Consider the following 69,314-nt stretch of genomic DNA (forward strand, 5'->3'; position numbering starts at 1 on the left):
TTAAATGATGAAACAAGAACATTTGAAGACAAAAACAAACCAGAGAAGGGGGATGGGCTGGAACAGATGTTTCTAGAATCATCTTTTAATGATCAAAGAAACACAGTGTATCTCAATGCCAATGCTAATTTATAACATGATCCACAAAAAGGCAGTTGTAGAGCCCCTAGTAATAGTCCCTAAAAGGGCCTGTGTGTGCGAGTGTGTGTGTGTGTGTGTGGGGGAGGGGCTTGCACTGAGAATAAACATCACAGCTGCAGCAGCTGATACAGATAAAGCACAGACAGGAAGGAGGGATGTGGCTGGGGAAAAAATGATTGCGAGAGAAAGTGGCTAAGATATGGACGCTGCATGATAAACTTTACATCCCACAACACAAGTATTAGTAGTCTTTACATTACGAAACAGCCAGTGAATAACCATAGCCATTTACTATGAGACCAACCTGACCAAACAGTGCCAATGTATGAAATGCACTGGAGTGTTTTTGCATGGTAAACAATGGGCCAGAGGACCCAGTATCAAAGTTTTTTCTGCAGCCTGAGGCCTGGCTGATGTCATGCGCACTGACATCACAATCCTGCAGGAGGCCCAGTGTTTGTCCTTATGGACTGTGTCTTCCACTCAGAGATGCACTGTCATCATACCAACTCAAAGTGTGGGAACTTATGAGTCACTCTGACTGTATTCACAAGGGCGGCTCATAAATGTGTGAAACTGGTGCCTCAATTAATATTTTCTTAGCCTAATATAAATTGGACGTAATATAACATTATCATCAACTATTGTTTTATTAGGTTCAAAGGTTCTGGTTTGTCCATCTGACTTTTATTGTCATTTTACTGATGTCTCAAAGCTTTAAAAAAGGTATCTCTCTAACATGTCTTGTCTTGTCTTATCTATGGATTTCTTCTGATTACAGGCCACTGCAAGGTGTCCCTGACATTTCCTTTTAAATGTCTTTATCTCTAAGCCAAGCTAATGAACACCAGAAATGACTATGTTCTTTAAAAACTTAACAACTCCTATTGTGTTAAGTAAAAAAAGAGAGCGAGAATAGTTTTACTAGCCCCAGAAGTCCTCTACCATCTACTCTCCAAAACCCCATTCCTTAACCTGGGTCTTTTTATAGTCCCACGCTGCATTGCTTAGGGGCCAGGTAGGCCTACAGTATTTCAGACACTGTGGAGCTGGGCACAGCCAGAGGAACATTATATTCCAATTCCATGTGTGTAGGGGAAATGTGTATGGGTGTCCATGTTTCTGTGACGGACCTGAAACCAGATCTGGATGTCTCCTCAAGTGACTTGTGAATGACTTCACTGGTGATCTGACCCATTTATTTTTGATCTCTCTGTGGAACTCCATCTAATCCTGAAACCGAAGGAGTCTTAAAAGCCAGACACGGCACTGAAAGACCTCTGGCTACTCGTCCTAGTCACAGGCCCTCAGCCTGGATGCTACTATGGCTGTGGTGAAATCTCTTCAACACGAGACTGCCCACAAGTCAAATTATACATATTGCAGTGTGTTGTGTACGCCATGTTCTTTGAGCCCTTGCATCAATCCACAACCACACTTTAGGCTACCCAAAGCAAAAATAACAGCCTTAATTACGATCTGAACACAAGTTATTTTTTGGTGCAATGTAATAAAGGCAGCAACTAGTGCAGTGTTATATAGCCTACTGCACAATGTTAGCACAAAAATAAGGAAAAAGACAGAAAGGGTTGAAACTAGGTTGTGCCAATAGGCTACAACATCACACACAGCTTGACACTTAAAACGGATTTGGGATGGCGGTCTTACCTTTATACTGAGGGGTGAACTTCCTCATCTCTGGAGGGAGGCTCTCGTAGAACTGGTGCTCCCGGGGGATGAGGGGTTTGCATATTGTTTGTTCCCCAAATCGTAGCACACAAGAGTGGCCTCCCACCTGGTGCACGAATGGCTCAAGCATCACCCCTTTTCCGGGATATGGAGTCCCGTCGGCCTGCATGAGGGCTTCCAGAGCGGGACTCATCCTCACTCCGAATCGAACAAATGAGCTGGGGGGCCCCACGTCGCTCGGGAGGCAAGCGGCTCGGCCGCTCGTTTGACTCCCTATCCTCGAGCTCTTTTCTGTTCGCTCGCGCGGGGGCGCTGCTGGTCGTCTGCTCAAGCACAGCAGTGAAAAACAAAGGGTTGAACAGGAAGGACAGAGGACACAACAAAACCCCCGTATTCCCTTTCTTTTCCTTTACGAAGGACAAATGATAAAACTCCTCCGCTGGGTTGGACAATCTCCGTGTATGTACGTGTAATAAAATGCTACTTATGCAGCTTTAAAGCTGTTTAAAACGTTTTCAAGCGACGTGCGTTTCTGTCGTCTTCACCGCCTGGCTGTTAACCGAAACTGACGGTCACGGCAGAGCTGATCCTTAAACCAGGAAAACAGCAGAAACAGCCAGCAAGTCCCGCCTCTCATCACAACCAGCCAATCACAGAGCCGCAGCTGTCGCTGGGAGGAGACAAGGCACCAAGGAGAGGATCAAGCAGATCGAGCAAACAAAGAGGAAGGAGAGAAAATAGGGGGGAGGGGAGAACAGGAAAATTACTAGACACAAAAATGTAACACTGTGCCCATTTGTATCAATATACTTGCGAATTTCATTGTTCTTGTTACTTTGAAGACAGGCAGCAGGTTGCATTTAAGTATCGTATTATTGCAAATATCCGTGGAAGCAAGCTACGACAAGTGACTAAAAATGGCACACACAATTTCGACTTGCGTTTTCATGGCTTAACAATAAAAGAGGTGCAAAATGAAAGGGTGTGTTTGGGTGGCATGTACTTGTAGTGGATGTCAAATAATGTAAGTCAATTTAAATGTGTTAACCTGTGTAAATTTTTAACATAAATATAAGTGATACATATATTGTATAATTATGACATGACAGAAATTAGCATTTGTTTCACACCAGTGGCACAAAAACTCAGGAACTAACTCAGGCCAATGCCACGTTCACATCATATGGGATGGGATGGGATGGGAAGATTCCCATGTTTACGACTTGAAGTGTCATCAGACAACTCGGGCGAAGTTGGACCTTTGAGGGTTGAAACCAAAACGACCCATTATTATTATTATTATCAACTAAATGCAATGGTTTAATTATATTGACAATGAAATGAAAAAAACTCCTAATAGGTTTTTCAACCCACTGTTTCTTTCCCTCACCCCACCCATGACAGACTGTTCATTTGAGATAGCATAACACACATTAAAAAAGCTTATAGGCTCTGCGAAAGTGTACACATATTACATTTTCATGGATTGACAATTCATAAAGTAACTGCCTTTGTTTACTGTTTAAGGTGTTGTGTTAACAGTTTTCAAGACGCTTCTTTTACAACATTGGTTTGTGGGGACAATGCGTTTTGGCCCACAGTACTGCAGTTGGCTACTTGTAAAAATTGATCACATGGCTGACTCTCCATGCTGCATCCAGCTCTCTATATATCCATGGTTTGAAGACTTATCAGATGCCAAGAGACACAACAGTTGATTCTGCTATGAGGCAGGAATTTACATCTCTTTTTTTTTTTACTGCTTTTACCCCCTTGAAGACATTCTGTTAGTGTGCAGCACAAATGTTTAATCAATTTTCCTACCTTGGCAGTGCATCATCTATATATCAGAGAACAACATCATTTTGTAACATAACTTACATTCCAGTGACATATAACTAAATTCCTAGCTGCTGCTATAAATAGACCCCTGATGGCAATATTTGTATATTTTATTTAAGTTTAGTTAAATGTTATCTTGCAGAGACACTGCAAGATAACATACAAGCTAACTACAATACTGGAACTTGTAGTGGTGTAAAGCCCTAAACCTAGTTTTGTATTATTATTATTTTTCCACCATAATAGAATGTCAGGAGACCAACAACCATGGGCCATATTCTGGTGTGTGGTGACCTTCACTAGCTTTACTTTGGGTCAGTGTAAAGTAAAGCTTCAGATGTACAGACCAAACTGGAAATGTCTTTGTTTAGTATCAGTTGACACAATGAGTCTCACTGGTGTGCCAGGCCAGACAAAGCTGAAGTTTCTGTCTAATAAAAGGGAGTTTTTCCTCGCCACTGTTGCACTACATGCTTGCTCTTGTGGGAATTACTGGAATTGTTGGGTCTTTGTAAATTATAGTGTGGTCTAGACCTACTCTATCTGTAAAGTGTCTCGAGATAACTCTTGTAATGATATGATATAAAATTGAATTGCATTGAAAGTAGGCTACTGTAGGCAGGCTCATGTCACTGGACAGTTATAGCCTAATCACGCACTAATCTCTGATGTTCCAGTTCTGCACTGGGATTACAAATGGAAAGAAAGGATTCCAGACCCAGGCAGGGAGGGGATTAAATGATCAGCACTTGAACAGGGCACCCAATCTTCTCTTTCCACTGGTCTCAAAGGTAGGGACTCCCTGGTGGTCTGATGTGAAATGTGGATAAGAAAAAAAGAGAAGAGAGAGTGTGTGTGTATAACAATGTGTGTGTGTGTGTGTGTGTGTGTGTGTGTGTGTGTGTGTGTGTGTGTGTGTGTGTGTGTGTGTGTCTGTGTGTGCATGTGTGTGTGTGTGTGTGTGTGTGTGTGTTAGAAGGTACACTCAGGGCTTCCCAGGCATTCTGATCCCAGGATCAACTGAACAATACTAACTTAATCATGCCAGTCCATTTTTCGGGAAAGAAAACCGTGTTGTGTTACCGTGTGAAGGATTTACTTGTGTGATTGCAACGGTGGAGAGTGGGCCTTCACACTGGGGTTAGGGATAAACACGTGTTTTTTTTGTGTGTATGATCTAAACTTTGTAACTTCCAGAACCCTCAGTCTTATATAAGAAGTCCAGAGATCTCGTTTTAAAATATAATTTTTCTAAGATATGTTCACCAGAATTTTTTTTACACTGTCTATCATAGTGCTGCTAATCTCGAAACTGTTACAAAACATTAAACTCTTTAACATTGTTTCTTAGGACAAACCGTAAATCCACAAATCTAAAATTATATATACAGTATGAAGGATACCACAATGTGTGTGTTCATGTGTATGAGTTGCTGACTTTCTAGCTAATCACCGTGGATTTACTGATGTGTGAGTGTTATGTCAGTTTAGCATGGCTTCCACTATCATGTCATGGGTCCATGCCCCGGGACAAAAGATCCAGGCTGTGCCACAGGGCCCTCGATCCAGCTATGAAACAGAGCAGTGATGCAACATCCAACAACCTCCTCCTTGCACATTGTATGATGCGTGGCCTTCTACAAACACAGGACACATTGTAAACTCCACCCACGAGAAAATATATAGAACAGTATATAGGCCTACAAGTACAGCTGAAACGATTATCCGACTAAACACATACTGTAGTTGACTGATAGAACTGTTTTGATCGTTTCCAGTTTTTTAAATGTGAGGATTTTTCTGCATTGAGTACTTTTACTTTTAATACTATAAGTACATTTTCCTGATGATACTTACATACTTTTACTTAAAGGTCCCATGGCATGAACATTTTTTAACATTAATATGTGTTCCCCTAGCCTGCCTATGGTCCCCCATTGGCTAGAAATGGCGATAGGTGTAAACTGAGCCCTGGGTATCCTGCTCTGCGTTTGAGAAATTGAAAGCTCAGATGGGCCGATCTGGAATCTTCTCCTTATGATGTCATAAGGGGAAATGTTACCTCCCCTTTCTCTGCTTTGCCTGCCCAGAGAATTTGGCTCGCCCATGAGAAAGAGAGAGAGACATCATGGCTTGCAAACGAGCAAAGCATGGCAGTTGGTCAAGGCCACACCCCCACCCTCCACCTTGCCCCCCTCTCTCCTCCTCAATAGTATTTAAAGCTACAGACACAGAAATGGCACATCCTAAGGAAAGCTCATTGTGGGACTGGCTCTAGTGGCTGTAATTCTGCACCAAGGCTGAATTTCGGGGAAAGAGACTTCAGATACAGTATTAGGGGACCACTAAGGCCTATATAAAAGCATCCAAAAAGCAGCATGTCATAGGAACTTTATGTAACATTTTCAATGCGTGACTTTTACTTGTAACAGAGTATTTTTTACAGTTTTTGACAATGTTGTTGTGCAATTCAATGTTCCTGATTACTCCGACTCAGTCTCTAGTGCCCCCCGCAATCTCTGGCCACAAAAATGAGTTCTACGCAGTGTAGTATCATCATTAGTGCGTTGGTATGGGATTGGTACTCTGTATCAGATGATTGAATGATGAATTGGTATTGTGAAAGGAAAAGTTGGATGGTCCCATTCCTAGTTCTTTTTTCTTTCTGTGGCTAGCTCTGCTTCCATTAATTGATCCTCCCTTAGATATCAAATACTGCTGACACAACTATTGATACACCTTTATGATCAGGCTCATACAATATTTGAGAGATGAGGTGTAAACATCACAGAGAGGAATCCATAAATAGCTGACCAAATCAAGCCCTTATTAAGAGAAAAAAACGATACTGTTCTAGGTGTGACCTATCTTGCTCTGCCTTTTTACAGTACCCTCATGAGCTTTGTGATCACTCTAGTCTATCACTCATCTGTCAGCAGTTTGGCCCAGTTTGCCTAATGGATTATTCTAAATATTGTATGGTCTCACAAATGGATGACCAGCCATTTACCTAGACCCATAGGGAAGCAGCTGTACTCTGCACTTTAATTGAGGTGGGAAGTTAACCAGACATATATTTGCTAAGCCAACCAGTTAGTCTTCATTCTTGATGTCTGATGTCTAGAAAGTCCTGTCTTTATGCACACCATCCTCCCCCAACCACCGACCCCACGCACATACTTAAGCACATACATACATTCTCACACATGCATGCATGTGCAAGTGAAGTATATATGTATGCACAAGTGAAGTATATATGTATGCACAAGTGAAGTATAAATGTATGTGCAAATGAAGTATCCATGTATGTGCAAGTGAAGTATATATGTATGTGCAAGTGATTAGTACCAGTATGTATGTATGTGCAAGTGAAGTATTCAATTTTGGCGGCTTTTCATGCACCTCAGGAGGACACAGTAACTTAACATAGAAAATAACAACAGTGTTTTTCTACCAACTTGACATCCCTATCCATAAGCCCTCCCCCTCACTCCCAGACACGTGAGGAAGTGAAACATGTGTGAGTCTGAGAGCTTGCATCAGAGAGGGGATGGGCCTATATGCTCCCTCAATTAGGCTACAGACAGCTTTAGTAATAATGTGTGTTGATAGTGATGAGTGTCGCTGGCACGCTGACACTCAATGCCAAGTCAAGGACAGCATTGTTTACTTGCATTCCAAGCCACCACCCACAGTCCTCATCGTCATCATTGCTCCCACCTTTACATTTGTCAATGGATAACACAAGACATTCAGTGGGTTTACATGCAGTTTAAAAAAAACAAAAACGTTAATTTTAATTCCATCCAAAGTGTCTGGTTATCAGGGGTGGGCCTAAAAGGGGGGGCACGGGGTGGCACCCGCCCCTGAAATATGATTGCCCCCCCCCTGGTGCCCCCCACCAATCCACTGGGCTAGAGTGCTGTCAATCTGACAATTGTGATTTCCATTGGATCAGAAAACTGTCTGTTCTGCCAATTTCCCAGCCCTTGTCACATGAGTCATGACCAATTAATGTCTCCATGATGACTATCCAAAATTTTGATACCATGGAACCAGCACTGAATTTTTATTTATTTTAAAAGACAGACTGAGCCAATAGAAAATGTAAATTGTATTCAGATATACAATTAAAACATTTTTTTTATGTTTTATTTATCAGAATTACATTGTGTTGTTCTATCCTATCCAATATTTCCTATATTTCTAAGCACATTTTTAATGCTGTATTCTGATAAAATGACCCCCCACTCCCAAGCCCCCCCTGACTGATTATTGGTCCCCCCTGTGCCACCCCACTTAAAAAAATCCTGGAATTGCTGGTTAACGTTAACGTTACAGATAATGACACAAACAAGTTCATCTGGTGAGAGCAGATGTGCTTTCCTATGACTAGAGTTTGTGGATGAAACATTAGCTAAGTTGTTAAATTTTACTAACTTTGTGGCTGGCCGGTCGATTGGTAAGTTATAATGTTAGCTTACTTGCTCGCTAGAGGGCTGGCGGCCCACCAGGCCTGTACAGTTATAAGGAAAACACTGAATATGAGAAGTAAGTAACGAAATGTATAGCGCTGAAAAGTCGTCCATGTTTTCTCCGCTTTCCAAGCATGGATGTATTTTAAGACCAATTGGTCCAAGTTGTTGTAATTTTACAAAGGTCAGCTTGAAGAAAAAGCCTTATTCTGACCAGTAGTACGTTGGCAGAGCGCCACCTACTGTACCGGAGGTAGACTTACGACTTACTCCCTTCATTATTATTATTATTCACTTAAATTCTGTGACAGCTTGATAAAACAAATGAAATCAAAGCGCCAGTTTCTCATCTGGTGTATATCTGACAGCAATCATACCCTGAAAAAACAAAACATTTGTTTTAACAAAAGTTTTACAAGTGCAATTTCACTTGTTTTTCTTCTAAACAAAAAACAGAAAAAGGTGCTTGACAAATGACACTCAATTCTACAAATAATTGGTCATAAAACATGAGTCAGGGCAATATACAGTAAATTAATCATCCATTGCGGGGAAAAGAGTTGGAATTTGCACTGAATCAAAATGCTAGTTAAGCTAAAACTGCCCAACTACTGCATGTCTAGCATCTAGATTTCCTTTAGTTTCTCAAACCATAAGCAACCTTACGACTTCTGATTCTTCAAGTCAGGGATCTCAAGTCACACACATGCATTTCAACCAGTTCACACAGTCACATGCCACACGTTGTATTTCTTACGCTGAGAAGGCAACGCCCACCAAGTTGTCCCGCTAACTTTGTACAATTAATGTACATTTAATGTAGGATTGTACAAATCAACAAATCAAATCAAGTACATTGACACATTTCTCAAGTGCATTCCTGAAGCCCAGTTGAATTGTGGCACTGTGCACAAGCATGTGCTGCAATGGCCTATGGCTGGAGTGGAAGAGCTATTGGCCTAGCTGATCCCAATGAACCAACTTGCAGGTTACAGGCAGCGGGAGAATTAGGGATGGATTTATGCAACTTTGGCTAAACTACAAGCAGATCAATATGCCAGTGAAAAGCAAACTCACGTTCACTTGAAATTGGGAATTGGGAGGGCCAACAGCTTTAAAAGGAGGGACTCAAATGCACTCACATGCATGCGCGGCCGGCCTGGCTACCAAAACCGAAAATCTCGGATTACAACAAACAAAGGAGCGTGACTTCATTCTCTGCTCAGGACGTCATTACTCCACTATATCTTTACATAGCAAAATGTTGTTTGCTGCTATATTATTGCCATGTACCTTTAAAAAGCACTGCAAACTCATTTTGCTGTTGGAGATAATCAGCTTGACACTTTCACCCTGTCAGTTAACAACAAGCTAGACCCTGGCCCACTTTAAAGAAAGCAGCTTATTGCTCCTCTTAAGTCTGCAGGGGGTGGGTCCCACAGGATATCTGTTTGTAAACATACGTGTCAAAATGTAATGTGAGAAATGTGTGTGTGAGGGCGAGCAAATTGATATGAGTGTCACAGTTTATGTTTCTGTCTGTGGTGCAGGCCATCACTCACGTTTTGAAAATAATGAAACATGTTTAACTGCCTCAGTGTTATGGCCCCGTTTCTGCACCCAGAGGATCAATGCTAGTTGTGCACTAGCACATCACCATGGGAACAGTCTCGAGAGGACAGAGTGTATGTGAGCAGTGTGGGAAGAGAAGCTCAAGGTTTTATTGGGTTGTGGTAAGTTAGGATATGATGCATACCTGATGAAACCTTTCACACATCTTATCCACTGTTGTCCCTTCGCTATCCTGTAAATCTGCTCAGCAGCTCATTGCAAACAATGTCCATCCTAATAGGTTATATAGCCTTAAAATCTTGTTTAGAAAAGGGTTTCCATTTCCAGTAAAAGGTGTAATGCTATCATACAGTATTAAACAAATGGTGTGATGTGCCACCTACTAATAAGCTTAGCTTCTCTTTATTTCCTTTATTTCATTCTTCATGTACACATTAACAGGACACATCCAGGGGCGTAGAACAAAATTCTGGGCCCTGTAGAAAGGCATTCTGTATTGGCCCCTCCCCGCATCCACAGCTATTCATTCTAGCATCGTTTTGGGCCCTCCTCACATGAGGGCCCTGGGTACTCAGCCCCTCCAGTCCAACACCCCTGCACATATTACACTTCTGCCTCAGTTTATATATAGCCGCTGTGGCTCCTGTCTGGCGGTCTATTTTAACTGTGCTGGCACACTTCACACACATACACTCTGCCAAATTGGCCACCCCTTTCCCAAACCTTACCCTTGACTACTGACCTCCGCCAGTTAACTGCAAGTGGAATGCTTTGCATTAATACTGGCTCCCGAGCTCTGATTTCCCCCAGACCTGGAGGCAATATTGGGTCAGATTTGGGAGCGAGGTGTTTGTCTGCATGTGGCCTTTGGGCACTTTCCAAGCCGGCATACCAAGTCTTATCCACGTGCCGGGCCTCTGACAGACGCCCACAGCTCCGCCCCCTGCTGCACGACATCCTGTCTGGCCAACTGTCACATCTAATTCCTGCCAAAGTCAAAGCATACTAGGTGTCACTCTTGGACAAGTGGACATGAACGAATTAACGCTGGCAATAACTGAGCATATATATATATATATATATATATATATATATATATATATATATATATGCTCAGCAGCTCATTGCAAACAATGTCCATCCTAATAGGTTATGTAGCCTTAAAATCTTCCTGAAATCACGTTTTTAAAATGAAATAGTCTCTTCTTGTTCACTTGTTAACTGCCAATGTTTTGAAACAAGGGGATGATTAAAGAAAGGTTTCTTCATCTGAATGCACAGTCTCCTAATTTGTCTTTTCATATAAATAAGATTAAAACAACCAGTACCAAATAAAATGAAAGTATACAAATCTTTCATAGCAGAAGAAAGAAAGTCTGTTGCTATACACAGATTATTATTACTTTGAACAAAGTTCCCCTGTCGCCACAGTAATCCTTGTTCTGTGACGTCTCACTGTATCCACAGTCCAACAAGCTGTCAACACCTCCACTATTTAGGAGCAGGATGCAGCACTCATATGGTTTCCTGAGAGTAACAGATGCACATGCACACACACACACAGAGATACAGGGATAACTTAAAGCAAGATGTAAACTCAAAAGTCCCATCTTTTGTACAAATGAATATAAAAAAAACAAGGCTAAATTGAAGCACTTCAATCAAAGAGCGTAGGCTACTTTCCTGAAAATCAACATATTTTACCCATATTGATGTATATATCAACTACATGCCAATCAACATTCAGCACCAGCACTGTGGTAACAAGTTTAAAGACGAGGAGCACTGTGCTTCTCAACCCAGTCAACACGGCCAAACTAAACAGGCCTACCACAGAACAAATGGACGAAACACAGTACAAACTAAATTTCACTAAAATACAGTTTTGCGGTGGTTAAATAAACACTCATTCAGCTCATTAACAAAGTAATGGGTATATATTTGTTTTCATCTGATGCAACTTAGTGGTGACAGAGAGCATGCAGCAGAGTCTTGCATGCCTGAAAAGCTTGGTGGGTGGAGACTGTTGAGGAAAACAAAACTGGCCGCTCTGCATTTCTCCCTGCAGCTCACTGTGCATCAATGAGTTCCATATGACCCAAAAGTGTACCAAGTGAGCAAAGAAAGTTTAATTTATATTACATAACAAAACCACTCCTCCTGCACTCCACGTGTTGCGCAGGATGTCACGTGGCGCCCAGGACTGCCAAAATCTAGAACCATAATATTTAGATTTTCACGCACACACATGCACTCGTGCACGCTGGAGATTCAGCCCAAAACAAACAGAGCATGGGGACATTTACCATTCAAGGACTTCCATTAAAATCTGAAGTTCATTGGGTCACATGAAAGTACTCAAGGTTGAATCTTTTAAACCAAGGAGCATGAGCTTTTAAACCACCACTTACAATTTCTATTCCCCTTTCTACAGTGTAGCTAAACGCCTAAATATTAATATTCCTTTAAGGTTGTTGCATATCCTTAAGACACTGTAGTGGAAAGTGGAAGAATAATTAAGTCAGGGGTTCAGTCTCGCATCTCGGACACAGAGTACTGCTTGTCCCTGCAATTCAGACTAATGTGGTGGAGATAAAATGCTGGCTTTGTTTGCTTGTTTTTTGCTCTGACACAAAATTTCCCTGGTGGCTGTTGAAAAGTGTCTCTAAGATCCTTTTTAGGTGCAAGGTCATGACCATGAATGTCCTCACCGCAGTGTGCAGTGGCTTACTGTCAAATTTAAACCCGTTTTCTTTTTCCAGGAAGCGTGGGGGTAAACATCATCTGTTAAAATTCAGAATCAAGACTCCTCCTCCCTTGGCTGGACATTGAGAGCGTGTTTTTGTTTTCAGTCTGCAGATGTAAGGGCTTTTGGAGTTCCCTCACATATCAGTGTGTGTGTGTGTGTGTGTGTGTGTGTGTGTGTGTGTGTGTGTGTGTGTGTGTGTGTGTGTGTGTGTGTGTGTGTGTGAGTGAGTGAGTACGGTATGTGACCTAGACGTGTATGTGCATAGCCTGTGTATGTGCATGTGCAGATGTTCGAAAGAGAGGAAGAAGTGAATATAGGTCCTGTGTGCTCCTGCTGCATTATGTAAGTGTATCCAACCTGACTGTATCTAAACCCCATGACATTATGTTGACCCTGAGTACAGACTGTTCAGAGGGGGTGCACACAAACACACACAACCAATGTCATACTGACCATCAAAATAAGGAGACTCTAGTTTAAGCATGTAGCTCATACTTTACATATTGTTGGAATAATAAAATTGGAACCCAAACCATGTGCAAAAAATAAAAGCTGTGAAAAGTAGAAGTGTGAAAAGTGTGTTTGGTTGCTTCTTGCATTTTTCTGTCAAGTCTCAAATACCAGAGATGAGAAAGACATGCAACAAAGATCCGATGGGGCAATTAATGTATAGTGTCAGTGTCTTATGCCACCTTCACACTGGCACTTGAAATCAGCTCCGTAATACGCAATGCGCCCCCAGTGGACGTCGTACTACACCATTGAAAGCGTCGGAATAGTAGAAAAAAATGGGTCGTCTGAGGGCTATAGAGATATAAACAGAAAGGCTGCTGCGTGGAGAAAAGTATTGCTCTGAATGCTGTCTGAATGAATAACGAGCTAGTGAGCTCAGGCTATCTAACTAGTTAGCGTTAGCTAACGTCAGCTAGCGAGCTCAGGCTAGCTAACTAGTTAGCGTCGATTAGCTAACGCAAGCAATTGTATTGTATCAACATATCATTATGAAATAATTATTTATTATATTAAAAGTTAAGAATTCAGATTTGTTTATCAGTACCATAGCAACGCTAACTTCCGCTCGGATTGTCGGATAGGAACCGTCCGTTGCCTGTCGTACAAGTTAAATTTTTTTAACACATCCGGATGACCAACAGACCCAATTGTTTTCGCACCACACTCGTTCGGACCCATTCGCATGCGGTCTGCGAATCTCCATAGGAAATTAATGACTTCCGGTCCTTTCGTAGTCGTATTGGAGCTGATTGCAAGTGCCAATGTGAAGGTGGCCTTAGACCACTAAGCCACCAAAACACTCCAAAGATAATTTAACTTTGACCTCAATAACTTAGTGCAACGTACAAAAGCTTTTTTGCACACCTCAAAAGTAGCAGATCAGGAGCTTTAGAAAGACCATTACCATTACGCGAGCAATAATTTACTTAGAAAATACAACATTTCGGTCTAAGACCTTCATCAGGTAAAGACCTCAATAACTTAAAAAAACAGAATAAATGAAACGCTAACTGTGATAGACTGACTACAGTGTATCTCATGCAGGTTTCAAGTCTCTTTCAATATTTTTATACCTTTCTGGAATGCAACCAACAGCTTTGGAAATACAAAAAAATTATAAAGGCCATACTTTGATAAATGGTCTGCAGCATACAGTAAACAGAAATGCACTTGATTCATGGTAAATTAACTTCAAACAAACACTTGTTGTCTTGTGACATGCAGCGCTGTCCATGTTTAGGTTTGTACCATGGTAATAAGAATTACAGAGGTTATGAGTCAAGAATGTAAAGTACCTCCACGTAGACAGGCAGCTACGGCCTTGTGCACACTGAGAAGAATTACGGTATACTTTGATTACTAGCATAAAGTTAGTCTAACACAATCAGATTCCCAATGGTAAAAACAGTATTTGTTGTGTTGTAGGTATCTGGTGCACTGTGTATATCTGTCACGACACGGTACACAAAGCTTACATTCTGCTAATTATTGATTAACAACTCAAGGGAGATGAAATGAGGATCTTATTTGTTACCAACATGGGATGAGCACATTAACCTGCCGCACCAGACAAAAATGGTGCTTGAATGTAGCTGTGCTTTACTTTGTCAGACTGCTGCTAAAAAACTAATAAGCAGTTGTGTTTGATGTAAGCAAACAGCTATTGGATGACTATGGTAATGTTACTAAAGTCCTAAAGCATTTCAGTGTTTGTTAGGTGCTTTGTCTGAGCAAATAAAGACAAATGTAAATGAGAGTTTTGAAATACTAACTCAGCCATAAAACCTTGTTGTATTCCAGCATGGGACATTGTGTTAGCCTCCTCGTCTCCACTCCCACACAGATACTTTGGCATTGGTTTATGCAGACAGGCGAGGTCTGGATTATATTCAGCTTTCAGAACAACTCACAAAGCGTTGAACTTTACTCAGGCTGTTTTGCCATGTGGATCATTAATATCCACCACAGCTTTCACTATGGTACCAACTTACTGTAGACAAACCCAAACACCACACCAGTTGCAATTGTTTTTAATCAGCGCCCTGACCAGTCAATACTTCAATACCACTGATTAGTGCTATCATGGTGAGAAACCATCGATATCTCCCACTGTTGGAAGCACTTCAGACTAGGCTGCTATTGACTCTGCTGCGGCACTCTCTGTTCTGAGAAAGTGGATATTCATCAACAGCAGTGAGACAGGTCAGTGTACAAGATCAGGGTGGAGAGCTTTGTTCTAAACTTGCTGTGCATAAACCTGCCGCCCTATGCAGCCACTGTTCCTTAGCTGAAACCTTTTAATGAGTTGCTTAATACACTGCCCAGATGGTTTTGTTGACTCACTGCCAATATCAGTCACATCAGCAATATATTTGAAAATGTCATGCCAGAGTTTTCTGGTGTGAGTTAGGAGGAAGAAAGAGGTCTGGCTTCATGCGTTCCCAGGCCTGCTGACAGGAAAGAGTTATAGGGGGGTTGCTGTGAGAGCTATCATGCATTCCCCAAAATACAATTTCTGGTCCAAAAGCTGACGTCAAGTTCCTAGTAGTGAATTACTTAGAACTGCTATTGAGATACAGTATGTGTATGTGATCCAGAGCTGCATGTTTATCAGTTTCACATCAGGGTAAACGTAAACGAGTTAAAGTATGATTGCCTACAATAGCCTGCATAGCACACTGCTTTGCTTAGACTTCTCTACACTGACAATAGGTGAGAGACCCAAGTGTGGCCCAGTCTAGACTCCAGACATTAATCAGAGGCCATGCAGAAAGACACAATGACATTAATATCTATTAAAACATTTTCCTAACAGACTGAGCATTTCTGAAAAAAGGTAGACAGACTGATACGGACTAAGATTGGTTTGTGGAGGTTAACTGTAACATGAGCTTGGCTGTTTAAGTTTCAGAGAATGACTGAAGTTTGAATAATTCACAGCAGTAAACTAGAGGTCGAGCACCACTTCCATGATGAAAATAAACACACAAATTGCTCCACAATTGGATTCCAACATTTCTTTTTTGGATCTGGTTTCAACTTGCAACATAACATAAGCTCACATTCTAAAGAATGTCTTATAATATTCAGGTAGTCATTTAGATAAATATATTTTTTTTTTATCTGGCACACTTTGATTTTTTGTTGCTTTTGAGTGGTCAGTTCTTAAATATTAAGGATTTGTTTTGTTGCACCTATAAGTGTACCTGAAAATGGTTCACACCCGCACTTCAACAACGATGATTCAAACTGAAAATTAAAATAAACCTGAACATGTAAACCCTTGTAGCTTGACATCATAAACCTGCAGATATTCTTCTTATTACATATTTTCAGTTTGTATCTGAGTCATAGATGCTGCTCTGTTCCTGCAGTAGCATCACAAAAAGTGTATTTATTTCCCTGAACAAAACATGAAAGTGCTGACTTAAAAAGCAGACCTGAACTCCCCTGCAGCACAAGTCACTCCACAAATTAAATGAGACCAAACCCACTGCTAGAAACTGAATTAAACTACACTCAGGACTTAGCCTAAATATAAATAGAAGTGTCCAGAATGTGGACTAAATATAATGAGCGCTAGTAGCAGGGGCAGATTGGCCATCTGGCAATTCTGGCAAATGCCAGAGGGGCCGGACCATTTTTTTAAATGTGGGCCGGTCAGATGTTTTTTTTTTAATATACAAATAAATTGTCTTTACAGGCCGACGGCGCATAGGACGTTTTTTTATTGCTTGCACGATTTATGGTTATAATAATAATAATTATATTAATAATAATACATATTAAGCATTTGGCCAGTTGCTTTTACATAGTACAGGAACCATTCACCGTTCACACACATTCACACACTGTGGCCGAGGCTGCCATACAAGGTGCCACCTGCTCATCAGATAAACACTCACATACATTTACACAACGATGGCGCAGCATCAGGGGCAACATGCAGCTCTGGATCACATACACATACTGTATCTCAATAGCACAGGTTTTTGTAAAGTGCTATATAAATACATTTTGATTGATTGATTGATTGATTGATTGAACTCAGGGTCCAGTGTCTTGCCTAAGGACACTTCAACATAGGACTGCAGGGCCAGGGATTGAACTACCAACCTTCTGATTGGCAGGCGACCGCTCTACATAGGTAGAACGTAGTGTTTAGTTTTACACTATGTAGGTTAAACTCTATAATTAATCTGCGGTTCACATGTATCCCTGAACTGTGGTGGTCCATTACACTGTAGGCTATATTCAACATCACTAATAATTTCTGATCAATAAAATGTAGAAAAACATTTTTTTTGCAATTTTGCAGTAAAAAAAGTAGCCTATGTAAGTCAATCAAACATTTTTCAACTTGGGAGCCCTGTTAAATCCCTGTTCATGCTAGATAAACAACTGGACTTTGGGGTCAAGTGTTGTCGTATCCGACCCATGTCCCAGATGTGAAAGCCCCCTTACTGGACTGTTGAATATAATAATATTCCATTATATTTTGTATTTTGAATTGTTACCTGCCACCAAAATTTACTGGGGACCCCCCCTTGCTTTATGTGTTCCCCCAAAGGCCAATTCTGAGCAAGGAAAAACCCTCACGTATAATCACAGACAGCCATAAAAACATATTTAAATTGCAGAGTTAGAGTTAAAACAGCTGACTGGATGGAGAACCAGACAGACAATATGTACAGTGTCAACAGAGAGAAACACGGACAATCGAACAGACAAACCGTGACAACAAAAAGACAACATACTGTAGAGAATGACAGTAACAGCATACAAACGGCATAAAAACGTGAAAAAACGTGCTCTCTTTTGCCAGTTACGTGCTCTCTTTTGCCAGTTACTTACATTAAATGTTTAAAAATCTGTTACATATAAGGTACTGCTTATATTATTTCACCATCTGTACACAAATGTAATTAGTGAATGCACATGTCGGGGGGGGGGGTGGTTGGGGGTGTTTTTTTTTTTTTTTTTTTTTTTTCTTCCCCCCCTTTTTTTTTTTTTGTTCCCCCCTCCTCTTTATACCCCCCTCTTTTTTTTTTTTTTTTTTTTTCACTTTCCAACCAGTTGTCGTTCCGTGTGCAAATGTTGATCAATAACGCATTAGGCTAACTGTTTTGAATCTATCTATATGGAACAGATCCCTAAGGCAGGTTGATTGATTTGTGACATTGTGACGTCTGTTTTGTGGCACTTGGCCCAGAGTGTGTTTCCAATGTGACATTGCCATATAGTCTGTTTGGGATTGTGATGTTTACTTTGAATACATAATAATTAAGTATAGTTAAAGTGATTACAATCCATATTTTCTATAATAACAATATATGAAATAGCAATGTGAAAACAATGCTTTTACTCAAATCTGTAGCTCCCCTCACTGCACAGAGTTTTATAGTAAGTTTCAACTGATTGTTTAGCTGTCCGGCCCACAACTTTACTGTTTTGGTTCACTCTCATGGCTCTCATAGTGTTGTTTTTGGCCACAGCAGGGGGCTGTCTTCAGTGAAAAAGCTCTAAAAACCCACTGTACACTATGCTCAGCAGACATACAAGTTAGCAACTAACTGGTTAACATAGTGGAGTGTTTAGCTGCTCAGGAGGTAGTGGAAACAAAAAACAGAGCTAAAAGAATAAGTATTGGATGGGAATTCACCAGGTGGCCAGAAACACAATTCCACATAATAATGTAACTACTGGATGTGTAAATATAATAAGTAACTGTTTGCTAACAAGTTCGCTATATTATCTTAACAGGTGATGATATGTCAATGTTGCGTTCACAACTTGTTTCTGCTGACCGATGTGGCCAAACAATAAGTTATTGCATGTTTAAGTTTCTATTTTAACGCATTGAACGATATATTCAGGGCATTAAAACACAACCTGTGCCAGGTAGTTGTAGTTTATACACCAACTTATAATTAGCAATTTTGTGTCTGAATAGACCAAAGAAAGTTAATGGCATACAGTTCCATATATAGTATGTGTGAGTAATTTAAGTCCTGTTAGCATAATTTGTATTTAAAAGCAGTATATGTTTGGCAGTGGGGGTGTGGATTAAAGCTGCTGCTTTGATTTTGTGGGAGCCAGCTTTAAGCAGTAGTATCAGGGCACTGCAGTGCTTTTCTGCTTATTCTCATAGCGTGATGGATGCACGTTTCTGCAGAGGTTGACCAAAAAGATGCATGCTTTCAATCTCTCACTTGTCTCCATCTCTCTGCATAAATATAGTCCTGCCTCCTTCCTATTCAAACATATTTACATAGCTTATATGTAAATAGCACATTTTTATTTGTGTCTCCTCTAAGTTATAACACTGTCCTTTATTTTTATAGTATGCTGTAGAAGTAAAATCTTCCAAAATTGTTTATCATTTAATGCACAGTGCTGTGTAATGTTTTCCCCTCATCGTCTGCATATGCACTTATTTCTAATTGCAGATGCACATCCCACCCTTCCTCTCTCTTATCTTACATATCTTACTTACTGTTTGCAACAATCGAAGTGTAAATGTGTTCCTCCTCCTACAACATATTGAAGACTCACATCATGTTCTCATCCCCTCCCTCCCTCATCCCACCTGCGTCTCTCTCTCTGCTGCCACCCCTCTCTTTGCTGCAGTGTGGAATTTTCCGAGCACAGCGAGCGTTGCAGTGTGTGATGGTGTAAAGGAAGATGAAAAAGAGGGAGGAAGGAGGCAGGATGAAGGGTGAATGCTACTTAACGCAAACCACAAAAAAACTAAAAATATACAACAGAGTAAGTACATTTAGGGGAATAAATCAATAAGTCTACATACATCTATATCTACATTGCGCGCATTTAATCATGGATTTGTCCATTTTACTTGCAGCAATTACAACCAATTGCATGTCTTCTTGCTAAATCCCCACCTCCACCATTTGCAATGGAGTGTGAGCAGTGACATGGAATGAGCTTAAACATTTGCACGTTTATTTTTTTGGTTTATTCACGCTGGAAGTAAACTTGCATGAAACATTGTTTTTATAATGTATTGAAGTTATGATTACTGATACTCTGCTCACTTGGATGTAAACAGACGACTACTGTCATATGGAATTGCATGGTGTATGGTATAGACTTGAATAGGCTGGATAGATGTCATGTGCTCTTCCTACATAATGTACGTATATTTTATATTGAGATGCCCAATGATGTACACATGATCATATTATTTTATAATAATAGAGAATCATGGTCTTGATCTAAGGAAACTATATTTGATGCATTGTCTGTCTCAGAAAAACATTCTTTTCTCTTCCTGACTTCTGGGTTTTGTGACAAGGTTTGTCTCTCTTATGTGTAATAATAATTACTTTAACCCTCAATCCCTCAATGTTGATGTGCATTATTTTATGCTTGTTTGAGTGCTTTCAGATAAATTTGACAACATCCCTTACTCACATCATGGGCCTACATTTTCCCAACATTGATGGAGAAATAATTTCCAGTTCTTATTAGCATTTTCATAAGTAAGGAGTCTCTGATGGCCAGTCTAAAAAAAGACTAGGCTCTCTTGTAAGTACAGTACAGTGAATGTGACCACTTACAGATTACCAATAAAACACAAAATACAGAGTGCAACTGGAGGACGTGTTATAATTCTCAGCAGTAGATAGATTGGTTGTTAAGGACGAATGGTTCCCAGCGGGTTTGACAAACGTCCCTACAAGAAAACAGTCATGCCACAGTCAGACTGAAGCATTTTTGGTGAAAAAGTGGAGGAGGTGATTGTAAATGTGTTAATGACATTTTGTGATTGTGACGACTGCGCGGCAATGGGCCTCTGCGGTACTGTGGTAATGGCTGCAGTTTAAGGTCATTTTGTGGGTAAATGACTAGGGCAGGTTTTTGCTGCAGTGTGTTGGGACAGTATCAGAATGATGACATTGTAAATGGTGGTGAGAGAGAGAGGGAAAGTGAAGAGAAACATAGATCATTGTCCTGTGTCACTAGTGATGTGGAGGACATGACAGCATTTACCCTGCTACTGGGACTGTTCAAGACCTCCCATCTCATTGTATACAGCTGAACTAACTACAAATTACACTTTTCTTTTACTTTTTCACTTTCACTTTTGTAAACAGTGTTGTAAAATGGACTCTTGCTTGAATGGATCACGTACAGGTAATTGGATAACTAATCTACAGAAACTGACAGTTGTTTCTGGAAAGTCAACCAGTGAAACAGTTTCACCCTACTGGCTAATTACTTTTTTATTTTTATTTTAAACAAATAGGGCTCAATGATGAACCCGCATGGATGTTTTTGCAGTGAGTGTACTTTGAGAATTCTGCAACATAAAGTGGAGTAAGAGGTTCAGTGGATATATTATATTCTTGTAATATAAAACTCACTCATAATTGGATTGGAAATGTTAGTGTAATCACTTGGTGCCCAGTCCCAGCCTGTGAATATATCAGGGAATGGAGTTATAGGTGATGGCCAACACATTCATTTAGCCGGTTTGACATATATGAGATACATATATCCTGGGTAACAAACAGCAGCCAGCATGGATGTGTGTGTGAGAAAGCTCAGTCACTCCACCTTGAATACTTCTATCATTTGTTTTTGTCACTTTTTGGTGCCAAAGGAAACTAGACCCAGTGAGCCTTAGTGACAGATGGGGGTTTATGGGAATCCTGACAGGCCTGGGACCTGGGCCAGAGTAGGCCACTGCCATAGGTGCCACTCATCTGTCCTTGTATGCACAAGCCATGGGGCACTGTCAAAACAAACCATACCAAAAGAGAAGAGGAGGAAGGTCTAGAAAGGTTGTAGATAGATAAATAAAGCATCCTAACATGAGACACTCTTTTTAACACAGCCTCAATCTTACAGCTTCTAATATGACGTGTATTCTTTCCTCTAACCAGATCTGTAGGAATGTGTCTGAACCTCTGGCCTATGTACTCTAGTTTCAGCCTGTCTGACTCAATTTGTCCCATGGAATAATCCTAGGGTTACATAACCCTGACTCCGGAGCTCACCACTACCACCACAGTAGTAAATCCCAGAGATCAAGAGAGGGATCAGACAAAAGAAGGGCAGAATGAACAATGAAGAGACAGGATGAAATAGAAGGGGTCGTGGCGAGAAGAAATATGTCAACACAAACTCCCAATGTACAGTGCACCACATCCATTTGCTTTGTGCTGTCATTAATTATGCCAGCAGGAGCTTTACTGGTATAAGATAATGAAGTGAGATAGATGAGAAGTCAGGAGATTTTCTAACACTAATCCGTATTTCCCACCTATTCTTGTCGATAGGGCGCGCAGTCTTCACAAATAAGTTCTGCCAAAACAAGAGCTGGGAACTGGGACAGGCCTCCCTGGGCAAAAGGTTAAGTATCTGAGAAAGTTAGAAAAGGAAAAAAGCAAAAGGAGCCACCCAGAAATCTTTTAAGTTCTTGCAAGATGGAGGGAGGGATGGTGGAAGTAACCTTCAGAGACAATGCTAAAAACAGCCCAGTCATTTAGTAGGAGAGAAAGAGAGGTAAATTATAGCCTGTGCCAGAGGATAAGAGGACACATTTGCTCTTAACGAGAACAGCTTAAATATAGGCCGGAAGGAAGGAGGAGTTGAGACAGAACCCTTAAGAGATTGCAATAATTTCTCTCCATACATCTCCTGCATTTTCCACTCTTGCTCCTGAGTAAGATACCTCATATCCAGTGCCAGTGAACTTACACATATAGCCTACCGTGGTGGAAACACTGTGAACCATACTATGAATGCATGATATGATCTTTGTGGACTAAGATTCACTAGGACAGAGATCTTCAACAGGGGGTCTGTGAACCCTAGACGGTCCTCAGAGTTACTGCAGGGAGCGTGCCAAATTATTTTTTGATATTTATTTAAAGTTTTTTTTTTTCAAAAGTTAAAATATACATAGGACTCACTTTGCCTTCCATGTGTATGTTTAACATTACAACATGCTGTGTAAATAATAAATTAATATTGATCCATCCATTTTCATTTATTTGGCCAAGTTTAATAATGTAACTGAATTTTATACAATACATGTAGTAGGGGTCCCTGCTCTGTCTCTCTTTCAGTTGAGCGGCCCTTGGCCTAAAAAACATTGAAGACCTCTGCACTAGGATATGTTGGATTTGTACAGATATTAACTAGAATTACCACCTTGCAGTTGTATGCCTCCGCCAACCAGGGATGTTGCAGTTTAGATTCATGTCTTTCCAGACTCATATATTCAATATCATTTTCAAGGTAGGCACCCAAGATTAGTGTCACCCATTCAGTATCAAATCAAATGTCTCTTTATGTAGTTTTGGCGTTGAATAAGGGCCAGAACAGCGTTTTTGCAGAACATTATGATGTCACAGTGAAGTTAATCTTTGATCTTTTGGATATAAAATGTCATCACTTCATCACTTTATCCTTTTAGACATTTGTGTGAAATGTCATAATTAGCGTACGAATTAGGGTTATGGCCAAAAAGCATTTTGTGAGGTCAACTTGAGCTTTGACTTCTAAAATCTCACTAATTCATCCTTTGTTTGACGTTTGTGTAGCCTGGTTGACACCAGACCCTTCTCAGGTGTAACTGAGTGTGGGTCTGGGCAAGGTTCATTCGCAGCTCATTTCCAAAGGGGCATCACCATCCCTCTAATGCCTTTGGGCGCATTGGATAGTCCTTCAACCAATCAGACCAACGATCCAGGTGACGTAGCAGCGACAGAGGCATCAACGGGTTGCTGCGCTTCGGTAGCCGTCATGTTGAATGTAAACAAACCTGTGATATACTGGGTTTGAGTTCAGCTTGGGACCCCTGTCATATCTCATCTCCATCCTCATTGTCTTCACTGTGAGCTCTCTAACAAAGGCAGGTAGGTTCAGAGACCTGTTCCATGGGAGTTTTTTTTTCTCCCTATTATGTAAAACTCATTTCTTCTGTGTCATATTCTTCAAGGGACATAACCATTATAATAGTGCTTCTAAGTAAAATATTCTAACCTAAAACGTATAAAATGAAACAATTGTTTTTGTTGCAATGCATTTCCGAGTAGCTCCAAATGTGTTTATATGTTTATATCACAACTGGTCAAATGCACAAAGGCTTTTTAGGCTGGCAGTAGTAGCTGTGGTGCTGCAGGTGTTACATGATAATGTGTGTCTCTGTAACAGGGCTCCTCGGGGCCTGAGTGCTTCACTTATTCAACCTAACCCTTTTCACCTTGTGTTCTGATACGCAGGGACGTGGTAATCTTACACCAGGCAAACTCTGACGTGTGATGGCTCAATGGATCCAGCAGGCCGCTTAACACCACAGAGCACCCTGCACGATCAATATGCCTGTGTACTACTATGTGCGTGTGCGACAGTGAGAGAAAGATGGAATAAGTTCACAGAGGTAATAATATGGGCTCTTTTTGAGGCTCCCGAGAGAAACGGTAAGAATAGATTAAAATGATCTCATCTCACACCGACATGTTCCGACACGTGCGATGGACGAAAAGACCTTGAGGGTCTGACAATTATCCTGATAACTGGGGCATCACTGCTGTCAATTAGTGATCTTAGGAGAGGATACTTATTTCAAAAGAGATGGATCAACATCTAGTCCAGAGTCAAAATGTTAATAGAAGCAAAAAGAGCAGGAATTTCACTGGCTGGAGTTGATATTTTGCCAGTTAAAAATAGAAGCATACAATCTAACAATGTTTGCAGGGGGACTGAGATATTAACAAACTAATATAACAACTTATTAACTAGTGCAGTCTAGTGCCCGTCGCTGTGTTTCATTGCAGACATTGCTACTACTGCAGCAGTGCAGTCAAATGCTTAATGCCAAACATAACTGAGCCAACTCTCTCCTTTCCCTGGCTCAAGAAACTGTCTTATCTGTGTAAACAGCGGGAAGGGCAGATGAATACACAACATTAGGTCTACATAAACACACACAGGGAGGAGGATGATTGGTAGGCTTGCAAAGATCTCCTGGTGTTTATAAAACCTCATATCTGCTGAGCTGACAGTCCTACCACACTTAATGTCACCTGACAAAGGCAATGCCAAACATGACTCCCTGCTGGCCACAGGTGTTTAACAGATGACACCCCTGTGAGTCTCATAGGGCTTTGGCTGGACCAGGTTCCCTATCATCAGAGGACTTAGAGGAATCAACCATGTATCTGTGTGCTGTCAGCTGATGTGCAGTACTGTGAGGGCTTGGAAAATAATTGTCTTTTTGCTGGAGTAAGTGCTGCGTAAGACTCTTTCTGTGACTGTCTCATGAAGATGTGCACATGCACACTGCCAACACCTTGTGCCCTCCTGATCTGAGCAACAGGAAACAAGAGGAACACGTCATTTTACAACTTGGATTTTCATTGTTTTCATTAGTTCTAGCCAGGTTAGCCATTGTTAGCAATGCCAGTTTATAACAACGCATTAACGCTGTGCATACAAACAGCGTAACAAAATTGTCCACAGATAGAATATGGACAGAGCTGCGCGTACGATTGATTTAGAGAGACACAAATAACATAGAAGTGTTTATAACTGTATGTTACTACAGCTTTCACAACTGTTAATGCACGGAGCAGCCATGTTATATTTTGAGATCGGGGTACTTGGTGGTTGGTTGCCTGAGTTCCGAGCTCGGAAATCCGAGGTCAGGGGGCGTGTTTCCGACTTTGAACTCGGAAAATCTGAGTTCCGAGTACAAATGGAACGCGCTATAACCCCCAGACACATTGCAGAAACCCCTCATGCCAGCACTCTTTGAAGATTCATTTCCATGCTATAAATAGAGACTTTCCAATGAGCTGGTCAATGGGAATTCTTACCCTCATATAGAAGGCCTCGTACTGCAATCCCTTCTCAGTGAAGAGTCCACTTCAATTGTGACATGTGTCTCCCTGGATCGCATCACACTGCTGTACATCAACAACTGGAAAGAAAAGAGATGAGATAAGATAAAAAAATAAGACAAGAAACATTATTGCCATTATACTGCTGTGCAAGACAACAATACAACAAAACTGCGATTGCACACCCTGATATTAAAAACAATACATAACATAAAAAAATATATAAAAGACATTTGTTTGTCAAAATAAAGCAGTACTCAATGTACAAGAGAGGAGATGATAGCAGAGACAACCCATTAAATGCTTTCTACCAAAGGACATCTTTATGCACTCGCATTTCCAAGTGTGCGACATCAGCTGACTAGACTTGCTGACGAACATACAAGAGAAGGCTTAGACCAAATGTCCTGGCATCTTCACACGGAAGAATAGGAGCTACTGCAAACAGAACGTGACTATAGCTTTCACTTCATTGTTTTTTGCTGACAGGAAAGAATTTGAGCTAATCTGTAATTGCAATTCTGAATGCAATGAACTTCCTGCTGGTCCACATCCATTACATAGCTTGGACATCTTGGGTATGTTTCCAAATGATACAGGTCAAACACTCAAATAATGGCAAGAACTGCACTGTACTGATAACTAGACTGAAATTAGTTCTTTCAAGGGAAAGCAAAATTGAAAGGGAAATTTATATACCTGATGGGAAACAGAGTTCTGCATACAGACAACTGATTTTTATATTTACTTTTGTGGCTGTCGGGGATGAGTAGAATACAACAGACAATAATGGTTGGAAGAACACCAAGATCTCCAATTCCTTCCCCTGCCTTCTTATCTAACACATATGAGAAAGAAACAATTTTAACAATGGACCAAATGTGCCTAGTGTTAAATTCCACAGACCCGAAGGACCTGATAATATTTTCCTGTGGTTTGTAAAATAAACCAAATTAATTTTTTCGCCATCATGTAAGACAGGATTTGGGTCACAACTACACAGTAAGATATGGCAAACCACATAGATACATGCTTTTCCGAGCTGGAGCGTAGATTAAAATCTGTGAAGAACATCTCCATAGATTTGAACTCTTCAAATATTCTACAAAAAACAATGGGGGACACTTTCTTAAATGAGTCAGTAATAACACGGGAAAATGTAGGGGAGCTGTTGAATGCAGAAAAGCAGGAGCTGATTGTAAGCTGTCTGGGACAGGTGGGACTGGAACAGGTAGAGAGGCCCGATTCCTTTCTGACATCAAGGGATCAAACAGTTTTTTGTGTATTTGGCACCAGGCCTGTAACTAACAAAGAGACCACAGTCTGCACTTGATGACAGCACTTTTGAAAGCAACAATATCTTGTGTGCCTGTCTCTCACTTTTTCCTCACTTCAGGTCATAAGTTCCTCTGGGGCGCCAGTCATCCTGTTTCCTACCCATGTTAAATGGCCAAATGACATCTTTAGGGCAGCACAGTAAAGGCTACAGAAGTGCAATCTGAGGTTTGAAAAGAGGAAGTGCACTTGGGAGGGGGCTGGGTAAATACAGGAAGTGGGCCTCTTTTGAGTATCTGTACAGCGAAACAAAGGCGCTCATCCTGTTCTCTCTCTGCAGTGCTGATGTACAAACTCAACATAACTGCTTAGTCTACAACATTTGATTCTTCTTATCTTCGTATAAATCACATGACTGGACAAACAGGTGTCAAACAGGACTTATCAAGTTAGTCTTGCTCAACCACAGATACATTCCAGGATAGGAGAAAAAAACATTTTGGGTTGTTTGCATTTTTTTTTTTTAAACCAATTGCAATCGTCACCAAAGAAAACACCACATAAAATATTAAATTAATGTGAGCTATTAAAATTAGCTGGATACATGGTTAAACAGGATTTGCTCTTACCAGTGTACCGCCCCTTCGTCCACAGCAATCCCCCCAAAACGTCCCGGATAGATAGTAAATGCCATAAACATATTCTTTGTAAATCTTTACAATGTTTCACCGAAAACACTGAGCAGACCTGCCTTGTTGCACGATCCAAATTTTCTTCAAAACTTGTCATATTCAGCATGTAGCTTGCTAGCTTGAAGTTTGTTGTGTTTCCCGAAGCAAACAGAGTTTAAGAACAGCAACACATAGTAAGCGGAAGGCTCACACGCCGGATGTCAGCAATTATCCTGGAAATGTACTTCCATTTATCCAGACTAACAAGTGAGCACATAAGGGCTTTTGCACAGCGGGTGCAATTGATAACATTATTTAACAATCGCCTGATTAAATTTAGATGTTCCAGTTGCAAGCGACAACTACTTACTGGGACACTTACATAAATGGAGGTAAGCTGGAGCATCATTAATATATTAATTGCACCTGTGCTTAACCTGCTATGACATGTCTGCTGTGAGAAAGGCTGTCTGAAGTCATTACCCCATTCACTACTCCCTGTATAACAAACACTCAGTTTACTCTATAGTGTGAAGTACATTTAGACTATCAATCATTATCATTTTGTGTCACTACTGACAGGTATAGTATCGCAAGACAACGATTTTGGCAAGTATAAAATGCGGAGCATTGCAGGATTGTTAGTGGGAATAAGTAGTGTGCACACAATGGAAGCCCCATTCTCCATGTTGTTCAGATATACATCTCACAAAATCACGCACGCACGCACGCACACACGCACGCACACACGCACTCTCTTAAATCTCTGCCTGACCACAAAGACTCAAAATGATGTTCAACAGGTGAGGTGTATCTGAATCATGAATCCCACACTGTGTCATTTGTCATTAAACTCACAAATGATTTTTAAAACAACTTTACCACTAAATCCAAGTGATGCAGTTACCAAAGACCAGATCACATGACTTTATCCTTAATTGTCAATACAACAGTCAAATAATTATGGGTTACAGTACCACAAAACATGCATTTTGTTTTCAGGTTTTGCTGGGTTGTTAAAGAACAACATGGTTTGGGATAATTGCAAGACTTTCGCAATCACTGCTTCATTCTATGGTCACAGTTTTTTTACATAATAAGCTTACAGTTACATCTGAGGAGTTACACTTTGACGAATAGCAAAAATTTTATGTAAAGACAATCTAGTCCTTCAACGCCTGCATGTTAGCTAATTATTAACACTGAACTGGATATGCTAGTCAACATTTAATCTGAATAATACAACATTACCCTTCTTTTTGCAGCATACTCCTTCAGAATCAGAATCAGAATACTTTATTGATCCCCACAGGGAAATTATTTAGTTGTAAAATAAGAGTAAGAAAAGAGTAAGTCAATAAGTAAATAAAGTAACATATCTACAATAAGACGTAAATAAAAACGTTAAGTAGAAGTAAGTGAGGTTAAAAAGATTGTTTCAATGGATTGTATAAATTCTATTGTAGTGCAGTGTACAGTACAAACATAAATAAGTACAGTGTGAATATAAGTTGCAGCAGTGAATAAATAAATAACACCTTTGTTCATGTAGATTATTGCACTAAGTGTTGTACATAATTGTCCAAGAATATTGAGATGTGATGTGGAGATGAGTGCTGTGAGACCAGTTTTAACTCTAAACGTGTGACACTCAGAGGGAGGAGTTATATAGTTTGATGGCCACAGGCAGGAACACCCTCCTATGGCGCTCTGTGGTGCATCGTGGGTGTCTGAGTCTGTCACTGAAGGTGCTCCTCAGTCTGACCAGTGTATTGTGGAGTGGATGGGAGGAGTTGTCCAGGATGGAGTGTATTTTGGACAGCATCCTCCTGTCTGACACTGTCTTTAAGGAGTCCAGCTCCACACCAACAACATCACTGGCCTTGTTTGTTGAGTCTGTTGGTGTCTGCCACTCTCAGCCTGCTGCCCCAGCATGCAACAGCATACAGGAGAGCACTAGCCACCACAGACTCATAAAACATCCTCAGCATCTTCTGACAGATGTTGAAGGACTTTAGCCTCCTGTAAGGTAATCCAGAGTTCTTAATCCAGTCCAGTTTATTGTCTATGTGTACTCCCAGGTATTTGTAGTCCTCCACTATTTCCACACTGACACCTTGGATGGAGACATGGGTCACAGGTGCCTTCCACCTTCTCAATCCACTACCAGCTCCTTTGTTTTTGTCACATTGAGCTGAAAATAATTGACCTCGCACCATGTGACAAAGTTCTCCACCACAGCCCTGTACTCAGCCTCCTCACCATCACTGATACATCCAACTACTGCAGAGTCATCAGAAAACTTCTGAAGATGGCAGGACGCTGACTGGTTTGACTTATTTTCTGATATAAAACAACTGTGTTGCATTATGAATTAGACATTTTTCATGGAAAAACATACACAAACACAAAGAAACAAAATCCTGTTTATGAAGGTTGCATAACTTTTCATCTTCTGAGAAAAAAAGCCTGTAGTGTTAAATATAAAACAATAGATGTAAACAATTTCTGCAAATCAAAGACAAGTTCAAACACAGCCTCTCCTTCTGTCTGCTTCACAAACACAACGACGCATACACAAAACTAACACGTCACATTTCATGTTAGGAGTGCACCAGTTCAGTCTTCCCTGCAAAAGGTTTGTATGAACAACTAAGGAGTGGCACCTTAACTGGAGGACTGTCACATGCAAACAGGTCTGGGAAGAATTAAAATACAGAAAGATAAGTGATGGTGAATGGACAGAGATAGATAACATTTACTGTGTTCAAAGGTCAAAATACACAGGCACATGCGGTAGATGGAGAGCATTTCTACTGAAACTAATGTTTAGATTGTGATTAAAGTTGTGTTGTGAAAGATAGACAAATGATCTTAATGAGTGTGCAAGATTTGATAATTATATAACCAGTCATGGTGTAAAAACACCTCCCTTGTTTAAGGAAGTAATGAGAGAGAGAGGGAGGGAGGGAGAGAGAGTAAAGGGTTAAATAGAGAGAGAGAGTTTCTGCACAATGGAGTGCATAATATGAAATATGGAAATGATAGCAAGCTATATAATACAATTTGGTCTTGGTTATTGTGCAGCTGTTTTTGAAATATGTTTGCCTTCATTTGGGCTTTGTACACACACACACACACACACACACACACACACACACACACACACACACACACACACACACACACACACTGTCCAAACCACAAACTTCAGACATCTGTTGCTAGGTTGCTACTTAACTATTTATTCAGAAGTAGTGTGGTGGTGAATTCCCAGCATTTACCATTTTAGTTAGTCACACTATGACATCATACTCTTTGAGTATCTATAAAACTGTCGCGATGACGTTGCCTTTAAACCAACAAGACAATGAGATAACTAAACAAGGAGTGGGCATGTCACTACAGAGTAGAAGATAAAATACAAACCAGGGCGTCCAGTTTGAAGTCTTATTAAACACTGACACAGCACAAGGTTTTCTGGTTTTTAGAGGCGGGATTGTACAGCCCTGGAAAGTTATCACAGAAGAAATAATTGTTCGCAAGGTAAATGGTAAATTAGCACTATGCCGCCACACAACAACATACATGCTACAAGATAATTCTACCTGTGGGTGTTAGTTCGCTGAAGCACGGAAGGGAGGGAGAGGGGACGGGATGAGGAGGAGGGAGGGGCGATCTAGTCTCGTTTTGTTTGAAAATACTTTGAACGTCAACAAGAATAACGTCACCCAACATCACTTAGAGCACCTTTAAGATATGAAAACCTGAGTAATGTTACACATCCCTCTCAGGTTGAATTCGAGCAAGATGTCTGATGTCTGATGTCTGAGAACTGCTGAGATAAAGATATAGTAGTACTTATATTATCTTTATGTCTGTCTTGTGTAAAGTAATTTGCTGGGGAGGCAGCATTAGGACGAGAGACGCTGGGCGACTGAACAGGCTGGTAAGGAAAGCTGGCTTTGTTGTTGGCATTGAGCTGGAGTCACTCACAACAACTACAGAGAAACAGACCATTATGATGTCATAAGGAGCAGATTCCAGATCGGCCCATCCGAGCTTTCATTTTCTCAAAGGCAGAGCAGGATACCCAGGGCTCGGTTTACACCTATCGCCATTTCTAGCCACTGGGGGGTCATAGGCAGGCTGGGGGAACACACATTAATGTTAAAAGAAACTCATAAAGTGAAATTTTCATGCCATGGGAACCCTTGTGTTGATTTCGGGTCACATTGACCTGCTTAAAATTTTTGTTTTATACCAGGAAATATGGGACGTAGAAATAAGCGCTGAAAATGTGTAGTAGAAAAATTTAACAATTTAAAACATTGGATAAAGCAAAAACAAACTGTGAAAAAAAGGCGTCAAAAACATCAAAAAATGTGTTTTTTTCAAGGTTGACAGACAACACAAGGGTTTTAATGAAGCCCTCCAGTTTTATGATTTATTGAACAACACCGCCTCCTGGTGTAAATTAGTGTGAACTGTTTTTGTCCTCTTGTGAACTGTTTTCTTTTACTATAGCTGTTGTAGGGACATCTGTTGTAATGTTGGTGCCGTTATATTGTTTGTGTTGTACTTGTCTTTTGTTCTTTTAACCTTTTATCTTTTTTAAAGCACTTTGTAACCTAGGTTTTGAAAGGTGCTATATAAATAAAACTATATTTACTTAGCCTCCTTACATCCCCTGATACAATCGGCACATCTATGTTCTGGAAATGGCTAACTGTATTTGTCAGGCCAACATTTACATTTACCCTAACACTCAATTACGTTTCAGATGGAAATGCTGTAGGCCTCCTTATTTTAACATAACTTTTTTTTTTTTTAAGTTATATAACTCCCGCTGACCGTCCTGTCCAGTGGCTCTTTTAATCTGCCTGTTTCCCTTTTAAATTGCTTTTAGATAACCAAACCTGTTTTTTTAAGCAGTGTTTTAAGTGGCTTTCCACATTAGTGGTCCCCTTGTGCCTGTGGCCCTCGTAGTGCCCATCCTAGACACTACGTTTTAACCCAAATCTAACCCTGGCCTACCTGAGTATTTTCTGCGTTGTACTTCTACTCAACCACGTTTCAGATGGAAATGCTGTAAGCCTACTTTTCATTCCACTATGTATGTAATAGTTTTGTTTGCTTTGTCTTCACAGATTAAAATCTTGCATGCAAAACCTGTACTATGTGATGCAATTATAAAAATCATATCACCTAATTATACATAATAACATACACCTTTGTTAAACTTATCTTTAAATATTTTGTTTATGCAACACCATAACAAGTATGCATGTTTACTTTACACCCAGCGGATCAGTGGTTAGGGTGAATGTATTCCTATCAGTTGTGTATTAGCAATGGTATTTGAAAATGGCGTAACGTGTCGTTATTAAAAACGAAAACATCCGCATCTGCTGCCGAAACCCGGGATCGAACCAGGGACCTTTAGATCTTCAGTCTAACGCTCTCCCAACTGAGCTATTTCGGCGCACTTAAATGCCAACGCTCGATAAATTCATATATAAATACTTTAAAGATAGCTGTAGGCCGAACTTTCCGTAACGTTGAATGTATGTTTTCTCCCAAGAGCTAACGCCAACCTAGCTAGCCGGACCTAGCTAGCTAACGTTAGCTACACAACTCTGTGTAACGATCCTCTTGAACTGAGTGTGGACACCGTTCTCTTAATACATCCATGGTGGAAACCGACAAATGTTTCTTTTCCAACCGGACCCTGGCTTTCGAAGAAAAAGCATTACGACAAATATGAAAAACATATCTGCAACGAAGCAGCAAAGCTAGTGGAGAATACCAGTGGAGAAATACAAACTCCTGTCTTGACATTTAGCTAGCCGTGTTCAGCTAGAGTAAACATAGCTAAGTTTGGACACAAGATGGCGCCATTTGGTCACCATATAACGCTGGTTGTGTTAAAATGGCTTACACACTACCTACTAACACTTACTACTATTACACTACTAACACTTAATACTACTACACTACTAACACTTGCCATACTGGTTGACAATGGCATATTTGTCACTGCGTGGACCTCTGAAAGTAACTAGTGCAGGTCACCGCTTGCTTGGCTGTATTGCTTTCTCTTTAACCATTTACCCCAAAATAACTTACAGAAAGACCCCAAAGCACCCATAGAGGAAAACACTACTACATTTAGCCTACCTGACAGAGAAATGTAAAGTGGTTAATTACATTGCAGAATTAGATTTTACTTTATATCACAATTCAAATATGATGCATAATTATTCATTAAACTATCCAGCATTATTAGAGTTGAAAGCTCCTTAAACAGGTATTTAGTCAATATAATTACATTGTGCTGATTATGCCTCTCTTCACTTTAAATAATTTGAATGGCGGACTTGTACTTTGCATCATATAGGCCTTGTCTACCAAAGGGCCTCGTGAATTTGTAGTTTTTTTGCGTGCTGCAGAGACCAAGAGCTTGGGCGTGCATCTACCATGTGTTTGTGTAATGTTATGTGCTTAGCTCTGGAGTTGCCAGTTGTTGGTCTTATACATCCATGGGAGTAGCACACCTGTTGTTTGATACTGTTCCACCCTTTTTGCAGGAACCACTGACTGTAAAAGTAATGGATGTAGGCTATATCTTATAATGTAACGTTAAACATGGATTTAAATAGCAAAGGTATTTTGACGGCGGTAACGTTAGAGTATGGCAACTTAAAACACAAGTTTTAATGGCAGAGTTAGATGTTCTTGACCTGTAGGATATCCGAATGTGCTCGTTGAGGGAAGTGAAGAAGAGTTTGCTAGGTTAGGCTATATCCAGCGGTCAGAAACCCACATTGTGAAATATCAAGGTATTAATTTCCATATAGGCATAGTTATCGCTGGTAGTAAGATGGAAGATATGCTAGAGCCATGAAGCCCTGTTTTTAGGTCGATTAGTGCGGTCGATTCACGACGGCATATTAGGGTCAGGGGTTAGGCCTAAAGTGGGCCAGAACGATCCTGAACGGCGTTCTGGCGCATTCAATTAAGAATGAAATTAATCAAACCTAACTGGCAGTTTCATACATCAGTATTTTCCGTTTGTTAAAATAACGCCAATTATCCATTCCAGTGTTTCTATTCATTATCAGCAGCGCACCACCGTGAGTCCATGACGAGGCAAGTGCCCGTGGTGAGTTCTCATGTTTGTAAAAACTACGTCTGTCATTCCTGAGCTCAGGCTCAGTAGGCTACTGGTTGAATGTTTTAACATGAATCACAAAAGAGGGGGGAGACTATTAATACTTAATTGTTGGCTATTCAGTGTGTTTTTTGGACGACACCTAAACGTGAAGACATTTTCACAGTACGTAGGGCAGGAGCCAAATTGCAAGACTCTTCTGGGCCAACACTGGTAGAAAACAGTAGAGGTTATCTACTCTTATAATCCTGCACTATGTTTTTCTCTTGTTTCTAATGGGGCTCTGCAGTGATGCAGTGCTGTCCCTTTATTAGTCATATAGCTATGATGTCCCAATGCCAGCTTATATGCCTCCCTTCTCTTCTCTCCATCCCCCCCCTAATCTCCCCTCAATACTCTCTCTCTCTCTCTCTCTCTCTCTCTCTCTCTCTCTCTCTCTCTCTCTCATTTTTGTTCCTCTGTCATCCCCCAAGGTGACTTTCCTTCCTTCACAGACACTGCAGCTGTTCCTCGCTTTGTTCTGGAAGGCCTGAGTGGGGATAAGAGATGACAGAGATGCAGGCCGGCGGAATAAAGAGAAGGAGAACCAAGGGAGGAAATGAGGGTGTGAAAGAGGAGGGGACTGATGATGAGATTATCTAGCAGAATGTAGGAATCTAAGGTGTTGTTGACTCACTGCATAAATCAGTTAAGGCATCAGACACACACACACACACGCATGCACACAGATTTTTTTCTGGTGAAATAAAAAAGGAAGTGTTGACATCAAGAGATTAAACTGCCTTGACAGATGCTTACCTGACTAACAAGTTTCATCTTCATTAGGACTTGCGATTAGCGCAGTTGACACATCACAGCAAGGGTTCACTACAGTCAGCCTTAAATACTGCATGTATCTGGGACAGAGTTTCTAAATTTAGGGATCAGAGAGACGGGGAATGGAATCAGGAGCTGTAGAAAGGGAAGGGCAGCTGGAAAAAGGAGTGAGAGATTTGGAAGAGGGATGGTGGTCTTCCAAACTTACACTGAGCAGGATGAATTTAGGCAGTTCCTGTTAAGACGGTAGAAATAAATCTGCGATGGAAGCCCATTGTCAAACTGTCAATTTATGTAAAAGGGTTCTTACTTATAATAGAAGCATAACAAAATGGTCATATTTAATTCTTTCATTTACAGATTGGATTCATGTGAATTCTTAAATAGTCAAATGATCAGAGACGTCATATACAAAAAGGGGATTTTGTTAGTCTGTAATTATTACATGTTGGGAAAAAAAAACATTTCTTCAAAATCTACATCATTTCTTCCTCTGTATTACTTTTGTTCTCTTTTTCATCTCCATTCTGTTAAGTGTCTAAAAGCTCATGAAAAAAAAGAAGACACCCATTTACAAATGTTTCTTTCTTTCTAGTATTTTAGCAGAGACAATGCATCCACGCAGACATATTATAAAATACAATTTCCAATGTAATTCAATTTCCTGACAAGTAAAATAGACAACAAACAATACATTGAACATAAATCTTGTATGAACTGACACTGAGATGGATCAATTCTTAGATAGATCATCTTTTTAATACAGATTCTGCTCTGTTCTATACAATAACACATAATATAAATCTTGTACAATACTATGTATTTCTCTATACACATGGTCATAAATGTACAGTACAGTGTACACACATACAGTATTAACACAAATACACTCATATGTATCTTCTCTTTACAGTTACTTTCCAACTCACTCAGAGTTTATCACAATGGCTGATTTTCTGTCCGGCAGATGATTGTGATCAAAAGAAACTAACTGACTAAAACCCCAAACAGACACTTCAATATTTACATCCCTGAAAAATTTACATGAATACACAAGTAATTGTCTTCTGTCTGGCTCACATATAGTGTAAAAGGGGTGAGGATGAAGGAGATAGCCCAAATCCCAAAGACGCTCTCCAAGAGCCCATATAAAGTTTAAAGTGTACTCTATCTACTTACTGACATAAATGTTTACCTACTGTAACACCCATAATACAACAGCTGATTGAGGGCTGGTTTATTGTTTTATATCCAGCATGTTGGGAAATGAGACATGAAGCCCTGAGGAGAAAGAGCGACGCAGATATAGTCTAACATGTCCAGGACTCAGTCCAGAAGCTGACAGAGGCCTTTCTGCCTCCGCAGTCATTCAAAGTGCCGTCCAAAAGCAGTGACACTGCCCTCCAGAGCAACAAACAACTAACACGAGCAGATGTCCCATGTCAGAAGTTTTTTTGCCACATGTTGGGATTTCTCCGGTAGAATATGCTAGTTTACCTGCAGTGACTATAGACAGTTTTACTTAAGTTTTCACAAAATGTTGCCCTTTGACTTCCACTTTAAAACCGAAGTGATACAATTTCAGTAGTATTACAGTGGCCTGTGTAGTTATAATTGCTCCAAGTACTCTGCTTTTATATTATGCCCAGTGGACAGTTATTTAGAAGATTAAATCCCCTTTCTTCTCTGTTTCCCCAGTAATGTAAACCATAAATAGAAAACCAACAATTCTTTGTTCACATTCTCTTTGTTGACATAGGGGTCATTGCTTTTCTCATAATTTATTGCACATAATCACATACACGCTTGTCGTTTATTCATTTGCGCAACCGCACACACAAACACACATGCATACATGCACACATGCAAACATACAAACACAATCACACATCCTCGCATACGTCATCATGACTGTTACTCTTAAGGTTTATTTAAAATAAAAAAAATAAAGTCATGCCTTTTAGCTTTAACTTGAAAATTATATTAGAATCTGTTTTTTTGCAGTTTCCTGATAGTTTCATATGAGCCTGTAAACTTTAAATCTGAATGCTTGTATTTATTTGCCATTACAGTAATTTGCTATACCATATACAGTATGTGCAAACACTTTTACTCTGATACATTGTCTGTAAACATACAGCAGGACATTCAGCACCACGAGAATACATTAATAACTCAATTAAGGCATGAACAAATGAGAGAAAGAAAGAGAAATTATTAATTAATATTTTTACTCACTGAGAATATCTGTGCAGGTAGATATTGGTGTGCTTTCACAGATAACGACTAAATATAGATCAGTGTGCATTTTAAGTTGTGTGTGTGTGTGTGTGTGTGTGTGTGTGTGTGTGTGTGTGTGTGTGTGTGGTGTGCATATGTACATGCACATGCAAGTTGAAACTGCACACAGGAGCAGTAATGTATGGACTTTCTGTTGTCTAACCCTTATCGTACAATTGGGGTGCACAGTATTTCCAGTATCCATGGGATGTTGTCATAATGATTGGTCAGTGTTGTCATGGAGACTAAGCGGCCACCTTGTCAGTCAGAAAGTGGACTAACGACAGCCTGTGTAAGGAGAGCAGAAAGCAGGCTCTAATTAGAGCTCAGGACTCACCTGCCTCCACATTTGCATCGAACCAGTGGTCATGGGATTTGTCCTGACCTTTTTAGACTTACTGGTATTGTCACACCTGTGCACGAATATACACATGATCCACCTCTAGCAAGTTGGTAAGATACATACAATTCTTCAAATTCACACCCATACACACACACATGCAAACACACCAGACCAGCCTCATTCCCTCACTGCCTCTGTGAGGCATCGATCAGTGCCATCACTGGCCTCCACCCGTGGCTTGCGACTCTTCCTCTGGCCTCCTCCTTCCACCCAGGAGTTATGAATAACTGTCCCCCCGCTGGGAGCCGGGTCCACCTGCAGAAGGGTAACTACCCTTTTTTTGACACGTGTTTTGAGGGCACGCCGCAGCTTCTGCCTGGTGAAAGCGTAGAGCAGAGGATGAAAAATAGTGGTTCCATAAGCCATCGCCAAGAAGCAGAGGCGTAGCCTCACCAGGCTGTCGCTGGGACCCATACACAGGATCAGAATATTGACTGCAGACAGAGGGGCCCAGCAGCCCAGGAAGGTGGATATGATGAGTAGGGACATTTTTAGGACCCGACGTTGACGTTCTCGACGGTCCCTGTGCCTGCGCACTGCCCGCCTCAAGGCAATGATGGCAGAAACCGAGGCCTGTACACCCATGGTGGAGGCAGGCAGTGGTGAGGTGGCGTGGGTCTGGGTTGAGGCTGAAGCTGGGGTTGGAGAAGCAGGGGTGGCTGGTGTGGTGGCTATGGGGGTGGTGGCAGCAGTGCTGACAGTAGTGACTGTTGCTCCACTGTCAGACATCACCTGGGACATGGAGGGGAGCGGTGGGGGCGATGTTGGTGTAGGGGTGGGGGAGGGGATGAGAGGAGGATGGTTGAGGTTCTGGTTCTGGTTGGAGGACACTACCTCTGTGGGCAGGCTCAGGTCCTTCTTCCTCTTCCTCCTGCAGCGTATCCTGCAAGTGGAGTCCTTTGCACGTTTACCCCTCATCATGTGGGAGCCTATGCGAATGTTGAGGGCCTGCAGGATCCTGGAGTAGGTGAACAACATGACGGCCACAGCGATGAAGAAGCATGGCACTTGGAGTAACAAGTGGTAATACATAGCCAGGCCTGTGTAATACCCCTGCCCCCCAACGCACAACAGTGTCCTGTTCTGCCATACTGGAGTCAGGTGGTGTGAAGGCGAGGAAGGATGAGTTGAGGGTAAAGAGGAAGGAGAGATGGAGGAAAAAATAGGGGTCCGTCCAGTGGTGAGCTCAGAGACATTGTTCTGCACTTCAGGCTCCTCATCCTCACTGTCCTCAACCCTTGAAGAGAAGAAATCCCCCTCAAGGAAGGGCAGGAAGAAGACAGCCAAAGACACGGCCCACACTGCGGCCAGGAGCAGTGCTGCACGCCTGGGGGTCAGTAGACGACTGGCCGGACGCACTGAGATGTCGTATCTGTCCAAACTGATCACCAGAACATTGACCGCTGTGGCCACACTGGTGAATGTGACACAGGCTTCATGAAAGCAGCACAGCGTGGCCAGGCTGCCAACTCCACTTTCATTAGCTGGTAGCAGGATCACAGCCACAGTCAGTGGCAGACACAGCAGACAGACCAGTATGTCCAGCACATGGAGGTTGACTGTGACCAGGTTGCTGACTGAATCCACCAGGTTGGACTGAGCACAGTAGAGCACAAGTACGGTCAGGTTGCTGCTGAAGCCCAAAACCAGCTCCAGCATCAGCACAGTGGTCAAAGACACCTGGAAGCCCAGGGGGTAGGGTGTGCTCCAGCCTTCCTCCACGCCCACCTCGCCCCCTACATCCAGCAGGTCTACCCCCTGACCATCGCTGGTCTCCAGGAGGTCACGATAGCCTTCGGTCTCCATTGACGCCACAGCACTCCCTTACACATAGCAACAGCGGCTGCCACGCCAGACCATGCTCTGTCTTTCTTCTGGCTCAAACGAGACAGTGATGAAGGATGATGGCCAGATCTGTTCCGTGATTCTGTGAAAACAAAATAGAAAAGAGACATAGATAGGAGAAGAGGAGTAGAAAGACAGAGGACAGAGAGAGATCAAGCAGTTATCAGTCAGCTTGTCTCATATTTACTCAAAAATAAGAGAAGCTATGAGTTGACACGAGGTAAAAGTGATCTTGTCAGGTGATTAGAGTCATGGGGTGCAGTTCAACCTGCTGCTGATGACCCATTATATTTTCATAGACAATGGTAACAGTTCAGACAGGAATTGGAGCAGGAAGTCTCTTGGGGGAAATTTGCAAGTATGAGTGCTTTAAGCAGGGACTCAGCGGAAGATCCCCGAACAGTCTACACATTTTAACAAACCAATGGGGATTTATTTTCTGACGGTGCTTACAATTCATATACTGTGCTAGATTCTGTTACAAAGATGTAAGCATGCTTCTCATGAGTGGGTGGATGTTTGATTCATTATTATGCAACATACATTATATGGGTCAGAAACAAAGCTTGCAGAATAAGGTATGTGGAAACATATATAAACAAACTACACCTGTACTGTTAAGATGGCTGTGACTACATGTTGTCTATAGTAAGATATACCCGGACCTGTTCCTCCATCGACAACCCACCTTGTGAAGATTAATTAATGCCTGTACAAATCCAATAAATGCTAACTAAAAAAAACAACCTTTTGTTAATTCTTGTTTTTTTCCAAAAGCAGTTAGCCTCTACCTCTAAGAGAAGAGGTGGCAGGGACATTTGTGGGCTGGTAAAGAGACCGTGCAGTGCACATCAACATAGCAGTCCCCCATACTGAGGGTGGCAGCAGTTAATAGCAGGGAATAACGGGGAGACATAATAAAGACGAATGGATCAATGATCCACAGACAGTGGCACATAAACAATGCTATCAGAGAAAGACCAGCTCCCCTGGCATCTTCTCTCCACACCCCCTCGGTCTCATCTGGTCTCCTACATCCCTCACATCTCTTCCTACACTGTTCGCATTTCGTTTACTGGCTGAGACAGACTACTTTGCATGTAGATCATGTTATTCATGGCTGACTGGATGCTCTCCTGTGCTTGGGAAGGAATCATATAAAGTGTTGGTTGATTAGATATAAGATACCTGGTTGATATACCGTAAGAAAGAAATATTCCCCGCGTCTCTGAACGATGAGCTATGGTGTATCCTGACTGGCATCGTTGGCCTCCTTTGCTGTCAACCTTTCCTCTGCCACACCTTTTGTTCTCACCCTCTCGTTTGCCCTTTTCCCTTTGTTTTATTTCACAGTTCCTACCATTTGTCATGTGAAAAGGACCTGCAGGCAGAACAGGACTCTGTGTGGAACAATCTTAATCCACAAATGGGTTTCATGGGGTTTGCGGTGTTGCTGGAACATTGATTTAAAGCATCATCGATCTGCCAATTTAACAAGCCTGGGGCAAGAGAACACAGAACCACACTCCCTAACTGCACCTCTCACGGCGACCTGAGGTCTCATTTTGAGCACTGCACGAAATAGTTGTGAGCAAATTTGTTTTATTCTCTCATTCCCAATTCATTCCTAACCCTAACCATTCCACCTGCAGTTAAATCATTGTTTTATTAATTTACCTGAACACAGGTCACAGTATTTGTATGAATAAAGGTTGTGTGTTTTAAATGTTGGATGTAACTTTAGTGTTTGCAGCATTTCCCCTATCCCAAAACAGTCCAAAAAGAAGTATTGCACTGACAATGGAAATTTGGCCTATAAATGGAAATTATAGCATAATCACAGACATTGCCCTACGAGTTAAAAAATATACTAGGTATTTAGATGAACCCTCTGTTTGAGACTGTTCACACTGAGTGTCTACCGCTTAATATTCAGTGTGCTGTGACCTTATAATGTCATCTACATCAATTGTGTTTACAGTCTTTGTTCAATATGGTGGGCACCAAGGCAATAAGGAGCAAACAAATGAACACTTTATATTTGACAGTCAATCACTTACACCAATCAAAGAGGCAACATACATGTCAATACAGCATTAACCAAGCAGTGTATTCTATCTCTTGCAAATGCATTTGTGGCATGTGTTTGTAACAGTAAATAAATGTCAGGAGAAGAACTCAATTGTATGCTACCATAGAAGTTAAACCTAATAAATAATTTTGTAAATGTAAGCGTACCAGGACTGACAAAGAATGGGATGATACAACACAAAAAAATCAACTTTTATCTGAATTTTAATATATTCACAGATAATGTGATGTTTTCACAAACAGAGGAAATTGTTCTTTTTGACAAGAGCAAAATGGTATTCTGCAGTCACTGATTTGATCAGTCTCATCAAACATCAGCCCATCATCTGTTTCTCTCAACAGTCCTGCCAATAAATACAAGGGGATGATTATGTACAGGTGAAATGAGCAGGCTGAATGGCTTTCAACAAGAGTCATTTATGTTACTCTATGACTAAGATAAACATTAAACCATTATCAGTCCTGTGATGCATGGGTTGTGTGATAACGGATATTCAGTAGTGTGGGGTTAACTGTTAAGAGCCACAAACAAAAGAGTAGAAAAAGAAGTCTGTGTAAGCATGCGGTTTGGGGGAAAGACAAAATGTCATAAGCCCTGAATATGAACAGCTGTGACTCTAACTCGCGGGCAGGAACAGTCACACTATTCTAGAATTCATAGGGAGAGGGGGAAGAAGAAAATTAAGATGTGTAGGCAGGGTGGTGAACTTTCTAATGATTCCTAGTGTTGGTGTCTTTCAGTGGGAATTGTAAATACTCAGGTTCATTTAGCCTCAAATGACATCAGTCTTATACAATTTATGGTCCTGGTAACTGAAAAACAAGCTGCAGTGAACTCATTGCAGTTTGCTGTAATAATAATGATTTGGTTCTAAAAAAGTGCATCCATCCAATGATGTTTCGAAAGCTAAATAATTTGTCTTGTTGGTTTAGTGCGGATTGTAATGAGAATTGTCATCTACAGATTTTCCTTTGGCTTTGCAGAATATGTAATCAAATTTGGTGTCTTAATTACTGTGTGATTATGTGCTTTGCTCCAAAACAACAACAAAAAACTGACAGTGTCCTAGACTGCACACCTTCCTGGAGCCTGCTGTCAGAGTTATTATAGGTGTTGGGTAGTAGGCTAGACGACAGGTTGTCAAGCCTCTTTCCACAATATCAGAGGGTAAATGCTCAAGCAGATTCTGTTGTCAAGAGTGAAAAGTTCAGTTTCTCTTCTCAGTTTCTTATTTTCACCAATATATATATATATATATATATATATATATATATATATATTGTGTGTGTGTGTGTGTGTGTGTGTGTGTGTGTGTGTGTGTGTGTGTGTGAAAATAACACACAACATAACTACATTGAGAAAAAATGTCAGAAGAAGAGGATGGACAACGTCCAACAGTGTGTATACTATAGGTCATGACCAAGAATGAAATATAGCTGATACACCCTGGACTGCAAAGATAACTGCAGCAAAACATGGATGCCAAGATTAATTCAACACACAACTCTTTGTCCATCATGTTTAGCCAGACATGTTTTTTTTTATTATTATTATATTACAGCTCCTGTTTTCCTAAAAAAAAAAATCTAATTCATGTCCAGTCCTATTTTATTAACACATATGCACACAATTGCACATTCCACTCACTATTCTAACAAACAACATGGACTCGTAAATATACTATAATGTCACTTGTGTAATCCTACCTCAATGGGTAGAGGCACACTTCACGTAATTCACACAAGATTCACTTCAGATGACAACTGCACTTCCAGGCCAGAGCACCTCTTTGATAAGCAACACACACACACACACACACACACACACACACACACACACACACACACACACACACACACACACACACACACACACACACACGTTTCCTGTGACGTCTGAAATGAGGCAGAAAAGGTTTATGAAATCTGTCCCTACACATCTGTACACTCGCCTATTTTCGGTGGCCGCTACACGTGAGAATTCAGTTTGCTAATTATTTAAGTAAGCACCATTCGTGCCCTCTATCAAACTTTATTGGGTCAGTTTGCATATTTCTGAGGCTGTAACAACTTTCCACAGAAGACATCTCTGTCTGTTATAAATTATTTGTGTGGTGATTGTGTTAGTATAGCGGTTAGGTAGTGTAGGTATAGCTAGTTCGTTGTTTTAAGACTCTCTGACCATTTTATCTCTGATTAAAAATCAATTTAAGTTAGAGTTTGCGAACTTGTCTGTTAGTGATAGAGGACAAACAATTACAGGTTCAAAGGGCTTGAAACTGGTTTAATATCCTGTGTCGCTGTCACCAATGCTATTCACCTGTAACCCAGTCAAGAAAAGGGTTAACAGAAACGTAGTTTTGGCCAATCGGCGGTGGTTGTGCCAGACTCCCGCCTTTGGCTGAGTCTCTATCTAATATGTCAGAGGGAGAGCAGGAGTGTGGTTTAACGTTGGTAGTCCCCAGAGAAGAAGTTGGTAATTTCATGGCTCAGATTAGAACCCAAATTGAAATGTAAGAAACTAAAATTGCTGAATGTTAGAACATTGTGTCAAATTGGTCGTTATTACTGTGACTTATAAAGTGTCAGGTTTAGTTCCATCATAGTGTAAATAGTGTCAAAAAACATTAGCTGACGTTGTTGTTCAGTAGCTAGCTCAGAGATTATCTAACTAGCTAATGAAATTACAGATTTAGCATGGGGGTTTACACTTTTGCAAGGCACTGTATCCGTGTCACATTCTCATTAGGGGCTGAGCCCCCCTAAAGGTCTGATCCTAGAATCGCCCCTGGCTGTAGGTAAGACAAAATAAGTATAATAGCTTGAAAAGGAAGCTGGACCGCTTAAGGATGACAGATAAGCAGCTCAGAATTCCATAAGCTGATGTTTAAGGCCATCTAATGTTATCTGAAAAGTCTTGTTTAGTAGAGCACACTGGATTGCTTTGAGTTAGTCTAGTTATTCTGCCCTGTTGGCAGGAGTTCTTATTTTTACCATTTACCATGCTGCTGTGGGTCATATTCAGCAGTTGGAAATGATCCAGCTCTTCCGTGAGGCTCTGCACTTGCATCCACATCAGGGACGGTGATCATGCTGTTTACATCAGGACAACAATCAAAGTAGATGTGTGTCACTTTTTTCTCTCCAAATGAGATTGGAAAAATGCAGTGGTAGTAAGCAGTGCCTGGCTGTTCAGATAAGAAAAAAGATGTTTACAAGAGGGTATTGTATCTGACTACAGATCCACAAAGCTGTAATTGTATAGCTGCATTATATTGTGGTTTGTTTAGGTTACTATCTTTAGAAAAAATTTTGTTTTTTCTTTGATGGATTTTTCCTTTAAAACAGGAAAATGTCAGTACAAAACGGTGAAACGAGAAAGGAGCATTTGCTCCTTGACATTTAGGGAAAAAAGGGAAATTTAGAGGAGAGAGACAGGAAAGGTGAATGGAGAAAAAGAGGGAAACAAGAGAAAGCAAACAGGATGATGGCGCATGCAGCCCGCTGACTCATGGCTGTCTTAGGTATTCCTAATGTCCGCAGTGAGACAATCGATCAAAGGCTTCATTTTCCCACTCGATGCATCCAGCAGCGCTAACAGCGAGCAACCATCAGCTGGGCAGCAGCATCCCTGGCAGGCTCCCAGCAAACCAGCCTGGATGGGCAAACAACACAACCTGCTCAGTTAGAGCAACAACGTCCCACCCTATCTGATATGTTTCTGATCAGGACAGTTTTAGGAACTTCAGGTGAAATGCAGTTTGAATGTACAACAAACAAAATACTGTATATTACAGGCGTGAGTGTAACTCCAGAACTGTTCAAACTAACACTGTTGCTCCTTATGTGAGGCCAAGCAACACTTAATACAGTAAAATAAAAAAATGGGTTTTCATAACTCCTGCCAAGCTCGCTGAAGACACACAAGCACACCATGTATTCCACAATGTAACTGCCATCCGCCTACACAGCCACCCACCGCCAGCCCACGTCTCTGCACTCGCTCCCTGCTCGCATGCTCCCTGCAGATTCAGTGGAAGATGGACTGCCATCTGAGGTGAATGACATCCTGTGTACTTAAGAAACTGCTGAATCCCATCCGCACTTATGCCTGAGACAAGTTAGGGAGAAAGGGACGATCGTAACGGGAGGTAAGATGAAAACGGGAGGTAGGTGCAATGAGGTAGTGATGGATGGGAGGGAGGCTTAGGGGTGTGTAGATGGATGCTGATTTGTGTGCTCGCTTGAGGCGAATGTTTGTTCCCTGCTCACTACCTCTATCCATCTCTCTTTTGAAAAGTCCCAGTTGCGCTGCCTCACCTCCCCTCACCATCCATCTTACAACCAGCACATGGCTCTTTACTTTTACACTGTGCAATCTCTCTGTGTAATCCGAGCAGATCATCTGGACAGACTATTCTGTGATTTTGAATATTAAAATGCAAGTATACCGCTTACAGATTGCTGTCACCAAATCAGAGATATAGACTCAAATGTCCAGTCACTATCATCCCACAATACTGACTGCTGCTACCAGAACATCAATAAAAAAGCTATAGCAGGCAGGTTAATTATTGCAGCCTGTTCCATCTATAGGAACAGCTCTGTACAGAAAGAAGACCTTGGACTCTACAGCTCTGGTCCACAGGGTGTGAGTCATCATTATTACCTGACAGCGTGTCACTGGATTTCATTTGGCTCCACACATTCATTAAAGACACTCCTTGGTATCCTATATACCGTACGCTCCAAGCCTGTCATTTTGCTATTACAAGCTCCACCTCAATAAGCACTAATCAAGGCTACCGTGCAATCACAGTTCTTTAAAACAAGAAGAAATCAAAATCAAGTGTGAAAGCTGGCAAAATGAAGTAAAACTGAGTCAGAGCAAGGAGACTGTTAACGTAAATCAGCGCTTTGGAAGGCTGTTTGATGGCCCATCCAACAGAATAGCAATGATTAGTAATAATGATGGTAAGAAAATAAAAGGAAAAATTGGAGAGATATAACAATGTCCATCATGTTTCTATTATACCAGTAGTTACTCGTACATCCCTTATGTGTTCTGAAGTGATTGGATGTGATTAGCAATGTCTCTGATTGGCAATCTCTCCATTTCAACAGCTCTTGTCATTAGGAGTTAATGGATTGTCTGAATGCAGTCAAATAGCGAGTATGCTGATTTGTGTTGTAGTGTTGTGAATAAATCGTCAAGTCACAGTGGAAGGTCTGTGGTGGCTTTAATGCTGCTCTGGTGACAAGGCACCAAACCAACAGCTGATTATGCGATGAAAGGCCTGACTCTGATCTTCATTAGTAAGAAAAAGCTTTGACCCATGCTCACAAACAAGGGAGTTGACTCATAATGGTGGATGTTTAATTTTATTTTTCAATTAAAGGTGCACTCCCACCAATCTAACGTGAAGATCAGTTTACGTTATAAGGAGTATTACTCAGTGTGTAAAATCACTTTTATTATGTCTACTGTGGCTCTGGAGAAAGCTTTACAACATTTGAGAAAAAAAAGCCCTAATGATGTAATCAGAGTTGCCTCAAACTGGGCTTCTTTTTAAAAGATTATTTTTTGGGCTTTTCCACCATTCATTTTGACAGGACAGCTAGGTGTGAAAGGGGGAAGACATGCAGGAAACTGTTACAGGTCAGATTTGAACCATGGACCTCTGCATCAAGGCATAAACCTCTCAGTATATGTGCACCTGCTCTACCCACTGAGCCAACCCCAACGCCAGGCTGAAAGGGCTCGAGACTTTTAACAGGAAGCCTTCGCTACAACCTTGGGGCGTGGAGTTTGAAAGACATGGGAAGGTGAACCCAATAAAGGCTATTGAGTTGCAATATGGGAAGTGTAGGATCCAGGTAGGTGTATATGGAAAGATCATTTCCAGAATAACCACATACTAAACAAGTCTAAAAGCTGCAGAATGTAAAAAAGTCTAAATGAAAAGATATCAAAATTATTACAATTATATAAAATTATTATATTATTACATGCACTCAATTTATTGTCAAAGCCCTCAGTTTAAGATGCAACAGGGGCGGAGACAGATGTTGTAAACATTCGCGGCTGAGCCCAGACCTGGGGGGAGAGATTTTATTTCCATTAACAACAGCTATATGCACTTTTTTTCAAGATAATTGATAAAAATCTGTACAACATTTAGGAAAACATAATAGTTGCCAAGAAAAACAATCATTCTGTAGAGCCTACATCCTGTATTTTTTATCTAATTGTTCTCCAACCATCTCCATCGTTCTGAAACCACAACACAGCAAACATTGAGGATGACTCATTTTCACTCCTGACACCTAAAAAGAGGCAGAAATTGTCTGATGTTTCTATTTTAAAGTTAGGCTACATAACATAGGTATGGTAGGAATTTGGGGTAAGCTACTACTAATCTTGAAACCTATTTTTGTTACACTATGCTGGAGTAGAGTTCACAGAATAAAAGGTGATATTTCCTCAGTAATAGAACTTTTTCTCCATTAATTTGCTGGTCCAGTCAGAGAGACTGAGAGGAAATGACACAAAGTGGTTATTTTAAAACCCTAAAAGATTTGGAGAAAAATGCGCAGTTGCTTTGATTATTTTTTCTTCACCAGATGGAAAGATGAAAACATTTCATTCTTAAAAGGTGCCCTGTGGACTTTTCTTGCAACCAAATTAGTGAAATGCATTTTTTGTATGCTTGAGGCCTAACAAATGTGTAGAATTAATTTCCTTCCTCATAGAACATTTGCAAATTTAAAATCTGCGCTGTTAACATCCATGTTTACTTGCCAGCAGTCTTCTTCTTCCCTGCCTTTTTTGTTGCATTGCTATGTTTCTTGGCACATTACATCCACTTGCAGATCAGCAGAATAGTGTGAGGCCATTGGCAGGACTGTGTATTGTGTTGTACCCCTACATAGCCGTGTGCACAAAAGGAAACAAAACCAGGACCCCTCATAAAAACATTGCTCCATAGCGCTACTAGTGGTCAAAAACTCCAAAGCATGCATTTAACACAACACAGCTTTATACCTAAACAGAATTATAGGTTGATATCCAAACCAGACCGTTCTATTTATTGCTGCACAGTGGCAGTTTAATCATGTAACCGTCGTTCTATTTTAAGTAACGGCCTCAGTTTTTAAATACCTAGAAAACGGAAAACGGAACTTGTTAAGTTTAGGCAATAAAAAATACTTAAAACATCAGGGATTCAAATGTTTCACGTAAAACCACTAAAATTATGTAACCTCACAGACGTTATTGGGTCAGAAACTAAGGTCCGTAAAACTTGGTTAATTTCAAAATGACAGTTGACTTTTCGTTTCACATGGGACACAAACCCCTGTCTCCTGAGTGAAATCCTGTGCTTTTGATAATTACTACAGACACAAGAGTTCACCGTCTAACGAGAAACATAATTGTCGGTCGTTATGAGCTGCTTGCCCAATCGACCCATATGGTCGTTTTCTGGGTGAGGACGGGCTGCTTTAATAAGACAGTGAAACAGCGAATCAGGAATTTTGCATTCTTGTAGTGTTCACCTTCAGCTTGAATTCAATCAAACCATTCTTCAGCAGATCAGGGCCTGCAGAGACAGGAATCTCTCTATGTACCATTTTTTACAGGTATCTGAAACAGACTCATGCTCAGATTGGTCTTTAGAGAAGTGGAGAGCAGTTGAAGAGGTCAGAAAACTAGAAAAATGGATTTGAAGGAAATGGAATAAGAGCAAAGGAGTAAGTAAAACTGATGGGGTACTAGAAAAAAAGACGGAAGTTGTCTGCGACAGGTTAAAGTGATTAATTGATCACTCCAGAAGGCAATTAGAGCTCAATTCATGCCATTTATCTCCTGCAGACAGGACATCATTGGCCAATAGGGGAGAGCGTCACGGCAGGCATCTGTGCTCTCACACCATAATGACAGACAGAGGGAGTGAAGAGTCAGGGATTTTTTTCAATTCCCATTTAAAGAGGTTAAACCAGGAGGGCCGAAGTACATGAGACGCACACTCAATACTTACAGGTGGCAAATTAACCTAATTTACACATGCACCTAATGTCTGTCAGATTCCAACTTATGTATGAAAATATACATGTCATTATGTAAAACATACCAAAATATCCAATAAATATGCAAGAAAGCAGCTATATTCCTGTATCTACGGGTGGCAACACTGAGTCTATAAGTCTTTGTGTGGGGGTCTTCTCTTCCATGTTGCCTCCATCTCCCACCTCTTGATAGTCTATTTTCACTCCATTCTTATAACGATTTAATGTTCCATCTCTTCTCTCTATTTGCTCTTCATGCGTCTCATTTTTTTCCACCTACATCCTTCTGCCTTTCTCCTGTCTGGTGCTGAGATCTGCTCCCCCTCTATGCTTCCCTGCACTCACGCACTTCGAGGAACATTGCTGCTGTATTTAGTGTTATTAGGTTAGGGAATTAAGACATGAGCACGCTGACAAGAAGGATGAGCAACCTCAGCCGCCAGTATACAATTTGTGTAAGGCATCTTTATCGTGTTTTGACTTCAAATCGGTTGTACAGAGACTGGGTTTGACAACTTGTTTCTATGGCTTGGATCAACTAGGACGATTAAAAGAGGATGTGGCCAATCCAGTCAAAATATTGTTCTTAATACGAACATGCAAATATAGTCCTTAAATACAGTTGTCCTTTAATACTGCTGCTATGAAAGCCTTTTGCTGGAGGATTTTACAGCAGTAAATGGGATTGTTTGTTGTTACTGCAGTGACATTTTGCACAATCTCATTCAACATCTGCCATGCTTACAGTCTATAGAAAATAAAATAAAAATGAATCAACAGTTGAAGTGTCAGTAAAAAAAATAAACTTTTGGGACTATCTGTGTTACAACATAACTGTTCTTAGTTCTTCAAAATGTGTGGAAATCAGCAATGTAGCTGTGTTTATATAAACTAAAGATTCCTTAAGCCATTAAAGGATATTCAAAACAAATCCAACCGGGACAGAAGCTTTATTGGAGCCTTTAAATGACAATAGAGCAGCTCTTACATAAATCTTATGTGCTTTTCCCACACTGTTGTTGTCTCATAATAACCTCTGACCATCTCCTCTCCAGCGCTGTTATGTAAAAGGTAAAAAAAGACTCATCAGATCAGAGAATACAGTACTTCCATGTCATCACGGTGAAACAAAATATGACAGCTTCCCTCAACTACGCTGTGGCATCTAGCAGGAGAGTGACATGTGTGGTGAAATGTTTCCCAACCAGCAGCATCAAAGCTTCTCTATAAATACACGCACAAATGCAAACACACAATAAACCACATGCAATTCAAGCACACGGGCCGCCACCGTGAGAGTGAATGGAAATGGGAATATGTTAAAACAATCATCCCTCTGGGATTCTACATGGAAAAGAGAGGGAAACACACACACACACACACACACAGCAAGAAAACATCACAGAGAAGGTGCAGGGCTTTAACTTACTCTTTTTCATTTTTTTATCTTTTTAATCTTCTGCATGTTTGCAGTCTCATCAAAAAAAGTTCATTAATTACCTTGAGTTAAAAAGACTGATTGTTTGATAAGATTAAGAAGAGAATAAAATGGTCTTTTTTTGTGAAATATGGTACCTTACAATGCCATCTTCCTTTCAAGCTGCATTGTCAACATTTAATTTAGTTTTAATGTGACCAACTAGGCTACATCCTGCAGATTATAGTATTTCTTTATTTTGAGAAAGCCTCCATAACCTACCAGTTGTTCACAAATTAGCCTACACAACCACACTTAACACTTAATAACACTGCATCAGAATTTTTGGCCAAGTTGAAATAAATTTCAATACTTTGCCACATATTGTGGCATACTGGGTGTTACAAGACAATACGATAAATCAGAGAATTCAAAAGGTATGTGAACGTGGGAAAGCAATAATGTGAGAGCATGACATGTTGCAGGGGAACACAGTGATGTGGGAACATAAAAGTAATGTGAGCACACCAAAAAAATGAATATTAATAAGTAATGTTAAAATCTTTCATGACAAAAACCTTGTGCCAGTAGGCAAAACATTTGGCAGCGCTTGATCCCAAGAATTTGATTTGTAATTGGTAAGGGAAAGCACTATGAACTAATGCAAACAGACAGCAGTTTGACATTAAACTAAATGGAACTGGAACCTTAACTGGAGAATATGTTGCTTTAGTATTCAGCTGGGAGAAACCCATCACCACTCAACCACCATCTTCAAATCACACATGTTCCCATTTCACATCTCATCAACAAGAGAGCAGACGGCTCCATATTCAAACACATGGCAAGACAGGGCTGGATTACAAATAATTCAGTGGCCTAGAATTTGTAGATTTTAAAACCATACAGTAGGAATATTATTATATATATAATATTATATTATATTGGAGGAAACAATGTGTAAAAAGAGAGCTTTACCAACACTTTGCTACTGTGTGACCAATCATATTTCAGATTTTAAATTCACATAAAAGCAGAAGTAAAAGTAAGTAAGAAAGACATTCTTGTTTCGATTTTTGACTGTTTTGCCTCTTTCTAATGAAGGTGGACAAATGCAGAGGCTAAAACAAGCCTTTGAAATCATGCTATCGTGGGGCTATGCCAGTTCAAGATCAACAAATAATGTGCACTATGGAATCATGTTATCTTATTTAAGCATTAAATGTAGTTGGTGAACTGAGCCATTGCTATTAAAAACGATCAAACGGGTCACCTTCATGTCAAGCGTGGCGCATCTTTGTCACTGAAACAAATCAACAATCATATGGGTCCATAGAAAATGGGACACATGGAGCAACACAATTACTATAAGCCCACTTGAATCAAATCAAATCACTTCAGGTCTATTTTTCTAGCCAACATATTAGATGTTCTGTCCCTCTCTGTGACAAGTGTTGTCTGATTGTTGCAGCACATAACAAAAACAAGCCCAAATACCCAGAAGGATTTTGTTTTTGTCCCACAGGTAATCACTTCATGTCCGAAAATGCAAAGAAGCGACCGGAGGCAGTTTTCATACCCCTCCTAAGTGCTGCTCTGATAATGAGGTGATTTGTTATTGTCGCCTCCGGTCCGGAATCAAAACAGGTTTGGACTGTCTTTTCCCTCCACAAGACAGCCCACCATTTGTTTCATTTTTGCATAAGACTGTCCCTTTTGATCCCTTACAAATCCAACTGTCTCATTTTAAATTAATTCTCACATATTTTATTTGTGAAGACATCAAAATCATGATTTTAGTTATTATTAGGCCTAAAGATAAACATTTTAATCTTAATAGAAGAAGCGCTGTAGTCGAGTGTTAAACTTACCAGTTTGGTGAGTGGGAAATCCCTTTACATCGTACTGCAGGTGCCGGTGCGCTGCGCAATCGCCAACACTGGACCCCGATTCACTCCCGAACTCTCCAGGACAGCCGGCTGTCAGCCAAAAACGTGACCAGAATAATTTGCCTTCGTTTTGTCATAAATATTACAGCGGGGGCACCCTCCAAGGCTGCAGATGCAACGCGCAGCAGTGGCTCACAAATCAGGTAAAATCACAGTGTTTGGGCTTTTTATTTTTGTATTCCCTACTTAACACGACGCGCTACACCTGTCCACTTTCAAGCAGCGGACTTGTACAGCATCCCACTCACGGACCGGCCAAACGCATATATGCGCTAACTGCTCAATGGAGCGCATTTGCTCCATTCCAGCGACCAATACGGTGATCTGCAAGCGCAGGAGGGAGGGAGGGAGGGGGAGGAGAGGGTTTTTTGTTGTTGGAAGGGGGAGGAGACAGGGATGCGTGAGGAGGAGTGGGGGGCTGGGGTGTTTGGGTTTGTGTGTGTGTGTGCGTGCGTGTGTGTGTGTGTGTGTGTGTGTGTGTGTGTGTGTGTGTGTGTGTGTGTGTGTGTGTGTGTGTGTGTGTGTGTGTGTGTGAAGCCTTCTTCCACAAGGACGACCTGAGATTCCTCAAGGGTGAACGCTCCTCTGTAGTAAGTCTTACTTGCTTCTCCCTCCACAGCTCTCTCTCTCTCTCTCTCTCTCTCTCTCTCTCTCTCTCTCTCTCTCTCTCTCAAAACATATTACACACACTTCACCTCTCTCTCAAAGGAAAATGACTGGATTCCAACTTGACTCGATAATATTATCTTATAAGCCCTTATGAGAGAGCATGTGAAGGCTTCTGTCTATGCTTTGCTGCACACTTGGGGCTGTACAGTGAGTGTCTGCCCTCATAGCAGGCTCTACATTTCCATGTGGCAACTTCATTGCCATATTTCACCTGAGATTATCATCTCATTGTATAGATGCATCCTTCCATCTGCTGTGCTACCATCCCTCTGTGATCTCTCGGTCACTATGAGCTGTGTGCAGGGATCAACGTCACCGACTGTTACATTTGTGACCTTGGGCACACGATAAATATGAGGTCCCCGTCACTGCAACTCTCATGCTGATTCACAGACGGTTGTTTTAGCAAGCGGTGTAAATTACTGTGCTAGTGAATATGTGAGCTAAACGCAGAGGGAGAGTTAGATAAAAGGTGTGAACACCTGGTGTCTCTGAGGAGAGTCCCGGCAGCTGTTGTTAGCTGCTCACTGTTCAGAAATTCCCATAGTTGGATGTGTGCTAACATTTAAAAACCAAAAAAGAATCCTCCATTAGAACTTTTTAAATGTTTGTTTTTCCCAAATGCATGTAAAAAAAAACAACTCATTCACTTATTTTGAATTGGTAAATGGTTCCTAAAACCTGTTACACCTGCATCTGAAGTTTCATGTTTGACCCCTTTTATGCTAATAAACAGATGGTAGAATAAATGCTGTTTATATAACCTTGAACAAGAAACATAATGCCTCTAAAACTAAATAAAAACAACATAGGCCCTCATGCACCTCTACCCATCACCCACTCCATAGTTTTTTTTATTCCATCCTACTCTTTATTGTTGTTTTTTCTTGTTGGTATCAGTATCATCATCATCAATTTTATTTATAGTTATATGTCCTTCAGTTTTTATGTATAGAGTGTTTTTCATGTTTAATGCATAAGTTTCACAATTTGGGAAATACACTTTTTTGCTTTCTTGCAGTTAGTAAGATGAGAAGATAGATACCACTCTCATATCTGTCCAGTAAATCCACTACTACAGTCAGCCCCATTAGCTCAGCTTAGGATAGAGACTGGAAACAGTCTTTCCGACCAAGTAGTTACAGGAACGTAGTTATAGGAACAGTCCACTTCTAAACAGTTCTGCTAACTACTCTCCCCCAAAACCGGTTTTGCCATTTGCATTCACACTGGCCAAGTGGCTATAGGAACTGGTAGGAGGGGTAAGGGAGTGATGCAAGCATGGCAGCGGTCTTTAAAGTGTCGTCACTTGACTTTAGCGCCACATACAACAACAAACCAGCATGGAGGAGGCCATTGGAATGTTCCTGTTGTGCCTTGCCAGGATCCTCATAACGGAGTTCAAACAGCGGCGTTTAAAGACTAGGTTGGAGTACTTAACAGAGAAACACAGAAGACGAAGGCTCCAGCGTAATATGATCCTAATTAATATGATGGAAGAAGATAGAAGAGCAGAGCGCAACAGGCAAACGAAACAACGGGTAAATTTAACTAGCATTAACAATTAGATTAGTTTAGATTAGATTCAACTGAATTGTCATTGTGCAGAGTACAAGTACAAAGATAGCGAAATGCAGTTAGGTTAGCTGGTTAAATGCGTGATGTTTGTCTTATGAGTTAGCATACGTAGGCGAATTGCACCAGACAGTGAAGAATATGTACTGTTTGTGTTTCAGACGTTGCTAGGTCACTAAGGGTTCCTACGTGGAAAAGGGAAAAGGGAAATGACCCTGCCCTGAAGTAGGAACTGAAAGAGTTACAGGAACTGCGGTCAGAGGAACTTAATAATCCCCAAATTGGTCCAGTCGGAACACGAGAAAAAAGGGTTCTAGGAACGTTATTTTCTAGGAACTGCAAAAATCCCTCAGGTCGGAAAGGGATTTATGTCTGAAGGTCCCTACCAGCACCTCTAAAGCTCACTAATTATTTATACCTAGTTTTTTTTTAATCCATATGAAAACTGTAAAAACAACAAATCGCCATTTTACAGGGGGTTATGTGCCAGACTATTTCTTGGCTGGGAGCAGTAACTTCCTGAAGTATCCCGATAGAGATAATTAGTGAACTTTAGAAGCGATAGGCAAATGTTCTTAACTTTGGACAGGCTAGCTGTTATATATATATATGTACACACCATACAGACATGAGAGGGGTATCTATCTTGTCATCTAACTCTCAGCATGAAAGTGAGTACACATATTTCGAAAATGTCGAACTATTCCATTAAATACAGAATATCGTAACTATAATTTAACTATGAATTGTATCATCCAGGCCCATGTTTGGTTCAGAGTGGACTGACTTACTGCTGTGCTTCGTGTGTGTGTGTGTATGTGTGTATATATGTGTGAAACAAAGAAATGTGTGTAAAGGGACTGCAAGTACTTAGATTTTAGGAGTCAAAGACAGTGGAACATAATGACTTTGTGTGATACTTCACAGATTGTACTGAACACCTCGTGGTCTCAGAACAAAGATTTTAGCAGTTTTTCTCCACATTTGTCACCCTCCCAACCCACTTCACACCCCACCATCTCAGTCACCATACTTTTTCTGTAGCCCACCTTTTCCCTATCACTGCGCCACACAATTTACAGTTCAGGCCCCCGACCACCCCTCCCCCCGCGACCACGCAGTCGCCTATTTTATTTCGACAAACACTAAAGCACAGCAAATTGCCCTTGCTACTGATCTGAATCTCTTGTGAAAACATTCACATACTAAATGTAAAACTAGCCAGTGATTAGGAGCATCTGCCAAACACCCACATGCCATATGCCCGCGTCACTTAGCCAAGGATAAATACAGAAAAAAACATGACATGCACACGCAATACTAGAAGGCAAATAAAAGCACGCATAATGACTCATGTACAGGAAACACGTACTGTATAAACATGCAAAATATTCATACACATACACTAAACATTTATGTGCTGAGACTTCAGCCTATACAGCAAGATGACAGTGAAAAAACTGCAGGACCCACATTCAAACACTAATGGAAAATTATCTTCATTGTAATGCATAATTTGTAATTTTTCAGCATATTCCAGCAGTTATCTTGTGTAGATGCTGTATGAACTATTTCAATGTATAAACCTTCTCTTACCTTGTGTACTCCATCACCTCATCTATTTTACTGATTTACTATATTTCCCAAAATGCCTTTCAGTAACACTAAGACAAGGGGTATGAACTTGTGGCAGCAACAGCAGAGCACAAGTTTTTCCAGTCAATGAAGTCAAAATGCAACATTCTGAATCAGAATCAGAAAGGGATTTATTAACACTTTCAATGAATTTGTCTTGGTGGTTAGTGCATACATAAACATGTTAAACATTAATATGAAATAAACAATAAATACAGAAATAAATATGTACAATATAGCTGTAAAGAGGCTGTATGGATAAGTGCAGGATGTGCAAAAATGTTGAGGGATGTACAAAAGTTCAGGATATATAGTATGTGCAATTGGCAGGTATAGTCCAGGATGTAGGATTAAGAGTTAATGTCGGTGGGGGTCCGGGGCCTTTTTACCTAAGCTGACTGCAGAGGGTGGCATTAGGTTTTAGTCCTGATGGACCGCAGCCTCCTTCCAGAGGGGAGGGGTTCAAAGAGTTTTTGTCCGGGGTGAGAGGGATCGGCTACAATCTTTCCTGCCCGCCTCAGGGACCAGGAGGCGTACAGGTCCTGGAGAAACGGCAGATTGCAGCCAATCACCTTCTCAGCAGAGCGGATGATATGCTGCACTCTGCCCTTGTCCTTGGCAGTGGCAGCAGCGTACCAGATGGTGATGGAGCAGGTGAGGATGGACTCAATGATGGCAGTGTGAAGTGCACTATCATAGTCTTTGGCAGGTTGAACTTCTTCAGCTGCCACAGGAAGTACATCCTCTGCTGGGCTTTGTTGATGAGGGAGCCGATGTTCAGCTCCCACTTGAGGTCCTGGGAGATGATGGAGCCCAGGAAGCGGGACTCCACAATGTTGACTGTGGAGTCACCCAGCGTGATGGGGGCAGGTGGGGCTGCATCCTTCCTAAAGTCCACAACCATCTCCACTGTCTTCAGAGCGTTTAGCTCCAAGTTGTTCTGACTACATCGTGTCATCAGGAGGTCAATCTCCCGCCTGTAGGCGGACTCATCCCCACCAGGGATGAGTTCAATGACGGTAGTGTCGTCCGCGAACTTCAGGAGCTTGACGGACTGGTAACTGGAGGTGCAGCTGTTAGAGCACAGGGAGAAGAGCAGAGGGGAAAGGACACATCCGTGAGGGGAACCGGTGCTGATGATCAGTCAGAGACGTGTTTCCCCAGCTTCACACGCTGCTTCCTGTCAGACAGGAAGTCTGTGATCCATCAGCAGGTGGAGTCAGGCACATGCAGCTGGGAGAGCTTGTCCTGTAGCAGAGCCAGGAGGATGGTGTTGAACGCAGAGCTGGAGTCCACAATGATGAAATGAAGCTCAAAAGACTTCATACCCACAGAGGTCAGGGCGATGGGTCTGTAGTCATTCAGTCAGGGGATCCTTGTTTTGGGAGCACAGGAATGATGGGGGAGTACTTGAAGCAGCCGGGTAAATGGCATGTCTCCAGTGAGGTGTTAAAGATGTCTGATGTGACTGAGTCAATGGAGAATCTCATACATGTCCTTCTACTACAGATGATTTGTTCCGTTAAATGTCAGTACAAAATGCTGCACCGAGGCTAAAAAGAATCCCTCGCTCTTTGATTTTGTGGGGGAATATCAAAATGTGACCTTTTCTCTGATGTGTTAGAGCAGTGAAATTTTCTGTTAAGCCTTGTTGGAGCTGCACTGGAAACATCTCAGGAATGAGAAAGAAAAAAAAAAAAACACCACCAAACCAAAAGGTTCTTGTTAGTTTTTGTCTTTTTTAGTATGTAAAGTAGAGAATCCCTACTTCTAGTTCTGAGGATGTTTTTCCTGTAGCCGATAAGGTACAGTAGTGTGTACCACCCTGTTTCATCCCTGGTGAGAGATTTTCCCTACAGGTGTCAATAAAGCATCAGATCAGTATTCTCCCTGTGACTTTATTAGTTTAAAATTTTACAAGGTAGTGAATGTAATCAGTCTGTGGTCATGTTTCCAGATCAATGTGGAAATTAAATATTTATTGGAGTGATAATGTGTATTTACTGTAGCCTCTGTGGTGTGGGTAATTGAGTGCATTCCTGTGTTCTGTCTCAAAGCATGCCTGGCAGTGAGGGCGTCTGTGTCCCCGTCTGTCCAGCATGGCATCAAAGACCCTGGCACAACCTCTGGTAAACATGGACACATGTCAAGACCTGGGACCCGGTCTGGCTTCAGCCCCACTGAAAGAGAGACAGAGGGCCCGGTCGCCACTAACAAACTCACACATATGCATGCTATACCCAAATGTTATCTAAAGTTATCTTAACCCACTGGAGGGGTAAGGAAGCAAAACAATATAAAAAGAAAAAAAAAAGATTCTACAGACGTACCACTGTGAGGCTTAAGCACATCGATGCTTTGAGCTAAATGTTCACATCAGTACGCTAACATGCTCTCAATGATAATGCTAGCATGTTTAGCAGGTATATTATTTACCATCTTACTTTAGCTTGTTTGCATGCTAAAATTGGCTGTTTAGCATTAAACACAAAGTACAGTACAGCTGAGGCTGATGGGAATGTCATTCATTTAGAAGGTATTTGGTTATAAAGCAAAGTTTTGTGTGTTTACAATTTATAGTCTGGGGACCATGAATGTACAAAATGTTATTGTAATCCATCTGATAGTTGCTGAGATATTTAAATAAAAAAACAAAATGTCAACCTCATAGAAAAGTCAGATTCACCAAAAGGATACAAAATGGTACAAAATGTGGTGCCAATCCACCCTGTATTTGTCGTGTCATGCACACACGTCATTTAAATCCTACATAGCCCATTTATTTCCCCTAGTATTACCCCTCTCCCAATATTATCACCATTCTAAACTTCTAGTAAAGACCGGGGAGCTACCAATAAAGCTTAAAGTCATCTTTCCCAAGGTCTAACCTCTTAAAACAGTTATTAAATATGTTGAGAGTATAATTGGTATACGTTTATATTCAGACACGGGTTAGGCATGCCCTGAATGTGACAGAAACATGCTGTGGACACATAAATATAGGTGGCCTTATTAAAGTCATATTGTATAGACAGCAAGATGGCCAGCTGGAGTGCCCCGATAAGTAAGAATGATCAGATAGACCTGAGGGGAGAGGAAGCAATAAGACAAACATGAACGAGGAGTTCATTCACTGAATTACAACTGATACAGAAGAGCGGACTGAAGTGCTTTGATGCAGACAAGTTAAAAAATAAGCAAAGGAAGCTGACACAAGATAAGAGAAAATGAACCATTAAACTGTGTGACCTGATAACTGTATGCATGTGATGGTATGAAAAAGAAGAAGGCAATGAAAGGGGGAAAAAAACCATTGTAGCTTGACAAAATGACCTTGAGCCAAGGTTTGAGGGAGGCAAACGCTGAGCCAGGGGCACGGGGCAGACAGAGAGGATTATGGGTGAGGTGGAGTAAGAAAGACAATAAAGAGAACTGAAGAGAGAGAGAGAGAGAGAAAAAAGAAAGAGTAGGAGAAATAGTTAGAGAAAGAGAGAGAGAGAATAGACAAAGCTAGGGAGGGAAAGAAAGAAAGAGAGAAAGACAAGAAGATCTGTAGTAGCTGTTTGATCAGAATCCAACCAATTACAGTTGTGCATCATGAATAAGGAGAGACATATTTACCTTTTCCCAGCATAAAGAAGGGGAAGCAGGGCACACAGAGGCCAGTTCACTAAATGCCACCTCTGAAGTGTATATAAGCTCATGGTGTCCATGCCTAAGGAGGGGGTTGACTGACAGCTTGGTTTACCCTCTCATTAGCGTACTCAGGAAGTAGCCGTGGACCTGCACAGTTGGTCTAATATCAACCGTGTCACCATAACTGTGTGACCCACCGAAGCTGGCCAGTCACCTTTAGCTGGTATTTTGTGGTGACTGTAAACTATAATTTTTTTGATGGTACATGCCCCACTGTGAGTCTAACGGCTGCTGCGTTACAAATAAATGTAATGGGCTGTGAAATTAGTTTTATCTCTGCACGCAATATGGCTACAGAACAATTCAGGACTATCGAGTTTCCCTAAGGGCCGGTTTGGAAAATGCATTTTCACTCTAAATGACATAGCTACAGTGTAGCCATTATACAAAAGCACTCTTATCCTCAATTTACATATATGTGCTTTAGTTAAAAAATAACAAATTTAAACAATGTGTATAGGTTTCAATAAGGGAGAAAGATGTCTTTTCATTTGATTGGATGATATTTTTGTCTGGTACGGACAAGTGGGCACAGGTGTCTGCATGACTACACATTCACCAGTGCTCTTGCAGTCAGATTCAGTCACATTTCTGATTTGATTGAACCACAAAGGGACTGTGTGATTGATGGAAGATGAGACGTTCACTGACCTGTCACTTCACCCCCCCATCGGCCCCTTCCTTCCTGACCCCTGCCTGCAGTCTGATCTCCCTATCGGCATCTGACATCCTCAGCCCTGTCTTCAGCTCAGCCATCCTGTTCCTCGTCCACACGTACAGCCTGTCACTTCTCTCCCATCCCCACTCAGCTACACTTCACTTCTCCAGAAACAGCAGGGGCCCACCTGCTTGCACAAACTTGATAATGGCTTGAGGTCATCATCTTCAAACATTTTTAAACAAGCCACTACAAACTGGTATCTGTTTTCTTTAGGGTGCCATTTGATTCAGGGTGAATATATTACTTGAAGCCTGTCAGAGATAATATTCTAAATAAGAGAGACAGAGCCCTGGAGCCCAGTTATCCAAACTGATACATCCTCACAGACACCTTGTATACATCCATCTACAGAGACGAGGGGGAAATAATCTTCTGTCTCACCTCACCAGTCTTTCTGCCATCTCCACTGAACTACAATTTCTCGGCATCAGCTTCCCTTTCTCTATGGGTTTTAAAGTTGAGTTGTTGCAACATATTTAGTCAAAGGGAGCCTTACTTTATCCTAATGTTAATGAATCAATAAGCAATTACTTAGGGAAGATGTAGTGGTCGCATGAGGTCAGTTAGAAAGCAGAGACCAGAAAAGTCATTCAGGTAATGGTTGCTCCCATGGGTCCACAGCAACAGCACTATTTGAGTCATTAAGGGAATGAATAGTTAGATCCAAGATTATAGTGTTTCAAAAATATTAACCCTGAATGGATATAGAAGTGAAGTAAAAGCTGCGGACAAACTTTACTTATCCAAAATAGAAAGTGAAATATGAGCTGTAAGCTGCAAAAGGATCTTACTGACAAGGACGTCTGGCAGCTCACGGTACTGGCTAAGTGGGGTCAGAGGTCTACACAATGTGCTGCTAACCATATCTGAGGGAGTAGGGTGACATTGCTGGTAACACAAACAAACTGAGAGGCTAAGGTTTGTGGAAGTATGAGTGTTGTAAATGTGTCACAGTAACAGAGTCTACAGCCATGGTAGCAGCTCTGGGGGTCTGTACTCATGCACTTTGAGCTAATGGCTAACAATGCTGAAGTTTAGCATGTTAACCATCTTAATTTAGATGTTAGTGTAACAGGGTTTGTACAGTGTGATCCCATTTGCCATACTGTATATCTAGTAGTGTACTGTAGGTTCAGAGGTTCACAGGTGCCCTCTCTCAGTAAGTAAATGCTGCTTGTAGTGTAACAGTTTACAAGAGTTATGCCCTGTTCAGCTCAGGGCTCAGCACAAATGTAACAAATTCATATCAATATGTACTCTGTATGAGCACAACATCAGTTGTGACTAATAGGGTGCTATGTCTTAACCGGACCGTGGAGAGCCAACTGTATAACTGAGCAGTTTATATTCTGTTCCTATCCAGACAATGAATGCAGCACAGAAATAGAAGCAGGCACCCTGGCTCGTCCACCCAACACAACACAGAGGCAAAGGGTTGCTTCGCTAGCCACTTTCAGTGGTGTCTGCTTGATCTCCATTACATCACATTACATTAGCATGCTAACATTACACAGTACAGCTGAGGCTGTCATTAGTTCTGTAGTTATTTGGTCACAAACCAAAGTGTTAAACAGAGAGACATTTTGACCTCATGATGGCGCTAGATCAAAATTCAGAGGATCACAGATGTCATTAGCCTCTGGGCAGTGAGGACATCTGTACCAAGTGGTGATGGAAATCCATCCAATAGTTGTTAAAAAAATTTTTTATCCTGCTGGGGAGGAAACATCAGGGAATGAACATGATCAGTGGGATGTATCTTTGGGAACTATGACTGTCTGTGCAAAATGTCATAGCAATGCATCCTACAGATGTTGAGATATTTCAGTGAGGACCAAAGCAGTGGACCGATCTACAAACAGATCTGCATTGCCATCCCTAGAGCCACATCGCTACAAAAGAAATTACAACTTTCTAGTAAACAACACTGTCATATATTGCCTTAGTTCAGGCAGAGCACTAAAGTTGCCCTTGCATTAGCTTACTCGATGGCTTCATTCATGCTTCACAATAACAGGCTTATTGGCTACCAGCTGCCTAGTTATATCCAAATATAGAGGTGTAGGTTACAACGTGGCCATTATAACCTGACCCTTCTCATTATCTATTTGCGGTTGTGTTCATGTGGCGTTTGCTGCTGCAGTTCGCTACACCACCTCAACCACCACTTTGAGCGTAATTGTTGATTTAACTAAGATTTAAAGTCTGTGTTTTTGTTCAAGGAAGACTACAGTAGTTTTCCCTATAATGCTCTGAATCTTTGAAATCTTCCTCAAATCTTCCCCACCAAATCTAACTGTATATCCATCTAAATGGTTAATCTCCTGAGATAAGTGTTTTTGACTGAAATTACATAAGAAAATGTATCATCAGTGGGATCAACCTGCATGGATTAACCATGGATACCTATAGGTCCATCTTGCTGCTGCACTAGACATCAGGTCTAGGTCATGCACCAGTTCCGACGAGCAGGAAGTGCCTTCCAGGATCCTATCTTCCTATCTCCCCCTCTCTTCCAATACCCAACAATTTCCACCACTCTCTGCTTCCTAGTCAGCTGCAAAATTACAGATAACAGATTTTTTTTACAGTCAAGAGAGGGAAGTGGGGGGGGGGGAGATGGAAGGAGAGAGAGGAAAAGATGAGAGGGAGAAAGTAATTGATAGGGAGAGCTGAGAAAACTAAAAATCTCAGTAGTCTCAGTAGTTTTTAGCATAAATTGAAATAGAGAATGGGCTGCTGAATGACAGCAGGGAGAGATGAGAAATGGCATATGCTAATTTAGGCTTATGCGCCTGAAATATCCCACGAGAGGCTTTTAATAATGCTGAGGCATTGTGACATTCAGGTGGCCTGTGCTCATCATTGCTATAATGAAGAGAATATGCTAATAGCTGACTCATCTGCTGGAGGAAGAATTAAACAAAGTAAACAACACCTTTACCGCTCTCTGTTAGTTTATGGAGGAGATGGGCAGGAGAGGAGACAAAGTGAGAAAGACTAACAGAGGGAGAGAGACGAATGGGATGGAGGGAGGAGCTGCTGCCTGACATTGGCGATAAATTGTTCCATGCAAAATCTCACAAATAGACACAGTTAATGTACAGCTAATGCATCTGTGAGATTCATTTAGCATTTTTAAAGGGCTCTTTAGATATTGAAATTATTTTTGAAACACATCATTAAGCACAAATCTGCCATGCATACAAATCTGGACTCAAAGTTTGTGAAATATGAGGTAAGCAGAGGCAGACTGTGTGATACCTGTTTCTAATTGAAAATGCTTTGTGTAAAAGTGTTCAGTACAGCCAGGAGCCTGGAGAGGTTACCCAAATGCTCAGATCAATAGACTGAATAAATGCTTAGACTGGCACAACTCTGAGTGCTCAAGTGACTTACAGGACAGAATAAACTTCTGATGCCCTGTACACACTCACAAACTCCAGGAGATAGAAAAAGAGAAAACATGGGGGTCAAAGCATTGAGGGAATCTGCTGTGAACAGCACATACAGGCTTTACAGTAATCCCTCAAGTTTTTTTTCTTCATATTTCTCCTGACACTCACACTCATGCGTATAGATGAAGTGAAGTGTAGTATGCACCCTAAAAGGACCGACACACAAATGGTTCCTATGTTTTGCTTCATGAGCAATATGTGCAAGCAAGTGTAAAGATAGAAGTGATACGGATCATATGCTAATCTGGCTGAGGGTAAAAGTGAGATTGAGCACATATCTAGCATGTTTCATTGCTATAGCAACAGCCTTTGTACTTGCGAAGGGAAGTGGGTGGCAGAAAAAGGAGCAAGAGTGAGTGGAGTGACGAGAGAGAGAGAGAGAGAGAGAGAGAGAGAGAGAAGAGAGAGAGAGAGAGAGAGAGATGTTGGCTTGCTCCTCTTTCTTGCCGAGGTTCTGCCAATCCAGCTCTCTGCCAACCCAAGACCCTGGGGCTATAACAGTCAAGGTCACTGAAAAGGGAAAAATGAACAACTCCTAAACATATTTCTGCATACTCCACATCCGAGGGAGGCGATGAGGAGCAGTTCAGGCTCACGCAGACAGGGGGAGCCACCATTGTACTCTCAGCATGTGCATGATTGTCCTCCACAAGACCCTCTACATACCCACAGAAGGATCATGGTGGCTGTGAAATACCCTTGAAGGGTCACAGATAATAATCCTTATTTTACCTTTTTTGAATGCCTCTATCTTGTAACATTTTTAAATGTAATAAAGAAAAAACACCAAAATCATATACCAGCAGTCCTGAATGTGCTTCCTGTTTTGTATGCAAAAGCTCATCATCTCAATAATGTTCCATTCTAAATTCAACTTTCATGGCAGCAGTACCGCTGTTGTGGTGGGAATTACATCAACACAAATACCGCTCAGCACATAAATGCAGTGAGGCGGGAACTTAGTTCGTATTAAATTATAATTTAGTTGTAGCCAACATTCATCCACACATTAGCATTAGTCTGTGAAGGACAACTTTAAATCCCCAAATAAGTGTGTTTGTGTGTGTGTGTGCACTTGTGTTTAGACAGAGAGACCTTAGGAGCCCCAGAAGTAGGAGAGTGAATATCAAATTAGTTAAGGTTATTGAAGTTCCCCTTGTTTCATAGAGACCTAAATTCTCAGTCAGTCCCTGCCCCCCCTTTCACACCCTCACACAGCTACTTTCATCACGTCCTTTGAAAGACTTGCAGGACAGGAGTGTTTTAAAGGGTTTTGGTGTCTTGTGTAAAGCTGACGAGTAACGGCTGCTTAAATCAGTGGCGGCTACTATTTTTAGGATATGTGAAATGTATCTCCAACACACAAATCATGTCTCTCACACACACACACACACACACACGATGAATCGAGAAGATTGAAGGAAAGGCAGGCAGCAGAGATGTGTGACAAACAAATTCATACATGTATGTTCGACACAAGCAGGGTTGTATTTCCATTTTATGTTAGATCCGTGTTTGATTAACTAATTAAAAACAGCTCATTACATAAGTCAGCCTTGCTGATGAAGCTGCAGTGCTTTAGGCTCAGCACAGGTAACTGTTAGTGAGAGGAGGCAGATCTCATGCTGTGGCATCATAGGGGGCTGTTGCTTTGAAATTTCACAGTGTTTAAGCACATTTGAAAGATAAGAAAACTGGGGAGGCGCTACTTCCAGTGGTTGAAAGTCAGTAAATTTAATGTAGTACTGTATGGTAGGTGCAATATACAGTATCTTCCACCACTGGCTGCAGCATACAGTTATATTTTAGACAACATGGTGCTTCTAGCTTCGTCTTTGGGGAAGGCCCTATCCTGTCACAGCATGACAATAAATCTAAAATAAATGTTTTTCTAATATTGGTGTGGAAGAACTTGACAGGCCTGCACAGAGTGGAGACCCTAAACCCCATCCAACACTGGCCAGGCCATATGGCTCAGCATCAGTGCCACACTAGATCAAATCTCTGCAGTCAGGTTCCAAAATCTTGTGGAAAACCTTCCCAGTAGAGTGGTGGCTGTCATAGCAGCATGTTAATGCCCACAGCAGTGGCCTGTCTTTGTCCATCAGCTGAGCAATTTGAAGCCTTTTCCACCCATTATCTTTACATCCACAATCACTGCCAGTGTGTTATGATCTTGTCCTTGCCACAGCGTGCATAATTTGTTAAAGATGTCACACAGTCTCTGCCAACACATGCAAGCCCACAGCATGATAAGATGCTGACTGAAATAACGTTTAAAATTAAGTCACGTAAAGGAAGAGGACAAGGTGACGATGATGCTGCGTGAGGTCTGTTGGAGTGTGATGAAGTGGAAATGGAGTCGCTGCGTTTTCCCTCAGGGAAAATCAACCGAGGGCAGAGCATGGAAAAACCAAGGGGGGAGGAGACGTAGCCAACAAGCAGAAAATCCTCTCATTAATAAAATCTGCTGATGAAATTAGAACATCTTGATCAGTTACACGCACAGACACACCTACACGCACTTTTTCTTCTCTTCTAATCTTCTCAATTGACGAATTATGTGGTAAATTTCCATGATTGGAAATATTACATTTTATGTTCACACGGATGCAGATCATTGAGGCCTTATTTCGTTTTGTTGTCAGACTGTTTGCTAATGAAGAAGGTGACAGGTTCAAAAGCTATGCGTTTTCAAAGTGTTGCTCAAGTATGTAAAGCTAAAATAGATAAACTCAGAGAATACAACAACATTGTTTTTAATCAAACATTTGGTTTATTAGAAATGCCTTTTAAAATGTTCCATTATTCTACAAAAACAGAATGGTTTACAGCACCACACAGAAACACACGCTTCCATCTTCAATACACAGTATAAAAATACCTTTAAAAATAGCACCTTTTCTCTGGCAGGTAAACATGCAGTCGTGATAAGAAACAACTTCCCTCAAACAAAAAAATACATTATATTCAACAGATTGGCAGAATATTGTGCTTGATTCTTCATATTTAATACAAATGATAAAACTATATCCATAATAATAACCCAATATACTGTATATGTACTTGCTTGTAGTGTAAAGTTATTTCACGCACCTGGGGTTCTGGAAGTAAAAGTCATTCTCGGCAGATTGTATTAGGTGACTTGCCGTTAAGAGTACGCTTTAAGGCTTTGATGGGGATGGAAATCTCCCAAAAAATCAATTATTTTCAAACAAAAATCTTCGTCTTTGATAAAAAGTAATACATAAAAACTTTAGAAGTCAATTTCGACTCCCAATGAGCACTGTAGTTAAAAAACAAACAATCACAGAGCCTTTTTAAGGGCTGCTGAAGCTAGTTGTTTAAAGTCATTAGAGTTTCTTTTCTACTTTTGGTCTAGATTTACATACTTTCTGTACTTTGCAATGCAATGTTATTGTTGATAAGGATAAAAAAAAGGCATAAAGTTTATGCTTTGTAGAAACCTGTTAATTAATTTAGCAGTTTTAATGAATTATTGTTAGATTCTGGGTTCATTTTTCAGTAGCTTTTGTCTTCTCCATAGCAATGTCTGTGGAGGCTGCTACTAAATACTACAGTATTTATTGCATTTGCTAACCCAACTGACCCAAAAAACAAAGCTGAAATACTAACCCAAAAGTTACTGTATCCTAGTGACTACTACAGTATTCTTCTATGTTTAGGAACATTACAGTAATGTTATAATTTGAAGA

At 41.0% G+C, this 69,314-nt stretch overlaps 2 protein-coding genes and 1 non-coding gene across 4 annotated transcripts in view; all 3 read right to left on the minus strand.

Moving 5' to 3' along the window:
* Positions 1-2,414, minus strand: part of ip6k2b (inositol hexakisphosphate kinase 2b) — a 6,014-nt gene extending 3,600 nt beyond the window's left edge. The window contains exon 1 of the mRNA XM_039797370.1: positions 1,810-2,414. Within this exon, the coding sequence (XP_039653304.1) occupies positions 1,810-2,023 (214 nt within the window). The 5' untranslated portion in view covers positions 2,024-2,414. The remainder of the gene's footprint in view (positions 1-1,809) is intronic.
* A 30,800-nt stretch (positions 2,415-33,214) lies between these two features.
* Positions 33,215-33,287, minus strand: trnaf-gaa. Its single transcript has one exon. It is a non-coding gene; the product is annotated as a tRNA-Phe (tRNA).
* A 3,238-nt stretch (positions 33,288-36,525) lies between these two features.
* On the minus strand, positions 36,526-53,932 carry LOC120557239 (G-protein coupled receptor 22). 2 transcript variants are annotated; one of them, XM_039797371.1, is made up of 2 exons: positions 53,767-53,932; positions 36,526-40,402 (listed from the first exon to the last, which is right to left on the minus strand). In XM_039797371.1, exon 2 carries the CDS (start codon positions 40,279-40,281, stop codon positions 38,593-38,595), a length of 1,689 nt encoding a protein of 562 aa, XP_039653305.1. In that variant the 5' UTR covers positions 40,282-40,402; positions 53,767-53,932; the 3' UTR covers positions 36,526-38,592. The 2 variants fall into 2 exon arrangements, with proteins under 2 accessions (XP_039653305.1, XP_039653306.1); XM_039797372.1 differs by lacking the exon at positions 53,767-53,932 and adding an exon at positions 45,413-46,033.
* Between the last annotated feature and the right edge of the window lie 15,382 nt (positions 53,933-69,314).

Source organism: Perca fluviatilis, chromosome 4 (assembly GCF_010015445.1).
Source record: "Perca fluviatilis chromosome 4, GENO_Pfluv_1.0, whole genome shotgun sequence".
In the NCBI taxonomy this organism is placed as follows: domain Eukaryota; kingdom Metazoa; phylum Chordata; class Actinopteri; order Perciformes; family Percidae; genus Perca; species Perca fluviatilis.

Coding starts and splice junctions, on each gene's coding strand:
- LOC120557239 (XM_039797371.1), bottom strand. CDS start 40,281: ATGGAGACCGAAGGCTATCGTGACCTCCTGGAGACCAGCGATGGTCAG.